The sequence below is a fragment of the Juglans microcarpa x Juglans regia genome, chromosome 4D (assembly GCF_004785595.1).
Source record: "Juglans microcarpa x Juglans regia isolate MS1-56 chromosome 4D, Jm3101_v1.0, whole genome shotgun sequence".
NCBI classification, from domain to species: domain Eukaryota; kingdom Viridiplantae; phylum Streptophyta; class Magnoliopsida; order Fagales; family Juglandaceae; genus Juglans; species Juglans microcarpa x Juglans regia.
Genome location: NC_054600.1, coordinates 616,191 through 685,182, shown reverse-complemented (window position 1 = coordinate 685,182; position 68,992 = coordinate 616,191). Strand labels below are relative to the sequence as shown.

At 35.7% G+C, this 68,992-nt stretch overlaps 7 protein-coding genes and 1 pseudogene across 11 annotated transcripts; 4 read left to right on the top strand and 4 right to left on the bottom strand.

The window, feature by feature from the left end:
- Nucleotides 1–9,305: 9,305 nt before the first annotated feature.
- Nucleotides 9,306–11,904, bottom strand: LOC121261430 (annotated as a pseudogene).
- A 9,626-nt stretch (nt 11,905–21,530) lies between these two features.
- LOC121261433 (serine acetyltransferase 2-like) lies at nt 21,531–26,461 on the top strand. Of its 2 annotated transcripts, XM_041163787.1 has the most exons (10): nt 21,535–22,140; nt 22,723–22,920; nt 23,010–23,069; nt 23,604–23,699; nt 23,825–23,849; nt 24,178–24,272; nt 24,491–24,657; nt 24,771–24,844; nt 26,063–26,122; nt 26,283–26,461. In XM_041163787.1, the coding sequence occupies exons 1-10, from the start codon at nt 21,877–21,879 to the stop codon at nt 26,318–26,320; spliced, it is 1,077 nt and encodes a 358-aa protein (XP_041019721.1). In that variant the 5' UTR covers nt 21,535–21,876; the 3' UTR covers nt 26,321–26,461. The 2 variants fall into 2 exon arrangements, with proteins under 2 accessions (XP_041019722.1, XP_041019721.1); XM_041163788.1 differs by lacking the exon at nt 22,723–22,920 and having other exon boundaries at nt 21,531–22,140.
- Nucleotides 26,462–27,561: 1,100 nt separating this feature from the next.
- On the top strand, nt 27,562–38,651 carry LOC121259169 (protein GRIP). Of its 4 annotated transcripts, none has more exons than XM_041160669.1 (22): nt 27,563–27,871; nt 28,596–29,089; nt 29,466–29,581; nt 31,209–31,378; nt 32,005–32,098; nt 32,561–32,647; nt 32,774–32,854; nt 33,429–33,554; nt 33,693–33,801; nt 33,881–33,960; nt 34,685–34,813; nt 34,911–35,011; nt 35,466–35,599; nt 35,726–35,823; nt 35,916–36,035; nt 36,157–36,184; nt 36,326–36,384; nt 36,946–37,017; nt 37,094–37,141; nt 37,403–37,508; nt 37,647–37,705; nt 38,201–38,651. In XM_041160669.1, exons 2-22 carry the CDS (start codon nt 28,609–28,611, stop codon nt 38,309–38,311), a joined length of 2,409 nt encoding a protein of 802 aa, XP_041016603.1. In that variant the 5' UTR covers nt 27,563–27,871; nt 28,596–28,608; the 3' UTR covers nt 38,312–38,651. The 4 variants fall into 4 exon arrangements, with proteins under 4 accessions (XP_041016605.1, XP_041016603.1, XP_041016604.1 ...); XM_041160670.1 differs by having other exon boundaries at nt 28,572–29,089; XM_041160672.1 differs by lacking the exon at nt 27,563–27,871 and having other exon boundaries at nt 28,905–29,089; nt 29,474–29,581.
- Nucleotides 38,652–39,762: 1,111 nt separating this feature from the next.
- Nucleotides 39,763–41,464, bottom strand: LOC121259168 (phosphoserine aminotransferase 1, chloroplastic). The gene is given in 3 exon segments (XM_041160668.1): nt 39,763–40,191; nt 40,194–40,874; nt 40,877–41,464. Coding segments are annotated over 3 exon segments (1,266 nt in total). The 5' UTR covers nt 41,367–41,464; the 3' UTR covers nt 39,763–40,096.
- A 1,736-nt stretch (nt 41,465–43,200) lies between these two features.
- On the bottom strand, nt 43,201–46,707 carry LOC121261659 (G2/mitotic-specific cyclin-1-like). Its single transcript, XM_041164125.1, has 11 exons — nt 46,513–46,707; nt 46,284–46,422; nt 46,118–46,174; nt 45,781–45,826; nt 45,479–45,625; nt 45,273–45,398; nt 44,558–44,647; nt 44,203–44,424; nt 44,012–44,110; nt 43,708–43,886; nt 43,201–43,619 (listed from the first exon to the last, which is right to left on the bottom strand). The coding sequence occupies exons 1-11, from the start codon at nt 46,550–46,552 to the stop codon at nt 43,475–43,477; spliced, it is 1,290 nt and encodes a 429-aa protein (XP_041020059.1). The 5' UTR covers nt 46,553–46,707; the 3' UTR covers nt 43,201–43,474.
- Nucleotides 46,708–48,463: 1,756 nt separating this feature from the next.
- On the bottom strand, nt 48,464–56,883 carry LOC121259882. The gene is given in 15 exon segments (XM_041161683.1): nt 48,464–49,175; nt 49,178–49,301; nt 51,032–51,344; nt 53,261–53,322; nt 53,905–53,958; nt 54,071–54,178; nt 54,426–54,535; nt 54,654–54,699; nt 54,815–54,887; nt 55,061–55,197; nt 55,417–55,500; nt 55,604–55,701; nt 56,204–56,314; nt 56,477–56,558; nt 56,668–56,883. Coding segments are annotated over 15 exon segments (2,097 nt in total). The 5' UTR covers nt 56,740–56,883; the 3' UTR covers nt 48,464–48,552.
- A 7,373-nt stretch (nt 56,884–64,256) lies between these two features.
- On the top strand, nt 64,257–65,066 carry LOC121259546. Its single transcript, XM_041161173.1, has one exon. The coding sequence runs from the start codon at nt 64,257–64,259 to the stop codon at nt 65,064–65,066; it is 810 nt and encodes a 269-aa protein (XP_041017107.1).
- A 1,482-nt stretch (nt 65,067–66,548) lies between these two features.
- On the top strand, nt 66,549–68,549 carry LOC121259545 (uncharacterized mitochondrial protein AtMg00810-like). Its single transcript, XM_041161172.1, has 2 exons — nt 66,549–66,807; nt 67,177–68,549. The coding sequence occupies exon 2, from the start codon at nt 67,278–67,280 to the stop codon at nt 68,547–68,549; it is 1,272 nt and encodes a 423-aa protein (XP_041017106.1). The 5' UTR covers nt 66,549–66,807; nt 67,177–67,277.
- The last annotated feature ends 443 nt before the right edge of the window (nt 68,550–68,992 follow it).

Genomic DNA, 68,992 nt, shown 5'->3' with positions numbered 1-68,992 from the left:
CCTTGCTTTAATTTTTAGGAAAATGGATGCTATTCATGCCTTTGCCAGATCAGAAGGAGAAGCAGATAATTTGATTAAGTGCATTGAAGGCAGCATTATTGTTCTTATTATATTTTTCGCCCTTTTCTTGATGCATTTTGGATCATTTGTAGATGCCATTTTATTACCTATCAAAAAGAAATTAGAATGATATTGATCTTGCGTTTATCAAGCTGATTTTATATAATCGAAATGCTTATACAATGACTGATATCAATTTTAGCATATTTGGGAGATTTTTTCTGTTAGGTTTTCATGAACATAGAGGAGTTAACAAATATGAGCTCTTAGGGAAGACAAGATTGTTGGTTTTGATCCAGCTGTCTTTAAGGTATTCAGTGAAACTATAGAGTATTTTCTTTCTTATAATTATGCTCCTCTTTTTTGTCGTGATTTCCTCTTAAACTTTTCATATTTTTGTGTATTTATAGTTCTAGTACAGTTCATATTAATTTTCGAAACTATATCTCTTTCCTCCAGAATTTTGATGGGGGAATTTTTTTTTTTTTTTGTCTGTAGATTTTTATGCAACTCTTTATTGATCACATTTTGTTGTTTCAAGTCTCTAATTCTCTGAGTCGACTTTGTTTTGGGCTTCTAGAAGCCAACCATTTGTTCCTTTTGTTTGAGCTGTTATTACTTGATATATGATATAGTGTTTCATATTTGGTCCTTCCAAGTGGTCTGAGATTTGTGCCTTTGTTCCATTTCTCAAAAAATGTGTTAAAAAATATTTTCTTGTATACTAATTTGGTTCACTTTCAGCCCATAAATCCCCTCATGATAGGTCATTTTCCCTTGTTCTTTGTTAGTGTACTCAAATTACCAATTACTACTACATTGCACTTGTAGATATCTATCTTTTGGGAATTGTGATGCTAGTTTTTGGAATGGGTCTTTATGAGCTCTTTGTCAGCAATCTTTACACTGCCAAATCACCATTAAAGGAAAAACATCCATATAGATCTAATCTCTTTGGCTTATTCACTCTAAAGGTCAGTTCAAAAATTTTCAATAATTGAGCAACTACAATGCCTTTTAGCCCAAGTGAGTGGGCCTTAAGCCAACCTTGACTGATTGATGCTTTAGAATAATTATTTGTTCATTCTAGAAAACTTGACTGCTTTAGGTAGTAAAAGCATTGGGAAAACAATGGTTTCTGTATTTGGTCAATAAAATTGATTTTGTCATTTCTTTTAGTTTAATCGAGTCTAGTAACATGTGAAATACATTTAATTCATAAAAAAACATGTATTATCCTGTCTTTTCAGCTTGTCCATGCCAAACTTATTAGTGTTAGTCTTTTCTGCTTTAGGAATGTTACTTCCTAAATAATATGCAAGAGAAAAATAGTTATCTATTTAGTAGTCAATGTCCTAAAACTAGTTTTTACCCTACAACTAGTTTTGGCCGGTTGACCCATCCCCATCCCCATCCCCATCCCCATCCATACATGGGATGTCTAAAACACCCTATGGGCTGGTCATTATTTAATTATTGCATCTATTTCCTAATCCTATACATGGTTTTTCACTTCTTTTGTTTCACTTTCAACAGAGGGAAGTCTGAAACATCAGTAATATTTGAGGTGTCTGATATATCTACAAATAGTCAACTTGTATTAGGGAGCTTTTTGAACTTCTGTTGGTTGCCAACCAGTCCCTTTCTTGCATACACTAGAACTGTACTTGACTCTCTTTTGTTGATCTCTCCTTAGGTAGAGCTTTATAGTAATTTATATGCTTGTATTGTTGAACATGTTAGCTGAATTAGTTGCATGTTTATTTGCCAAATACAAGTATATACAACTCATTGCATGTTTAGCACTAGTGCATGTTTATAGGTAGCTACATTCCAGATTCACAAGTACAAGTACATACAATTGATTTTGTGGTTTGGGGGTTGTTTTTGGATTAATGAAAGAGCTGTACATATGTTGTCGTGGGGTACAATTTTTTTTTTTTAAATTTTTGAGAGACTTTCCGGCAACCTGCTTCCGCTGCAAATATCTTTCCCATAATAAAAAGGGCTGCTAATAATCTTTTCCCGCACAAATCAATCCCGATAATACTATTTTCCATGACAAATCAATCCCGATGATACAACCGATCGATCGGTGAATATCATGTGCTATATATATGTATAGGACTCTCATATATGAACACATTCAATTGTATTTAATTTATAATAAAACTTTAATGAATAGTAGTAGTAAAATTATTTGAGTTAATTAAGATGTTTTTATTAGGTTTTTGGAAATGAGAAAGAAAAAATTGAATAAAAATAGAGAAAATCTTCACACAAGAAGCTCCCTTTTTTCCAAATAATAGCCTCCAATGATGAGGTGCCACGTAGACTTCACACATAAACTGTTGTGTCCCGCGGTTCAGAGGAAAAAAAAAATTGTTGTCTCCCACTCCCACTGCATCCCCCATTAATTCCCTGCTTCCCCTCTCTCTAGCTAGATTTGTCGAGAAGGTTCTCTCTCTCCTTATCCATTTGTCTAAAACCACACATTCAAACCTCTGTTCACTTCCGAAATCTTCTTTATAGATAGTTCAGTCTGCAATCTTTTTAGCTTTTTGTTTCTGCAATTAGTTTCAATTTATTCCAAGTTTAAATATTCCTTCTGTCACTTATATCTCTTTAGCTTAAGAAGCGGAAGAATGAGATCAAGCAAGGGACAATACCAAAACGAGTTCGAGTGGTTGCTAACAAGTTGGGGCAAAGGTGGATTTGCTGTATCCAAGAAGCAAAAGCAATGTGGTCACAAATACAAGTTGTATTCTGATCCTCCCTTTTGCAGACAGTATCTTGTGCGAGGGATTGCATGTTGAGGATTGTAGTAATTTGCAAAACAAAATATGTTTGCAGAACAAATTTACAGAAAAAAGTAATTACACAGCAGATTAGAGAGAGGGAAAACCCAAAGAAAATCAAATTTTATGTTTTTTAAGTACATTGGTATCTTGTGTAGATCCTAGTTCAGTTTGAATATCATATGAGATCAAAATGATGCATACCATGTAATTTGTAGAACAAGATATGACGATGAATAAGGAAGAATAGGTACCAACCCGCACAGGTATGGAGCTTCTCCAATAGTGTGTATGGCATGTGACAGTATGGTGGGTGCAAAATTTGGTCGGCGTCGGAGGCAAAGTCGTGTTGGTCTGGAGGCGACTCTCTCTTCCCAGAGCTGAATAGATATTCACGGGAGGGGGAATTTTGTGTTTATGATCCTGTGTGATGAGGTGCAGTAACTTGTTATGAGATTTTTTGATGTGTCACTTTTCTATTGGGTGCCAATAAACTCAATATATAGGACTTGTTGGTACAAAGAGAAACTGATAAAAATATTATAAAATTTAAAAACTGTTTGAATATAATTTTTTTTTAAAAATGTTGTGTGCAAACGGCTTGGGGAATAGCCCGTGTAGTCGGTGCCAACGTGGCATAAATGAAACGGTTTGTTTCGTTCAAAATTGTGTACGCACCGTTTTATTACTTTGATTTTTCTCTTCTTCCTTCACCCGTCTTCAGTTCCCATCCCCATTCTCCCCGTCTATGATTTCCCCGTCCCCTTCTCCCCAACAGATTACAGAGACTTCGATTCCCCCATCTCCCACCCTTTCCTTTTTTTTTTTCTTTTTTCTTTTTTTTGCAACTATAATGATAATTTGACAGTTCATTATATATTTCATTCAACCAAGTTTCACAACAATTATTCTAGATTGGAACCTCTTTCATCAGAAAGTTCTCAAGGAAGCACAACAATCTTTTGTTATTTTTTTTGATCGAATGACATCGTCTTCACTTGAACAATTATCTTGGCCAGGCTTTGAGGTTTTGAGTTTCACCGGAGATTTCACCATTGTCATCATCACTATCATCATCATTGCTATCCTCTGAATCTGTTCCACTACTGCTACAAGCTAATGGAATCACAGGTTGAAAACCAACAACTGCAAATTCAATAGTAGCAGCAGCCTCTGAGGTATGAAGATCAGCAACACCAAGCATCAAATCCATTTCAATAACTGTAGATTTATTTTCAGTGAGCACTTCAATATCAAAGTTCTCAGAATTGTCCTTTGCACCAAGCTGAAACCTTTCATTTACTTCTGATATCGCTCCTAGGAAGTCTTTAATTTTTCCCAACACTTGGCTTTTGGGAGGAGGGGTAGTGATGGGCTTTCCATTAGGGAGGAGTTCCTGGGTTTCAGCGAGCGAGTTGTTTTTACAAACAAGAAGTGTCGACTCCAATGGTGCAGTGGAGGGGGTTCATGCGCTCCAAGTGCAGAAGGTCTTTGCTTGTCCGCCCCTCTCCCTTTCTCTTCGATTTCCTTTTATTCCCCAATCTCTTTCTCCTTTTCCCTTATATTTCTGAGTAATCTTTCTCCCATTCGATTCCCTCACATGTTTCTCCCAATCGATTTCGTCATCTCCTTCTCCCTTTCTCTTTCGATTAGCTCTAGTCACACTAGAATTAAATCCAGATGGTTTACTTGGGATTTCAGCACCACCACCATTGCCACCGCCACCATCTTTCTGTCACTTTTAAAACCATCAACAGACTCCTCTTAGATCCTCGAAGCATGGCCTCTTCTCCTCAACTGGTGCGCTTCATATCTACAAATTCTATTTTCAAGAAACCGGTTTTGCTTCAAATCACAATTTGCTCAAAGATTTGGCTTCATATCTGACCTGACCAAGCAGCAGATCTAAGACACGAAACCGATCTCAAGCCTGAAGTGATTTTTGGGTCCTTTGAAAGTGAATGAATAGATCATCAAATAACAAAAATGTGACATCTTAAGGAAGAAAAATAGCTAAAATATGTTTCTAGTTTTTCCTTAGCAGAAGATTTGAAGACTGTCTAGATTCACACTATCTCTTCCTCTATAAATTTATCAACGTCGCTTGCCTAGATTTGGACAGATTTCTTCAAAAAAATTTCTCTATATTCTGGTTTCAGCCTAGATCTTCTTCTTGGGGATATCAACCACCTGAAGTTGATATTGCTGCTACCGACGAGGAAACGAAAACACCCACCAACGAAGAAGACGACCTCTGCTCTGCATTCCTCTTCTATTTCTATTTTGGTCGTCCTTTTTTTTTCTTTTCTTTTTTTATAATAACTTGGCTAATGTGGCATAATATATTAGACAACTCCCCCTCAGTTGCATCTCCTGACTGTCCTTAGAAGAGTTGAATTTTTTAATATTATTTTTGTTTTAAAATTTTTAAAAAATTATATTATTTTTCATGTTTTGTTTGAAAGTTTAAGAAAATTGTATTAAATTTTGTATTTGAATAATAATTAAGTAATGATTAGATGAAAAAGTAAGCGATTTAAAATTAAAAATTATTTTATATTTAAGTGATGTTTGAAAATTAAATTATAGAATATTTTTAAAAATATTTTAGAATATCTCACTATCCATTTCTAAATTTGAGAAGAACCTCTCAACCGAGAGGATACAAAGGAAAAATTATATGACCCTTTTAATTCTATCGAGAAATTCCACCAAGGGTTTTTACGTACCGATAATGCAAAATATATGTTTTTGTAAACAAATTCTAAATTCCTTTAAATATTTTTTTAAAAAATAATATAAATTTATTAAAAATACTTGTTTAATCATTAAATTTTTTTTAAAAAAACAGTGAGTATCAATTGGATTTATAGGTGGGAATATCAATTTCCTGCGAGAAATAATGGCGCCTGGCAAGCACTGCTAATGCTGGTCGCCAAACTTCGTTTGTTTGTTTGTGAGAAATAACCGGACTGATAGTTAATTCCTGCGGACTGGATTGTCCCAAATTCCTATCTTCTTATTTTTATTTCTTTTTGGGGCCGCGTGACATGATACATCTCTGCATATCATATATTTCTAATTATCTAATCAATAATTCAGTTTCATATAAATAAGGGGGAAAAAAAAGGAATCCGAGCCCATGAATATCATGATTATTCATATATTGTTTTGGAAACAGAAATGACGTTTGGATGTACAAATGAGATACATCATTTTTATAATTTTATTTTTAAATATTATTCAAATACAAAATACTTATAAATATTAAACATTCAACTTTTTCTTTTAATAATTACTTAATCATTATCCAAACACAAAAATCAATCTAACTTTTACAAATCTTAAAACAAAATATAAAAATTAATACAACTTTTACAAATTTAAAAATAAAAATATATAATATTAAAAATTTATATTCAAATAATTTTTTATTTTTTAATATTTTTATTTTTCTCTTATTTCTCAAAACTCAATCAAAATATCTTAACTCATACTATTTCACTATTATTCAAATTGTTAGAAACATCACATTATTCACATTGTATGACAAATTGTAGATCTAGTGCGGTTCTTCTACGGATTTTCATCAATCGTTGTTGTTCATTCAAAATCATCATATCGATAGTGGAGTGTGCTATATGGTAGAACTAGAGCAACATATTCAACAACCTAAATGTCGAGACTAGAGAAGCAACATACTGAGAGAGATTATGTTTTGTGGTGCAAGTGCCTACCAAAGAAGGGAGTGGATAGATAAATAACCTCTCGAAATGTAACCTCCAGCTGGCCTTAAAGACCAGCCATCAAGGCTCATAAAGTAACATGAAACCACTTCATAACCTATGCGCATATGAAGAGGAAAGGGTGCCTACTAAAGGTGCCCATTTATTATCTCTCATTCGCATATAGTAGGCAAGACTCCATGTATCTATTTCTTAATACGTTTTCAATATTATTCATTTTCTTCTTACACCGTTGAAATTATAAATAACATCACTCAAAAAGGGGTAGTGATGAGTTTTAAGTTAGAAAAATCAATGAAGTGACCGTAAGCTTTGCTCTCTCTGCTGTGATGAAATCCACATTTTATTGTAACGCAAATAAAAGTTGTGGCAAGCATGGATGAGAACCTCTCTTTTTTTCCCCAATCGACAAATGCTTCAAATTAAAAAAAACAAAAACAAAATGTTGTAACGTCTCAAATATTTTTTTTCGAGCTTAATTTTCTGTTCTAGAAAAAACTAGAAGGATCAAAATCGATCTTATGCCTTTTATGTTCGAGCTCTAGAATTCAGAGTTAAATAGCATTAGATCCATCAACTTTGTTTTCTCCTTTTTGAAAATTAACCGAGTTACTTGCCATGATATGAGTCCATTAACTTGGTGTAGCTATGCCTTCAAGTTTCTACACCTCAAATAAGAGAGAAAGTTATATAACTCATAATATTTATTAAATATTTAATGTCTTTTGAAAAATCTAAAGTGCGGAACTGCAGTAATAAATATTGTAGAACTCATTTCATGTGTCTATTTTTCTCTCATCCGAAATCCTCAAATAGTAGAGGTATTTTTCCTGAGAATACGATATTGTATAAATCAATTAGTATAGTTGATTTATTATATTTCTATTTTTTCATTGACCTCATTAGACATTCACTGATAAATAGAGATATGTGTCTTATATTCAATAACAATGGTGTCGTTTGGATAGGGAGTTGAGATGAAATGAGATGAATGTTGAAAATTGAATAAAATATTGTTAGAATATTATTTTTTAATATATTATTATTTTGAGATTTGAAAAAATTAAATTATTTATTATATTTTGTGTGAAAATTTAGAAAAGTTGTAATGATGAGATGAGATAAGTTAAGATCACTTTTCAATCCAAACGAGGATTTTCTCTCACCCTCAAAGATGTAACCCTCAAATTCTTTCGCCCTCCTTCTCTTTTCTCCATCTTATTTTCTATTATATTTTATTTTTATTTGGTATTAAAGCATACCCGATCTTGGTATCTCTCATAGAATCGTTTGTATTCGTACTTGATCTTCTTGTTAGCAGGTACGTTCTTTCACTTTGCTATTTACATAGCACACTACGTGAGTTTAACAATCTTTTAGCACTTGACAAGCATGGTTCTTTACACACCGGTTATGTTCATTTTTTAATCTGGTTTTTCTCATATCAAATCACCAATCGAATGTGCAAGTTGTCGTCAGCATTTGGCACCAAAGCCACCAACTTCCATGTCTAGTCTCTTTTAGCATTTTTTTCTCATTCGTAATAAGTTTCATATTCAATGTATTATTTTGTGTTCTTTTTCTTTCACCACACGTTCTCTAGAGACTTCCTAGACAGCTAACAAATTGTTTATCTCTTTTTCATCATCAATCCCATATATCGGTTTGCCTCCACACCCTTGTCTCTCGCAACATTTTTTTTCTTGTTCTCAATAAGTCTCAAATCCAACATGTCATTTGATATTCTTTTATGTTTACCACACGTCCTCCAAAGACTTTCTACACGTTAAAAGGATTGTTGCCCTCATTTTCATCATCATTAATCTCGAATATCGGTTTTCTTCCATGCCCTCCACCTACTGCCTAAAGTTTTAAGCCCACTATCCATTTATGCCACACGCCACAAAGACATTCTATTGGGTCGTTAGTCGAATCCCCATCCATCTAGCCGCGGTTAACATGATCTTATTTTCAAATTCAAAGATAACGTCTTCATTATCATCCTAAGTTTGAGAAGATGTTAGAATATTACCATACTTATGATACAATATATTTATAATATTTTAACATATCTATGGTAATATGAGTACTCATTCTCTATCATATTTAGTTTATGGACAATGTTAGAAATATGCACACCAATACAAGTGGTTTTTTTTAAGTATTTTTTAAACATCTTTAATCGTTAAGAAAAAAAAAATACAAATTCACTAATAGTTACTTTCTTAACCATTAAAAAAAAATAATTCCCTTGCTGCCCACCCCTACCAAACAAAGATGAAATTTGCATTAATAGAATATGTAAGTTGCGCATTTTAAAAAAAATATATAAATATGTAATTTATATAAAAGAAAATTAATCTTTTAATAAAGAATTCTACTTTTTTTAAATCACAATATTTATATAACCTATAATTATTATATCAAGCATTACTTTTGTACAAAATCTTCAACTGATGAAAAAATAAATATGATGCCAAAATAAATTAGGTTCATAGATTCATTAATTAGATATCCCAAATGCAAGCTTCCACCTGAGCACCAGGTACACACACAGCACAGATGATCTAGAGCTAGAACGAGATCCTGTTTATCAAGAGAATAGATGATCTAGCCAATTATTGCAACGGTAATTCTTCTTTTGGGGGGGGGGGGGGGGGGGGGGGGGGGGGGGGGGGGGGGGGGGGGGGGGGGGGGGGGGGGGGGTGGGGGGGTGGGGAGATGTCGCTATGTGGCAGGATATTGTCTCAAATTGAGGCGGATAATGTTGGGGGCAACAAGGGATCCACAGTACAAATGATGTCCGATCTTGATCGCACTTGAAACCATTGACAGTCCAGGATCATAGTAGTGAGCAGTTGGTTTTCCTTCCAAATCAACGGCAAGAGCCCCTCCATTCTTCTCCATATTTGGTCGTCCTATGTACTTCTCCATGATTGCTATACACTTCCGGACGAAAGGGTATCTGCATGCTAAATGCCATGAAAGTGTGGGCCCCTGCATGTTATATTACCCCAAAATAGACTGATCATGATGAGAACCATGTACTACCTAGCTGATTACTAAAATTCATGCTGGATCGATCATACGTACCCAAAAAACAAAATTTATCGAGAAAAACCACAATAAAACCAAAAGATTATCCTCTTTATAGCATTCTTAATAATTTATTCATCTTATTCGTTAAAATACATCGTTAAAATTTATTTTTTTATTTTATATATTAATTTTTATAATATATCATACATCAACTAGTTATGATCTTTTTTTTTTATATTATTTAAATATTATACTTTTTAATATATTTTATTCATTTCAAATAAAGTAAAAATTAAAAAGTAGAGAGAAAAATGAATAAAGAGTAAAGAAAAAAAGTAGAAAGTAAAAAGATAAATGAATGAAATATTTATACAAGTGTATACATTGTTCTATAGATGTAGAGGTTGTAGTGTAACAAACTAGATATTAGTGATAAATTACATATATAATCCGTTGGATGGGCTATTTTGAACTCTTTCCTTCAAATTTTACAAAAACATGCCTTATACATAACTCATTGAGAATGCTCTAACACATGCTCTTTCTCATGATCGATAATCCTCCTAGCTAACACATGATTCCATCTAAATTAAGCAGGGATCCTAAGTTTTTGGATTCTATAAACATACTACTATATATATATATATAGATCATCAATATTGTTTCTCAAGAAACAAACACTACTTCATGAAAAAACAGGGCTATTAATTATTAAATGGAAACTAATTAGATCAACCGATATAATATATATAGTACCGTTGCCAATGCAATCCAGTAGTGGCCTTCTCCATCATATCGGATATTATCTGGCATGCCTGGTAGATGATCAATAAACTCACTGACTTTTCCTTTTTCCTTGCCTTGTATATGATATTTCCTACACCTTCTCCTGCGCGCATTAGTGACCCATATATATATATATATATATATATATATAGTTGGAATCATTATAAACAAAAAGTACTTAAGGACTAACATGAAATTAAAGCATGCCTGCAAGATTACTGGAAATTATTAGCAATTAAGTACATACGCTAAGGTTTCGCAAAAGATGACGTAATTTTGATCAGGCGAGACTGCCACTCCATTAGCAAAGTAGAGATTGCGAACCAGCACCTTTGTTCTCTTGGTCGCTGGATCATAACTCAGAAGTCTACCGTGGGGCTTACCCTCTAATATATCCCAAATAAACTCATGCAATCTATATTTATACGAGGCGTCTGTAAAATAAACCATTCCATTATCTGCTACATCTACTGCGTCTGTCGTTCCGAATTTTTGTCCCTCAGCCTCATCTGTCAACAGCTCCACTGTCCCGTCTGCAGCCTTCACGTTCAGGAGGCCCTACAAATTACATATTCATGACCAGATTTCATTAATATAAAAAATAAAGTGAAACAACTAATAACAGTACTCTTCGTTTTAATTATTATTTCTTGACATATTGTAGGTGTTGATCAGTTGATGATGTGATATGATTTAGATATTTTTATATGCCAATTATTTTTAAATATTGCATATTTTTAAAAAAAATTTAAAAATATTGCATATTTTTTTTGTAAGAAATTATATTTCATTAAAAAAAATAAATTTTTTACACTTTTCATTATAATAGAATACACAAAACAAAAAATACAGCTTATTATTAGTAATGGAAATTAACCCAATTTCTTTTCGAGGCATGGAATCTATGTAGATTTTGTAAGTCAAAGACTGGAGTGACGTGGCTGCAGGTGTCCACCGGCGAGCAGCCATAACCTGATCTGCAGTTCGCAACGGTAAACGACTGGTCAGTGTTTAGTTGTTTACCTTTTCGGGATCAGCAACCCAAACTTCGTCGTCACGTACAACTGCGATTCCCAACGGTCTGCCTCCGGTGTTTATCCATTTCTGCACCGTTGAGTCGTTCACCGTGACCCGGCTGATCCACCCATCTGCGCAGCCCGTGTAGATGACTCCGGAGATGGGATCGTAAGCGACATCTTCCGGTCCTAACAAATGGCCCGCACCCAAGGGCTCCGATCCTCGGAGCATACGATTGTTACTTGCCGGCACGGCAATAACGTACCGAGTCAACAGGTCCGGGGGTAGAGGAGCCGGGTCGAACGAGTCCAGTTGATAAAGAACTATGGCAGCAAAAATGGGAGCAATACCGCCATAAAAACCGTGAAAGACCATGAGTTTTCTTTTTCGCTGCTAGAAGCCTTGGTTCGTGAAGCTGAGTGGGGGTTCTTCGAATTAGCCATGATTGGGACTGGTGAGTCAGTTCGGCGACTCGGTTACAGAGAGAGAGAGGGAGGAGATATGGCGGGTTTTATTACCAGTTCGAGTGAGCCATTTGAGGTGAGAAATAGTCATTGACATTGGTTACCGACTTTTATTTTAATGTGATGTGTATAAATATTTAAAAAATATTATTTTATTAAAAATTGTAAATTATAAGCTGTAATTGGGTTGTAAGTCTATCACTATTCTATTTTAAAATCAAACGATCATATTTCCTATTTGATATAAACATGATCTTTTTATTTATAGTAATTTGTTTTAACGATTAATTATTTTAAATAATGATAGTTTTTATTTGCAAATTAACATTATAATTGTGAGATATTACTATGCGCTAGCTATATCTAACCGAAGTGAGTACGTAAAATAAAAATGATTTTTATACGCTGCAAATACCGAAGAATATATATGTCCTAAAACTGATTTTGGGAGGCTAGGGGCCGGCCATATATATGGCCCCAGTGGTCTCAACGTAGAATTTATTTTTGGCTCGTACCTCTTGTATCGACATGACCATGGTTATATAATTAATAAGCTGTCTCGTTCAACGCCACTCCACTAGTACTACTGCACAACGCTGCAGACAGCATCACCATGAACTCTTGGATCCTAGCTAGAACTAGATCATCCACAAAACTTCAAGACCCGATAGTTTCACTATATAATTTTTTAAAATTTATTTGGTTGGATGTCCTGATCTCGATTCATGCACTATCGTCACTTCGCTCGTCGAAATTTGGTTGGTTGATAGTCTCCACATTCACTATCATCTGTCTACTTCTTTTGTCTCTTTACTTGTTTAGTGTCTTTGATCATCATGAGTTTCATCTCTTGCCTTCACGACTTCAAATGATCGTTAGATCATAACATCAATCGGTACACCAGAACTACAAGAAATAAGGCTTTAATTTTTCGGCCGAAGTTATTTTCGCCGGCTAGTATTTTTGTCATAATAAGTCAATAATTATTGTTGCAATGCTTTCTAACCAGTGGTTGAATCGCCACAAAAAAATCCATTTTTTCAAAGATGATTAATCGTTGCAAATAAAATCGTCGAAAAAAGATATTTTTGCGACCAATTTTACTTACAGCAATTCTAATTATTTTGCTGCAAACACTGATCAAGTTTTAACATTTTCGTTCGTTTATTTCCGACGAACAATAAGTTGAGGCTAAAAATCACTTTTTGCAGCGAGTTTTCATCACCGCAACAAAAATCAACGGTAAAAACTTGAAATCAGGATGCCTTTTGCGACAATACATTTTCTGTAGATTTTTATGAAACTCTTTATTGATCCTATTTTGTTATTTCAAGTCTCTGATTCTTTGAGTCGACTCGGTTTTGAGCTTCTAGAAGCCAACCTGTTGTTCCTTTTGTTTGAGCTATTATTACCTTTTTTTTGGGATAAAGAAATCTGATCTCATTAGAATAAGATAGAGCTTACAACAAGGTAAATAAACCAAAAGACATAATGCTTGAGGCTTATAACATCTCTTTAGTAACAATAGGCACAATACAACTTGACATTGTTCAATATCATAGAGATCTTCCATGCCTTCCAGCTCAGGTTTTGCCAATTGATGAGCTGCCATGTTGACTTCCCGATTTACATGTGTGACTATCCAAGTGGTGCATGAGTCCAGCACTTTGCGAGAGTCTCCTATGAGGCAACCTCCTATAGTCCAGTTTGGGGTGCTAGTTTGTAGAAGATCAACCACTTGCTTAGAGTCCTCTTCTAGACAGACCCAGGATAGGCCTAACTCCTTACAGAATACAGCTGCTAGCAGTAAACCATAAGCCTCTGCATCGAAAGGAGTACCTATGAGGGGTCAGTTAGCATGAAGGGTGCCTGTGACTTGACCTTGGTGATCTCTTATGAGCTATTATTACTTGATATATGAAATAGTATTTCGTATTTGGTCCTTCTAAGTGGTCTGAGATTTGTGCCTTTGTTCCATCTCTCAAAAAATGTGTTAGAAGATTTTCTTGTATTCTGATTTGATTTACTTTTAGCCCATAAATCCCCTCATGATAGGTCATTAATTTGCCCTTGTTCTCTGTTAGTGTACTCAAATCACTAATTACTACTACATTGCACTTGTAAATGTCTATCTTTTAGGAACTGTGATGCTGGTTTTTGGAATGGGTCTCTATGAGCTCTTTGTTAGCAACCTTTACACTGCCAAATCACCATTAAAGGAAAAACTTCCATACAAATCTAATCTCTTTAGCTTATTCACTCTAAAGGTCAGTTCAAAATTTTTTAGCAATTGAGCAACTGCAATACCTGTTAGCCCAAGTGAGTGGGCCTTAAGCCAACTTTGACTGATTGATGCTTTAAAACAATTATTTGTTCATTTTAGAAAACTTGATTGCTTTAGGTAGTAAAAGCATTGGGAAAATTGATATCAATAATTCTAGTATTTGGTCATTAAAATTGATTTTGTCATTTCTTTTAGTTGAATTGAGTTTAGTAACATGTGAAATGCATTTAATTCATGAAAAAACCTGTATTATCCTGTCTTTTAAGTTTTTTCATGCCAAACTTACTAGTGTTATTCTTTTTTACTTTAGGAGTGTTACTTCCTAAATAATATGCAAAAGAAAAATAGTTACCGATTTAGTAGTCAAGGTCTCTAAAACTAGTTTTTACTCTCTAACTAGTTCTAGCCTGCTGACCCATCTCCATCCCCATCCCCATCAATACATGGGATGTCTAAAACACCATATGGGCTAGTCATTATTTAACTATTACGTCTATTTTCTAATCCTATACATGTTTTTTCATTTCTTTGGTTTCACTTTCAACAGAGGGTAAGTTTGAAACATCAAAAACATTATATTTGAGGCATCTGATATATCTGCGAATAATCAACCTGTATTGTGGAGCATTTTGAACTTCTGTTGGCTGCCAATCAATCCCTTTCTTTCATACGCTACTATAATGGTTTTAGTTAATTAAGATGTTTTATTGGGTTTTGGGAAATGAAAAAGAAAAAGTTGAATAAAAATGTTATAAAATTAAAAAACTGTTTGAATATAAATTTTAATACTATTTTTATTTTAGAATTTTTAAAAAAATATTATTTTTTATGTTTTGTTTGAAAATTTGGGAAAGTAATATTGGATTTTGTATTTAGATAATAATTAAGTAATGATTAGATAAAAGAATTGATGATTTAAAATTAAAAAGTATTTTATATTTAAATGGTGTTTGAAAATTAAATTATAGAATATTTTTAAAACTTTTTTAGAATATCTCACTACCCACTGCTGAATTTGAAAAGAACCTCTCAACTGGGAGGATACAAAGGAAAAATTATATGAGAAAGGACCCTTCTACGTCCATCGAGAAATTCCATCGAGATGGTTTTTACTGACAATGTAAAATATATATTTTTTTCTAAATAATTTTTAAATTCTCTTTAATATATATTTTTTTAAAGAATACAAAGGAAAATATATATGAGAAACGACCCTTCTACATCCATCGAGAAATTCTATTGAGAGGGTTTTTACCGACAATGCAAAATATCTATTTTTTTCTAAATATTTTTTAAATTCTCTTAAATATATTTTAAAAATATAAATTTATTAGAAAAATAATTCTTTAATCATTAAATATAAGGAAAAAAAACAATGAATACAAATTTTCAATAGGATTTATAGGTGGGAATATCAATTCCCTACGAGAAATAATGGAGCCCAGCAAGCACTGCTAATTTTGGATGCCAAACTTTGTTTGTTTGTTTGTGAGAAGAGAAAAGCTTGGAGTCAGATAGGTGTGAAAAATATTTTCCCACAGGCCAATAACAAACAGACACATAAGCGATCTATTCATTATTGAAATGCACCTGCATGTATGAGAAAAGATGCCCATAAGCACAATTTGACACTCTCCCAAGGATAATCACAACAATCTAACCATTACTCTTAATGACTTGTCCAAATCGCATCACAAATTCACTTAATCAAATAAACCATATATACACTCTAACAAAATCTCAACCTCTAATTCTCATTAATTGTCAATAGATTTTGAATAAGAATTTCTAGAAACTGTTTTTCTTGTAAACGGTCTCAGAAGATATGAAGTCTGAGCTAATTTTTACAAATCCATATCCACTACCTCATAGTATGGAAAACTATTCATTAGATAACAATTAATAAGGTAAGATAACTAGATCGTCATCTCTCTTAGGAGGATACTTTTCTAAGATTGTCAACAATGTTCAAACAACACATTTTATTTAATAGGTCGTTAATAATAACCACTAGGTACTTTGGGTATATTTGAACAAATGGTTTGTTTGGGCTGCATGAGAACGATACCGGCATCATTCATTTGTTTTTTTGTACAAAAATAGTACAAGCAGCAATTATGCACTCAAAGTACTTCCTACCTAAACATCACAAAAGTTAGCTATCTAATTATTCTACAAGAATCAACTATTTATATCATTTAAGAAAAGTTTCAATAAATGTGCAATCAATGATTATCTAAAGACAACTCAATTAATGCCAAGAGATGGATTTATTCTTCCATCAAATCCACTTTTTTTTTTTTTTTTTTTTTTTTTTTTTTTTTTTTTTTTATATCAATCAGATCAACAACTCTAGGTTGGATCATATAAGTGAAGTGAGTCTAAGATTCTATATTAGGATTCCTATTACATGAATTCAATGCTTTTAGTGTAGACATATTATAAATATTCTATTCTAGTCTCTAAGTGACGAGAGAATATTGCTATATTACTAGCACGCTAATTTTGAGGATATTATATTCTAGTGAATTCTAGGACTCGTTATCACTAATAGTACACTTTTCAAAGGTATATTCATACTAGTTGTTAAATTAGTCCCACTATTTTTGGTGACCTTTTATAAAAGTTTTTAAAATATTAATATAGAGGTAAGGTGATGCGAAATAAAACATTCTTTCCACAAAATAAGTGTTGATAAAATCCCCAATACCCCACCCTCGCCGAAAATATAAGTAATTTTCTTGATTCAACCAAGAAAATATTCAAACTTAAATCCTCTATAATCTTAATAGAATTCATGTTTATACAAAATAATCACCCAGCCTTACTTAAAGACAAAGAACTTGGTGTAAGGACGACATGTTAGAATTAATGCCGCAATTGCGATTCTGAAAAATATAATTTACTTCTTATTAAGAAATATGGAATCACATTTATATGGTGAGATACTCTTTCTATTTCATGTATTTAGTGTTCATGTATAAGAACTTTAACATAGAAAATGTTCATATTGTTTTTTCTCATTAACTCTGCTAAACAAAGGAGATAGATCTCATTAGTGAGAAAACTTTCAATTTCTCAAGTTTTACAGCCATCATCCTATGCATTCACGACATATTTTAGTATATCATCTTCACCCGAGAAAAAATATCACCAAGTCAATAAGTGATTATCCAACTCCCAAACCTTTAGATATTCTCAATAACACCTATATATATTGAGTTTTAAATCAAATTAGGTATAGACTTCGCCAATATCGCGTTAAAAGTGCCAAAAATATCTTCTTGTGCAATAAATACAATTCATGACGTTTTAGCAGCTAACTAGTGAATCTCTATTTCTTCCTTACTCAATATTTTTCGTATTCACTAATTCAGTATAGGAGAGAAAAGAAAACTTTACGAGAAATAATCCTAAACTAAAACCTATTTTGCATCAGTGCAACCACGAGCAATATCTTTAGGCTTAATTAAGTCGTATCTAATTATTCAGACTTTTACTACAATTACCATGCAAACTTCCAATGTGCTTGGTATTACATTATCTCTCAAGGGGTGCTCAAAAGTTTGTATATCTACAAGAACCTATTGTTCTGGCTAGAAAGAAAGAATACTTGATCAAGATTACCAATGCTAATATCACAGAGAGTTGCACTGATACAAACTTTTAAAATAAACATGTCAATAAAAAATGTCCCCAACACTTGCACATTTAAATATTAATGCCCACACTAACTAAACATACAAGTAAGTTTTAGAGATTGTGCTTATTTGTGAGTTAATCTAAATTACTTCAGGATTATAATACCCAACCTCAAATATAGGAGCAATTAATATTTGCGTTACAAAAATAACACGCAACTTCCGTTATTACCCACAAGATTTTCAAAGCAAAATAGTGATTAAGTTCTATCTAATAGTTGATCCTTTCAACTTTTATGAAAATTATAGTTCATGTGTCCTACGCGCATTTTCAATTTTACTCTAGACCTTTTAGAAATTTTTATAATAATGATGATCTAAAACAGATGGACACTCATAATAATCTAATTTGTTTTCAACTATTACTCAGGGAGGAGATTAACGCGCTAGTTTAGTCACATGCCAAATCTCTAAGCTTACTTCTATGTTGTCTCAAAGTTAATATTATATGTGCATTTAATTGCATACATGTCTAAGAAATTTACCGCGTTAATATATATAATAACAAAAATAATTAACATAGGTCACAAGATAAAAAATTCGCTAATCTTCCTAATCACCTCTTGCACCACAATACTTAATTATTAATTTAATTTTCATGCAAATTTATATTATAGAAGAGATTAATTCCAAATTAATTTCAACTATACTCCCACTAGGATAAGTAATTTGTCGAGTTAGTCACATACAAAAATAATTTCTTCTTAGATCGAAAAAATTCATTTGGGTTAAACATAAGTAAGGACAATACAAACTCAAACTACTTAATCCTACATTTTATCGCATTCTAAAAATTTGAATACTTAACTCCTAAAATTAGCCTAAAAGATACTAGTAATTAAATAAGCCCATACAATTATTATAATCACAATACATCTAAAAAAAAAATCATATTTCATCCAAATAATTATTATTGACCAAATCTAGGTAATTTATAACATAGAATAAAATGACTAACAAATGTGACAAACATGATCTCATAATATCATGGTATGCATGTATTCAACGACCATAATCATGCAAAAAAAAAAAAAAAACTTTTCAGAAAAAATTATGTCGCATAACTATTTGCTGAATATGTTAAAAAAAGTATAAAATAAATTAAGCAAAACTCACTAACAATAAGCCATAGTCCAATAGTTGACCTCAAATACCATGGCCTTTGAGCTCCTGGTTCAAACTTATTTGCAGCCCAAAACTAAACTGACCCGCAACCGTTCTTCTTCCACCTTGGTACGGTTACAACTTATCCAGAAAAAAAAAAGAAGGTTGCATTAAGCTGCCGCCACCACCTCTCTTATCCAGGCCCACCCTTCTCAGCCAGCGCACCCTTCTGGCAGCACTGAATGAAGTTCACGGTGTACACTACTTCATGGCAGTTCTACTACTGCACAGGCGTGGTGCGCCGCTCTGCAATCAACAAAGCTTGCTTCACCTGCCTGGTGCCCTGCCTTAGTCACAATAGAGCTTGAGTCTCGACCTTGGTGCGCAGCGTGTGAAGTGGAGTAGTGGATCACACAACGGAGTACATCGCGAGCCACCTCAGGTGCTCTACACCATCTCGCGCTCATGGGTGCGATGCGTATAGTCGCATTGCTTTGTTTTCCCCCCCTCTTGTTCTGTGAGATCGGCACCTGGTGTCGCAACACCTCTAGTGTACGTGCGCTGCTTCTTTCAGCCAATCCTGCCCCTTGTGGAAGTGTGTAGCTTCTAGCCCTTCCACGGTAGAAATGCACCGTGTCATGGTGATTGGCAACGTTCAAAGCCACCGTACGGATGGCACTGCGCGTGGTGCCCTTGTAGTGCTCGCCTCACCCTCTAGGGTGCGTGTTGCATTGCGCGCACCTTCACTGCACTGCGCCGCACCGTGGAGACGCAGCACTCAGCATCGTCGCTTCACCTTTGCCAAAGCCACGGTGTTTCCCGATCCTACATGAGTAACGCAACACTAGTGTTGCATTTCACCGGTCGCTGCAGCACCAAAGTATGGTGCCGAAGCGGCTTGGCCAATGCCCTTCAACGGAGCAACACCATAGGCATACGATAATGGTCGAATGGTGCTCATGGTGCCAATGTGTGCCACACCTCCAAGTGTATGAGTCCCTGCCTCGCTCGGTATGTGGTCACAGTCCCTGCCTGTGCAACGGTTCTTTGGTTGCATTTACTATGCTCGACACCAATAAGTTGGCGAACGCCACACAATCGGCGGGGAACTTGTATTTATTTTAATTCAATGTGTTATGGATTCTAATAAATTAACTTGGTATCCAACCAAAGTCTCACCCACTTTAGGCTAGCTTCAATAGATAGCTAAAGTCTAACATATTATACCATTGTTTGAAATGGACCTAACGGCCTATTAAATTAACGTTAATAAAATTATAAACTTTACTTATTTTTTGGTTAATCTTACATAATGAATAAAATTAATGATTCCAAGATAAAAATTACCATATTGGATTGATTGAACTCGAATGATGAATTCTAATTACTACTTGTTCCATCTACTGTTCTTGTCCAATACTCATTGGCCACTTCACGTTACACTTGATATATATCCTACATCTCAATCTAGTACCTTATACATAACCCACTCAAAAAATACATTCACTACAATTAAAAAAGGTTTATTAATAGTCAGTTATTTGCTACAAAAAATAAAACGAGTACTTAATTCTCCTCGCATATAACTCGTCACAAATAACTTTTTTTTTTTTTTTTATGTTTTTAAAGTACTAATATGATGCTTCACAAGTTGTCTAATGTGTAAAATCTCTTTAACTCGTTCCTATGTCCTTGTAGCAGAAACGATCCTCCCACTACAACTCAACATATATATCTAACTAAGATTTATCTTAAACTTTCTTATTTTGATCTATATTGTACTAGTAATATTTTAATTAAACTTAGAAATTAGAGAGACAATGTAGTTAGCTCCCATTCCAAATGTGGAGTTAATAAAGAAATAAAATCTTGGGAATTTAGATAAAATAAGTAATCTATTAAGGGATACATTTTAAATAGTTTAGGCAACATACGAAAAAGTGACATCTTTAATTAAAATTAAAGTTAAGAGTTTTAATGAAGCTAATTATAAATGCCAATATTTTAATTTAATTTAATTTATAATTTACTAGAGCACAACGTCCTTGGAGCACAATGCATCTAAATTTATGGCTTTTTATCTCTTAATTTCGCTACATTGGAGCAGTCATAACTCGCTAGCTTGACATTTGAGCTACTGTATATATAAACTCATCTTCATGTTTGGCATAATACTATTCATAATCAAAAGAATATTTTATTTCAATAATTTAAGTTGAGGAAAAATAATAGTTGAGAAATAATTGAAGGAAAAATAGTAGTTAGGAAATAATAATTTAAGTAAAAATTAAATTATTAATTAACATATAGTTAGAGTAGTTACAAAATATAAAAAAAATAGAAATATTATTATTAAAAAAATAATATTATATTATTATTTTGAATAATCATTATATATTAAATAGTTTTGATTTTATGTAAAATATAAACTCTTAGTTAATTTTAAAGATTACTTTGACCAGACCAGTGCTATTAGTTAAACTTATAATCATTGAGCACTAGTGCAATAAACAAATAAAAAGAAAGAAAAAGGGAAGCTCCACCACCTCCCTATGGCCGAAAAGGATGAAAAAGAAAAGAGCAGTGGGAAGTAAACTACACGTGAGCGGGTGAGCCTTTCATAATGCTTATCATCATCATCACAATCGCATTCGGAATCGTATCTCATATTCGTTCTAGTGTCTTTTCGTTCTCGAAAGTTGAGACCATAAGAAACGCAGCCGTTCGACAGCAGCCACCATTTTGAGGACCTCTCTCTCTCTCTATCTCTCTCCCCCATTATTTTATCGGCTTTCGCTTATTGTTTCATTGCCACTGCTTTCTTTCCAATTCTTTGTATGCTTGTGAGGCCTTAGAAGACGTGTAGCTCTGCTTTCCATGGCTTGCCTGAGCGATGAGAGCTGGGTTTCTCTTCCCAAAATGCTCTCAGAGCGGCTCTCTCTTAGAGGGGATCAGGATGAGCAGGAAAGGAAGAGATTTATTGATTCCAAGATTGCCCAGCGCCGGTTAGAGAAGTTTTTTCCGCTTTATGCATTGGGGATTTCAAGGCCCGACTCGGACTCTGTTGTGTCGGTTTTCAATTCGGATGACCCGCTTGCTGACCCTATTTGGGACGCTGTGAAAGAAGAGGCCAAGTTGGAGGTACAGAGTACCTTTCCAATACTCTTTTTTAGTTTCATTTTTTCCTGGGTCGTGAGTGATGGGTTTTCAATGTTAAAAGAGAGATATATATATATATATATATATATATATATATATATATTTAAATATATATTTATAAGCGTGTTGAAAGAAGTTTTTGGGAGCTGTTATATTTTGTTTGGAGTTCAAATTTATTTTATTTTCTTGCTATGTGGGATTGATGTAAATTGACTTTAAAGGGTACAAGGAAATGACTTTTAAGGTTGTCAGTTGCTTATACATATGTTCGACTTTTTCTATGGGGCCTCTTTAGGTTGAATTTCGTGGTTTTGTTTAACCAAACCATAAGTAGTGAATTTTTCTTGTGTTGGGGTAAGAGTATTGGCTTTCAGTAGAAAAGAATCTAATTCAATACGGGTGAAGTCTGAAATCTCACGCACAGGGCTCAATTAAACGTTAGCCTATTATAAAATTTGATTCCTGATTAGATTATGGACGCATTCAAAAACACAGATAATTAGAACATGGAACGGTGTTTTATTTGATCCATGCTCGTATATTTGTTGCCACACATCATTGCAGGCAGAAAAGGAACCAATTTTGAGTAGCTTCTTGTATGCCAGTATACTGTCCCATGATTGCTTAGAGCAAGCCTTGGGGTTTGTTCTTGCGAATAGGTTGCAGAATCCTACACTTTTGGCGACTCAGCTAATGGATATATTTTGTGATGTGATAATGCATGACACTGGTATTCAACGTTCAATTCGCCTAGATATGCAGGTAACTTAATTGGGAGCCCACAGAATATGTGTGAGCTATGTTATTGAATATCCGAACATGTTTTAATGGCTGGAATATTCTTTATACAGGCATTTAAAGACCGAGATCCTGCGTGCTTGTCATATTGCTCAGTTCTGTTGTATCTTAAGGTACTTTTCACAATCCATTATTTTATTTTGCGGTATGTTGATATTGGTTGTATTGTTATGATAAGGACGGAAGGTAGTTAATTAGTTATACCTTATACAAGGAAATGAAACATTACAAGATCGGACTTGAAGTATGGTATGCCCCCTTCCCCTTCACCCCCCATAGGGATAGAAAAAGTAGAAATAGAAACATTGATGTAATGTTAATGTTTATTTTATTGGGCCAAATGTGGTTATAAACCACCTGGATTGTTACAAATGGGGATGCCAGTTTGATAACTACTATTCCTGCATCATAAGTGTGATGATTGCCTGTTCAAGTTCCTATAATTGGTTAATGGGGTTTATTAGCAAAAAAAAAAAAAAAAAAGAAGAGAAAATTAGCTTCCATATGTTGTCCATATTGTTATGAGCTTCTGTTTATGTTTTAGATTTAGATGGATCCATGAGTCTGTTTAGGCATCACTAAAAAATGAAAAGAAACCCCACCAAGTCAAGTACATCCTTGATGTTGTGAGCTATGCTTTGCTGTAGGGATATCATTCTCTGCAAGTGTATCGAGTAGCACATGCCTTGTGGAGCCAAGGGCGCAAAGTGTTGGCCTTGGCATTACAAAGCCGAATCAGTGAGGTTGCTTTTTACTTTCTTGATTTATTTACCCACAGAAATCTACAAGAAAGGATGATCCTTGATAAGCATATCCCCAATCCTCTTCATCAACCCTTATTTAATTTGGCGGCTGTTTTTTTCCTCAGGTTTTTGGAGTTGACATACATCCAGGTATGTTAATTTTTTTTTAAATAATTTTAATGGATGTTATTTTTTTAAAAGCAATGGAATGTGGCTTATATGTGTTTTTTTAAAACATATTCTTGTTATTGTTTTCACCAGAACTTTTGATGAAAGGATTAAGAAAGTTAAAGATATTTTTGTATTGACTTTTTGAAGCTTTATGTACAAAACTTGATTTTCTGCAGAGAAATGGTTGTTACCTACAGAATTTACATTAATCTGAGACAACGGTCATTTCTAGGATGAAGGTTATTTCTGTATTATTTAAGGCTACCTTTTACTGTTCTCTTTTTTCATTTTTGACGATCCTGTACAGCTGCGAAAATTGGAGAGGGAATATTACTGGATCATGCGACAGGTGTGGTTATTGGTGAAACTGCTGTTGTAGGAAACAGAGTTTCATTGATGCATGTGAGTCAATTTCATTTTTCCTTTGTGTTCCCATTATTTGATGGATGGATAGTGTAATTATTTTTGTTTCAAGACATCAAGTAGTTCGTGTTTTTTTTGTTTAATTTCTAAACAATGATTTCATCTGAATTTCTTAGCAAGAATTTTGCAAATATTTATGCTTTGGAAACTGCATTTTGAGCCTGCATTATGCTTATCACAGAGAAATGTTTTGACAGGGTGTAACTTTAGGAGGAACAGGAAAAGAAGTTGGTGATCGTCATCCAAAAGTAGGTGAAGGTGCACTAATTGGAGCTAGTGCAAATATACTTGGGAATATAAAAATAGGTAAAGGTGCAATGGTAGCTGCAGGATCCCTTGTGTTAAAAGACATCCCTCCCCACAGGTAGCAAGAAATGTCTGATTTTCACTTTTCAGCATTATGGTTTTTCCCATCAGTATTAGTTTTGAAATGATATAAAAAAGACATGTTCCACTTTCTTTTTTTGTGTTGCCAAGCATGGTGGCAGGAATACCAGCTAAAGTGATTGGATATGTAGATGAGCAAGATCCATCATTGACAATGAAGCATGGTATGCCACATATATGAACAAAACCTGCAAATTAGAATTTTTTTCCATGCAGGTTGAAACTGGCTTTTGTTATTTGCATTTAACTTGAAAACTAGGTTAATGTCCTTTAGAAAGGCAGCAAATAGCTTAGAGGATGAAACCCACACCAATTAAATCCAAATTGGACTGTATAATACAACCATGCTGCTTTAAGAGTGGTTTGGATTCAGATATTAGTTGAGATGAGTTGAGATGGTTTGTGAATAGTTGAATAAAAGTTGAATTATTTATTATATTTTGTGTAGGAATTTGAGAAAATTGTAATGATTAGATGAGATGAGTTGAGGTGGATTTTGAATACAAATGAGGCCTTAATCATTTGCAATGGTACTGTCTCCTAGAATCTGGAACATTTTTTGTTAAAGATTATATGCTTGCATTTAACAAACTTATACGTAATGTCCTAATGGAAGACCCAAATCACATGGTCCATACTCCAAAAGGACTAGTCAGTGATACAATTGGAGTCCTATTGGATTAGAACATAATAAAGAGCAAGAACTTCTCATTCCCAAACAATGTGGGATCCTATACACTACCTACTTTTATCATTATCATATGGGGTATCATAATCTCAGCTCCTTAAATTCCTGACGTCCTCGTCGGGCTAGTCCATCGTAGGTGGCACAGCTCAAGTCTCACAATTTTTGTTGAGATAATTTCTAATACCATCTATAATGCCTCAACGGAAGGCCCAAACTACATGACTTATATTCCAAAAGGACTAGTGAATAATACAATTGGAGACCCATTGGAATATTATGAAGAGCAAAAATTTCTCATTCCCAAGCAACGTGGGATCCCATACACCACCTACCTTTATCCATATGAGATATCACATTATAGGAATTTATATCATGGCATTATATTGATCTTGACAAGGAAATCACCTGAGCTAAAAGATGGACTTTATAAGTGTTCCTAGTTCCTCCATAGCCACCTTATTTAGATCCCATATTTGCTGCTGGAAGTTCTAGAAACGATTGAGGATAATGAAGTGACCATGGAATCTATTTTTGAACCATGATAAGCTTCAGTTGGAAATACATGTTGAATGTCCTGCTTTTATGACCTTATCTTCATAAAATTAATCTTCTCGTTGTCAACTTTAACATTTCATATGTGAAAACAGATAATTGCGTCAAGTATCTTCATTATCATGCTCGTTACTATTTGCAGATGCTAGCAAAGAGTTTTTTGAACATGCAGCAGTTATTTTTAAAGATGGAAGATCAACCGGTTAGTATTATTGGGGTTTCTTGTTTTGGAATTATCTGAACTATGTTGGTTTGATGGTAGTAAAACCAATGGTGCTTGTATCTCTCTCGGCATCTCCATTAGTGTTAATATACTTTTTCTTCACAATATAGTATCAAGAAATCTATGTATGATCTTTCAGGAGCTCAAGACCGTGAAAGAAGTAATGAAGGCACTTAAGAGATGTGGGAAAATGGCAATTTGGCAATGCCTCTCAGCATGTTAAATGCAAAAAACATGAAATGTTTTTCCACTAGCTTTGAAATGTCGTTACTCATTTGCATGATTCAAGAGATGATAAAGCCAAGCGATTATTCTTTCTTTGTAGTTTTAATTGGAATCCCACCCCTTTATATTGCTCAAATAAAATGAGGGATAAGAGGATGGCTTGGGACGCCTCAAACCTGACAGGCCAATGTGTATATCTTTAATTATCTGAAGTTTCTAAAGCAAATAAATAAAAAATCTTGGAAAGCTAAATTCATTCCTTTTATTTTTTCAAAATTCTATTTTAGAAAAAGATCAAAAAACAAAAACAATATGTTCCGTGTTTTGGTCTGTCTTTGATAATCACGTCCATGAAAAATTAAAATGTTGTGTACCTTAAAGAAAAATGACCATTTGGTATTTTTTTTCCTTTATTTTTTTATTATTATTTTTTATTGTGAGGACACCATAACATAAAGGTAGCCTAGCACACTGACCAAGTGGATCCCACCTGAATTGTTATTATCTGGCCAGCCACAAAACTCCAACGTCCAAATCCTCCACATCCCAAAGGTATTTAATAATAATATTATTATTATTATTTAGTAATGGTTAGTCCTATAGCTATGACAGCTCAAGAGTCCTACAAATAATAGAAAATAAATCAATTAATTTGATAAGTTATCGAAATAAATTATTTATTCTCTACCGATTGGTTAGAGAAATCATATTTTTCATTTTATCATATTCATTCATTCAAATTTCTATGGGATATGAATAAAGAATTATTATTTTATTAGTTATCATATTGGATACATTTCTAGGCCTTGTTTATTTTTGCAGATGAAATGAGTTGAGATTAAAATTAAAAATTAAATAAAATATTGTTAGAATACATATTTTTAATATTATTTTTGTTTTAAAATTTGAAAAATTTATTTTATTTTATATGAAAATTTTAAAAAATTAAATAAAATGAGTTGAAATGAATTGTGAAAATAAATGAGACGTTAAAATCTAAAGATGCTGTAGAGACTGCTTGGGTTGTACCGTCAATGGCAATGACCAGTGGGCCTAGACCTCGTGCGGCCCAAATTAAGTATATCAACGAAGTGTTCAAGTAAGATGGGCTTTTACGATCCGAGGAAGAAGAAAAAAAAAAAAAAAAAAAAAGAGAGAGATGGAGCTTTTGAAATTACTAGATCACCCTTGCAAAGATGAAGTATTCCATTCTGAATCCTGATTATTAATTTATTCCTGACTCCATATGACGGAGTCGGAGCTATCTTTCTCAGCGACGTCCCCCTGTTAGAAACACAGCTGGAATAGGGCCCGTAAAACGACGGCGCTTAATCGTTTCCTTTCATTGCTTGTCTGCCTGTGTAGCCGTGAGAACTGACATCCGTTCAAACTCCGGCGATCTCAGTCCCCACCATTATTCAAAACGGTTCGCTTTTGGATCTCGAGTCTAAATTGAATCTCTAGTGCTTGGTGGATAGATCCCAATACTTTTTCTTATAGAAGGTGCAGCCATTGCCAAACCCTTCAAGTCTTCCTCTTTTCTGGCATTTGACTATGCAATTTCGGGAAAATCGTAGTGGCATGAGCATTAGTATCAGCATTTTTAGATGAATATTTGTTTCAAGTTATCCGCGTTTTAAAATGTTAGGGATCTTAAGCTATTGATGGTGAATGCATTTAATTACTGCGTCTAAGTATTTCAAACGATTTCTCGACGTTGAAATATAATTACATTGATAAGTTATACCCTCACGGTAAATGTTTACTTGATTGTTGCCACTTGCTAGGCCCTGTTCCGGTATTAATATTAGAAATCTTGTAATGCGAAGTGGAAAACTCGAGAGGGGGGGGGGGGGGGGGGGGGAGGGGGGGGGTGTGTGTTGAATGGTATTGGATAAATCATAGAAAATGGAAAATATATAACCATAATTCTATGCCAGCCTTTTGACATCATGCTTTTGCTATAAGCTGGAGAGGTGAAAATAAAACATTATACATATGCTGGTTGCTTGTAAACTCACTTCCAACTTCTGATAAACACTAACATGAGATTTTGCACTCTCTATTAAAGCCAAAACAGATCTCGTGCTTGCTTCACTTGTTTGGGTTGCTTAGCTTCAATAGCATCTAGCTAGTAATAAGTAATAATTTCAGATAAATCTTGCGTTAGCTTGTCTAACGTAAGCTGTGTTATGTATGTAAGTTATGTAGTAGCCAATGTGGACAGAAGTGCAAGACTGATGAGCGAGACAATGGCAGCTGAGGGAGGTGATTTGGCTGGAGCATTGGAAACTCATGCAGAAGATGCTCTAAAATCTGAGAAACACTCATCTGACATGAGCTACACGAGCAATGGGAATCTTGCCATGGAAAATGGGTTGCCTGATGTCAACCCGTGTTCAAATGATACTTATGATCAGATGGTTCAAATGGTTACTGACCTTAGATTTCAGAATGAATTTTTGAAGTCCCAGTTTGAAGGTTTGAGGGATTTTCAATCGGATTCAAATGTGTCTAACCAACAAACAAAGGCAAGTGAGATTGGCGATGGGGAATCTGAAGATGTGAAAGAACTTCGTGAAAAGATAGAATCTTTGAAGGGAGAACTTTTGGAGGAAAAACAGACAAGGGGGGCAGCAGAGGCGGCTTTGAAGCATCTTACAGCGGCATACTCGGAGGCAGATGCAAAAGCCCAAGATCTCTCTTCAAAGCTCACTGAAGGTCAGATATTATCTGTTCCAATTATTCAGTTCTTCATCGTTATAATAAGACTTGTTAAATATATCTTGTTGTCAAGTAATGGCATATATCTACAATTTTTTTCGGTCCTGAACTAATTCACTATGAAAGAAAACTTGATATATAATGAAATGTTTGCATTTCATTTTTAAAAACCAGTTCTGTTTCTAAAAATTATCACTAATTGCTGGGGCTGGAGCTTGGGCTGAGGAATGGTCTTCCTTGCTGGTATTTTGAAAGGAAAAGAAAAAAAGAAATCTGGAATTGCATATTCCCCAAAGCCTTAGAATCTTGAAATCGAGAAATCTTTGTGGGAATTTTTCTTAGTCTAAATGCATAGCATGTTTACTTTTCGTAGCTCAACAGAAGTTGGATCAAGAAATAAAAGAGCGTGAAGAGAAGTACTCTGAACTTGACTTGAAATTTAGCAGGCTTCACAAACGAGCTAAACAACGCATACAAGATATTCAAAAGGTAAATCATCTTTACCTTATTTCTGCCTTAGTTTGTGACCTTGCGAGACTTTTCGCCTTGCTATATTTTGAGATCAATTTGTTATGATCGTCAAATATTAAACTTCTAACTCAGTTATTTGGTTTTTCCTTATTTACACATATTTTGGATGCTTGCATGCTTGTGAATAGTTGACTGGTTCCCATGTTCAGACATATCATCTTTATGAGACTTTCAATTAAGTTCATCCAACCCCTAGGGGTTGGCTCAAGTGCTAAAGGCCTTGGTCTTGGTGGTGTGCTCCCTCCAGGTCTTAAGTTTCAAATCCTCTTCAGTGCAAAAAATTTCTAGGGGCCAGTGGACTGGGGGAACTTTCCCTTGAATTACTTGAGGTGCACTTGTGGGAAACTCCTCGTCGAGGGCCTGTGCACTCCCGAGATTAGTTGAGACTTTGTTCTCAAACCCCCGGGATTAGTTGGCACTTTCAGTTAAGTGCATCCTTAGAAAACCATACTCACTAGGATGACCTTGCTCTTGAAACGACATCTTCTTGGGGACTATTCTGTGATATTACGTAAAACATTTAATCGAGGCGCTATAATTTTTTTCTTATTGAAAGAGCTAGAGTGTCTCAATTAAACAGTTTGTATAAGTTTCCTAAATTTCTATAAAATTTGGCAACATTGCTAGTGCACGTGAGCCTCTCCCTTTTGATTGGTGACACTTCCCAATTTCTATTGGCAAAGGTATTGTTGTAGATTTATAAAATGATAGAAGAAATCTAGAAAAAAGAACTCCTTATGATTTTATGGGAGATAAATCGATTAGAATTTTTTCCTGAATTTATGAGGTTTAGCCTGTGGAGGAATAGCTTTGTGAAATTATCTCCCTTCTTTGGAAATTTATCTTTTCCTTGGAATATTTTCCCGTGGTAATAACCCCTAGGGGTTGGCTCAAGTGGTAAAGACCTTGGGCTTGGGGGTATGCTCCCCCCTGGTCCAAGGTTAAAATCCCCTTGGGTGCAAACAATCTTTAGGGGTCACATCTCCTGGTGAAAAACCAGCGATTTAACCAGTTTCATGTAGGAAAACTTTCGAGGGTGCGGTGCACGGGACCGGGGTTTACTCTGCAGGGGTGGGTCCGAAAGGCCCTGCCTTGGAGAGGTTCCCGACATAAATAAATAAAAAAAAAAAAAATTCCCGTGTTAATCAGTTCAATAAAACAGATAGATCTTTAGTAAACTGATATGGATATTTGACACAGTAGGAAATTTTCATAAAAAAAAAAAAAAAAAATTCCCGTGGTAATCAGTTCATTAAAACAGATAGATCTTTAGTAAACTGATATGGATATTTGACACAGTAGGAAATTTTCGGTGGAGTGATGCACATGACTAACTAACTATATATATATATATAGTGGCTGCTATAAACATTTGAACTGAAGCAGATGTTTGTCACCAATTACCTTTGCTCAGAAAAAATGAACTAGATAACTTGGACTGGAGCTATAATATGATGCTAGATATTCCACTTTAAAGTTTATATTCCTTGTGTTGTTAGCTTTTGATTTAATAATCGCAGAAGAAAAAGGGTCTCATTCGCCCTGAAATTAAGTTCGGATGTTATTTGGAGATTGTCATTTTCAGGAAAAGGATGATCTTGAGGCTCGTTTTCGTGAAGTGAGTGATGCGGCTGAGCGAGCATCATCCCAACAGTCATCATTGCAGCAAGAGATTGAGCGTACACGGCAGCAAGCAAATGATGCATTAAAAGCAATGGATGCAGAGAGGCAACAATTAAGGAGTACAAACAATAAGTAAATCTCAAACTAACTCTGTATTATTTTCAGAAATTTGCTTATGTTTTTGTGGGTGAATGAGGCATGTGTCCACTGTCCATGGTGTTCTATTTGATGGCAGAAGCATTTTGTATCTTTTGCATGAAAGATATGTTTTTCCTAATTTTATGCAAGTTTATCTCCCCTTCAAAAATCTTTCACAATGTAGTCAAAGTAATTTCTTTTTGAGATGTAATCTTTTCAATAAGTAAAATAAATTTATTAGAGCAAGTAAATAGATGTAACCCAAGTACACAGGAGGCATACGAAAGATAAGTATAGCTCTTTTGTATACTTCATTAATCAACAATCAATAAAGTTCACATTTGCTTAACGGGAAAAAAAATCATTAATCAACAAGAAACTGCTATGAAATTCTCTCAGTAATTTCCGTATGAATAAAAAATCATGATGATGTAGTAGTAATTCCCCACCCCCCCAACCCATCCCCCACCTTAGCTTCTTGGAAATGAAAACCAATTAGACTTGAGGATCAAGACCTTGTCTTTCCACCATCCCACAAGATGCTTTCAAATTTAAAGAATATAAGAATTTTTATCTAGAGTCCTGTTTCATTCTTTCATGATTGTAATGATGAAATCTAGACTGCGAGACACCATTGAGGAACTGCGGCGTTCATTGCAACCAAAAGAGAGTGCTCTCGAGGCTTTGCAACAGTCGCTATTGGAGAAGGAACAGGTATGCATATCATGGAAATGGCTGAAAAGTTTGTCTTTCCTAGATGTATAATCCTCTGCATGTTCATGTGTGTTTATGCATGTGGATATATTTGCTATGTAATGTTTCTGTTTATGGTTGGTTGGATATGTACCTTGGCTACTATTCTTTTTTGGACCAAATAATAGATCCTCGGGTATATCTTCAATTTATGTGCTAGTGCTTTATACTACCTCATGATTAAGATTAATTTTATTGTATCAACAGTTCCAATTCTCTGGTGACTTTATAGGTAAACTCCTGGTTATGGTAAATGGATTGCCATAATATGTAATTTATTTTTGACCGGCTTTTATATCTCTTTAGCTTGATCTGATATATTATTATTTAGCTCATTGAGATTTTCTAACATCATTATGCCTTTACTATCTTTTTGTTTCATTTATTGAAGACAAATGATGTCTTAACTTGCTTATGTCCTAGATGTTGGAAGACATGCGAGGACTATTACAAGCTGCGGATGAAAAGAGGCAAGCTTCGATAGCCGAGCTCTCTGCTAAACATCAGAAGGTAAACTTGCACCATGATGGCTTGAATGTTATGTTTATTTTAACTTTAAGGACTGTACTTTCTTTCACCACTACATGTGTACAACATTTTGTGCTTTAGCTTCAGAACTGTCTCTGTTTTCCTCAGAATCTGGAGAGTTTGGAAGCCCAACTTGCTGATGCATTCTCGGATAGAAGCAAAGCAACTGAAACTATTTCTGCATTACAGGTAGAACTTATGTATGCATAAATGTTTTTGCAAGCCTTTTTTTTATACACCAAACACACTGCTAATATGGAAGTCTGTCACGACAGCTTTCCTAAAAAGTATTGGTATTTTTATGAATACAATAGGTTCCACAATAAATGGTGTGTTACACACCAGGCTTTAATAACATAGGTCCTTTTTTATATGAGGTCATTCTGTTGTTGACTGGTTTTAGGAGTAAAAGAGAAGCAAGTGTGGTGCATTATTTTCTTATGCCAATGAGCTCTAGCATAAATGATCCCTCCTTTCCATTTTAGATTAGCTTGGAGGGTGAGGATGTGGTTGTTTTCTTGTTTGGATAGTTTCTTGCTAAACCTTTAGAGATGCAACACTCATCTAATTAAGACGGCACTTTGTGTGACTCTCTCTGTGTGTGTAAGGGCACAAATCATTGCTTTAGGAATAATGAAGTGATCTAGTCCATTGCTGTTTTTTGAGTATTTTAAAAAAAGAAAGGAAAAAAGAAAACTCGGTTTTATATTTTTATATCTTAATTCTGCTGGACGAATACTAAGCATTGGAGGTGTATTACCAGGTGCTAGTTGCGGAAAAAGAGTCTAAGATTGCAGAGATGGATGCAGCCTCTACTGGTGAAGCAGCTCGGCTTAGAGCTTCTGTGGAAACTGTAAAGGGAGAGCTTGCTCACCTAAAACATGAGCACGTATGATTTTTTCTATAATGTGTTTTGGCTTTTTCTTTGATTATGAGAAGCGGGCTTCCTTAAAATGAAAAGACTCTATAGCTAGTTGCATGCATATGTGTATCATTTCTATACTCATAAAGTGTGTAAGGCATTCAGGAGAAAGAAAAGGAGAGCTGGGAAGCTGCCTTGCAGATGCTTAGAACCAAACTGGAAATTGCTGAGAGTAATTGTATACGTGCTGAAATTGAAGCAGCTAAAATGAGAAGTATATTTCATCCCTTTCAAACTTTTGTCAGATCTCTTATAGATGTGAAATGAATATTAATAACTTTATCTTTGGTTAGGTCATCTGGAATCTGAGGTGTCTGCTCAAGCCCGTATGCTAAGTACTAGAGATGCAGAATTAGTGGTCACGAAGGAGGAGGTTATCTAATTATTTTTACTTCCATCCACAACTTCTGAACTTATTCTTCATACATATATGCATGCAGACATGCAGACATGCATACACATATTTCATGGGGATAAAGTATAGGTCTGATACTGTGGGTAAGATGCAAAAAATAAAGAAAATGAAGAATTATTTGTTTGTACATTTTCTTTATTGCCCAAAATGTATGTCATCTTAGAGCTGGAATCCCTTGGATATCCAACAAAGTGCCCTTCTGGCTAAAAGCATTTGTTGCTCCCATTGGCCTCAAATTTGTATAGAAACCGGTCTCTTTTACTGGGGACATCAAATAGTGATATACAACCCCTTTTCACAAGTGAACTGGTGATGACCGATGGTCATTTGACTTAAATTGTCTTTAGAAGGAGCTGATGGACAATGGTACTGACACAGACTTTTATTCTAGCAATGGGTTGCTGGATATCTGCTTGGGACATCATGCATCTGTCTTCTCCTGTTGCCTATATAATCTGATGGAGTATTTTTGGTGGTTTAGGGGTTCATGGGTTCAACAAAGTAGGAACCTTTTCCCACCAAGGACTAGTGGGAACAATAAATTACACATACTTGTGCCGAAACCATGTTTTGCTTAGCTACACTATGATGTTACTGCTCTTTCATTTGAAGCTGCATGTATCTAAATATTTCCTGATCTCGTGTCTGAACTTGTACTTTTCTCTCATTACTAATCTTGTAGATCAGCCGCCTTGAAAATGAATTTTCTTCCTACAAGGTTCGTGCTCATGCACTTCTCCAAAAGAAGGATGCAGAGCTAGCTGCATCTAAAGAATCTGAACAACTTAAAGTTCTTGAGGAAGCGCTAAATGTATGTCCTTGTGGTTTCCTCTTATCTTATAAGATGATGGAAATACATGGTTAATCATAGGTATATCTGAAAGTCATTGCCATTCCTTGTCCTGTAGGAGGCTGAAAAAGAAGTATCAACTGTCTCTACAGAAAGGGATAGAGCCCTACAAGATCTACAGAATGCTTTGGCTAATTATGATAAAGAACTCAAAGAAAGGTGTTAATAATGTTGACAATGTCATGTTTCCCTTTTGTTCAAATCCTTTTTCTTTCTTCATTGCTTTGTTTTATATGGGATTTGGAATGAGGCTTAGTTGAGTTGAGTTCGGTTGCTTTCTTTCATATTAAAATTTTTTTTCGTTGCTTCTTCTGCTGATAATTCTGGTATAAGATTATTTTATAATGCATCTGGTAAATGATGAATACCTTATGCATATGAAAAATACATGCTGGTTTATGCTAATCAGGTAGTTATTATAATTTGTCATCAGAGAACTCTGCTCATTTCTACTTATCAAAAAAAAAAACTCTGCTAATTTCTATATTATTTTTATTTACAAATACCTCATTTGAGAATTTAATTTACCAGTCTTTGTTGCATGAAATGTATCGAACTTCCATGAAGTGCAAAGAAGTCTTCGCTTGACTCTTCAATTCCACATTTATTCCAGAGATATGATCCTTGACAATGCCAAGCAGCAGATTAAGAACTTGGAAATAAAGCTTATTTCTGCCAATGCTAGCCACCAATCAGATAAGGAAGCATGGGAAATGAACCTTCAAAATTTAGAAGAAACATGGCGATGTACGACATCCACATTCCATGCGTTGTCAAATAATAAAGATTCTTACCATCTTTTTTTTTTCCTTTTTCTCCAATTCATGGATGCATATCAATTGAACTTTTCTATAATGTTAATAAAATTTACAGTGAGATGTGAGGCTATGAAGGCTCAAAACGAAGCATCTTCTGGGGAGGACCTGCAAAGAGAATTAGAGGAGCTCAAACTACGTTATAAAATATTAAAGGTATCTTGTATCTTGTTGTTCTGGGGCTTGGGTTAGTTGTCGGTGTACTTATGTTTTTTGTTCTTGTTTTAATTGGATGCATAACCCTGTAGGAAGAGCATGACTCATTTCGCGATCTTGCTGATAAAATGATCGAGGAGAAGGACAAAGAGATGGCTAAACTTTTAGATGATAATAAGAATCTTCATCAATCTCTGGAATCTAGACCACCTGTATGTTTCCTTATTTGACTTCTTAAATGTTTGTAAAATCTCTCCTCATCCTTATACTTTCCCATGAGATGGTTTTCCATGTTTTTAGACCTTGGCCTGACAATGTGATAAATAATCTCAGGTTGATCACTATGATAACTACAGGACAGGTATGAATTTACTCTTGGTACCACTTGTTAGCGTCTGTATTATTTAGATAAAAGTTGAAAGCTTTTTCTTGATTTAGACAAAACTATACTGTTGGGGTGGCTGGTGAGGTCTTGACTTATCCTTTTATATCAAACTGGCAGCCATGCAAAAGCAAGATGCACAGAATGCAAGCACTTCTGCAGCAGAACAGCAGATTCTGGTATAAACATCTCCACTCAAAACATTCGTTTTCATGTGAAATTTACTTGCTTGAGTCTCCAAAGGCATTTATTACAACAATTTTAGCGGGAAGACACTTACATCAGATCTGCAAGATTCTGCCAGCTCTGAAGGACAAATTTTAGTGCCTTAAATGAGTGAGCTGATTTAGACAAAGACCCAAGCAAACTGGAAATTGTTTTTTGTTTTTTTGGGGCACCAGTTCTACGTCCGCCCTTTACATTTCTCCTCAAACTTTCTTGGTTCTACCTAGGCTTGCTTCATATCTTTATGGGCTTTTATGTGATAGTTAACTGATTTTTTTTTGGATGACGTTCTGGTAGTCATTACTTAGAATAATGATTAGCTATCACAGGAGCCTTTATTATTCATATGTAACTGCTAGACGTATCACTTATCCAAATTTTTCTTTAATATAAAGCATGCTTGATAGTTGGTATATCTTTGAAAAAATTTGCTTCATGCATTGCATGGAAGTAGAATTCCAATTGAGGAACCATCCAAACGTCTTGAGAATAATGATTTTTCACTTGAAACTCAGCTTTTGGCTAGGCAGCAAGCTCAGAGAGAGGAAGAGCTAGCGCAGTCACAACGGCACATTTTAGCACTTCAAGTAAGTCAGATAAAATATAAAATATTGAATTCTCTTTTCCCCACAATTCAGTTTCTCATTTTTTGCTTCAATTCAGGAGGAAATTGAGGAGCTTGAACGTGAAAATCGTCTTCATAGCCAACAGGTATACATTTGTCTGAATTGTTGCAGATTACGATTTTTTGTGGATTTACCGTGAAATGCAAAAGAAATGCTGGCCATCAAGAGCATTTTTATGAAATTAGTTCGGCTGAAATGATAATGTTCTGTCGATTAATGGAGTACCAGACTGTTGAATGTTTATGAATTATGTGTAGACTCAACTAACATTGTTTGGCCAGGTGCCGCAAAACCAAGGCGTATTGTTTATTAGTTTATAACAAAATTCTGATTGTAATGAGTGCAGGAAGCCATACTGAAGGCTGAGCTTCGTAACGTGGAAAGAACGCAGAAGAGGGAAGGAGTAGATATGACGTATTTGAAAAATGTAATCTTAAAGCTTCTTGAAACCGGTATCCGCATGAACCATTAGCTGTTACAATCTCAAAACTAATTGCTGAATTCTACTCCCTGTCATCTTTGAAGAACCTAGATGTTAGTGATGTCGGAAAACTTAGTGGTTTTGATTATTAGGATTTCTTTTCAAACAGGTGAAGTGGAGGCTCTACTACCAGTGATTGGGATGCTTCTTCAATTTAGTCCTGAAGAGGTGAGATGCTCAGCATATACTAGATGCTCTATTTTTGTTGGGTATTCTTAAATAAGTCGTGGTAAGTAAGTATAAGGATGCTGGCTAGCATAAGATGGTAACCCAGAGCCATAATAGATCATTACAAAGATTAAGGAATCAATCTGTCCATCTGTGGCTTATCATCTACTTTTTTTGTTTCAACTTTGGAGAAAGCTTGTCTAATACTTATAAAAAAAAGAAGCTTGTCTAAAACTTCAGAAGTGCATTTACCTATATAAAAAAAAAAACCTTCAGAAGTGCATTTAAACCTTAGGGGCAAGAACCAAATGGCCTAAATGTTGACCTTTTGAAGTCATATGCCATGTCTGAACTAGTTTCAAGCAATGATGCTGCATTGCAGCTCTTTACAATATGCTAGAATGTGAATCAAGGATATATTAGAAACAGTTCTCTCGAGATTGTTGATGAGGTTCAATACAGCATCTTGAACTGCCTGTTGACTTGCAAATGCAGATTCAGAAGTGTCAACAAGCATACCGCAACTCTACAGATGTTCCACCAAACCCAGCCACTGATGCTTCTGGATCTGCCCGCTCTCTGTTCTCAAGATTCTCATTTTCTTAACGGCGGGAGAAAACCAGAGGATTCTTTCCTTGCACAGGATTATCTGCATATGCAACTCAGTTGCAATCATGTTGGTTGTCATGCGCAGATTCTAAAGAGCAGGTGTGGTCTCGATAATCTTGTATTTATCTTGTAACAATATACTGTTGCATGAGAAAGGTTGAGATATTGTAAAGAACAATTAAAGGTGAGAATGATATACATCAAATTTCAAGAGAGGGAGTAGAACATTGTGGCAGTGTTTGGGTCACGCTCTCTTTCTTCCCTTTCTTTTCACAAATCAATGTAGAGTATACGTTAGAATAATATCATTGAGAAACAAGAGGGCATTTTCCAGTGAGGAGTCTTTCGTATCTGTGGAATTAGGACTCTCTCTCTCTCTCTCTCTCTCTCTCTCTCTCTCTACACACACACACGAGTTGAAATGCTTTTGTGTGAAATGCATTTGTGCGACGTAAGTTTTGATGTGGCCTCATGTTCCGATGGCACGAGTTAAGCCCAACAGTAGTGTGCACTCGGCCTCGGTGTATAAATAGATCTTACACTATGCGATGAATAATTTCTTGTGTTCCTTCCGTGTACTCAAGTTCCACAATTATGAGCCTTCCCCAAAAGACAAAAAAAAAAAAAAAAAAAAAAAAAAAAAAAACGAAAAAAGAAAAAGAAGCCACAATTAATAAATTTTTACGTAGAAAAATGACAAATAAATTAGCATTGCCGGTCTTATCGAACCACGTGAATTAATGGGGTTGTTGGATCGTGTAAATGGACGTGTGGGTTGGTGTGTGAAAGATGAGTTCCGGACCTAAAGCTATGAATGACATATTGAAAACGGAAACCATCTTCATGCTTAAAAAAAAAGAAAAATACTTTACTCAAAGTAAATTTATAAATTAATATAATTTAATGTAATTTGTTAAATTATAAAATTATTTTTATTATAAAATAAATTTAATAGATCAGATAAAATCACATTATTTTATAAAATTATTTTATGTGGATGTAGCACTAATTAAAAAAAACCTTATACAACGATAGGTTTCACGCGTTTGAAATTGCTACGATATTTTTTGCCGGTAGGTGCTGTGTACCCATCAATAAAAATTTCATGAAGAGAGTGAGAACCACCCCGTGTACGCAGTATGTATTATTAACGATGGCATTGAAGGACAAGCAGGCATAAATATCAATAAGCCGAGCCATGCTTGATGTCAACCAAGTCCTTTAGGATTAGAATTTAGGACCCTCGTGCTCATGATTGCTAGAGAGATTTGTCTCCTTTTGTCACTTCCTTTTTCTTTCTATGAATTTTCCTATGTCAACAAACAGTAAGTTATTATTTCTTTCTTTTTCTTTTTTCTTTTTAATAGAACAAACAGTAAGATATTTCACAATCTTTATACGCTGACAATAAATAAAAACAAGGATGGGGCTAGAAAAAGAAAAAGAAAGAATATTACTTTATTGAATCAGCAAAACTTCGTACAAATGTCTCGCAATTCTCTAATTCTTATGACAAGAAATTAACCTCATCAACTTTATGAATTTTGCAAGACAGTAATGTAATACCCTAAAGCCTAAACCATTACAATTTATATTGCTGGACATGTAAATGAACATCAATCAGACCATTATCCTGAAATGCAAGCAAAACATGACCAGCCCAACCACCCTCATCAACAACAACAACAACAAACAAACAAACAAGCAACAAGGAAAAAAGCCAAAAAATTTGCTACGATGCCTAATAATTTCAGGCTCACCAAATAAGCCATTATAAAGCAATCAAGCATGCCTTGCCTGGAAATCTTTCATGAAAGCAACCAACTTTTCAACCCCAGCCAAAGGCATAGCATTGTATATGGAAGCACGCATACCCCAACCGACCTATGTCCCTTGAGCTGAACCATCTTCTCCTTAGCCGCCTCCTTCACAAACTCCGCCTCCAGCTCCGGCTTCTCCAACGTGAAAGGTACGTTCATCAAAGACCTCACCGACCTCTCAACTGGGCACCTGTAGAATCCATTGCTCCCATCGATCGCGCTATACAGAAGCTCGGCCTTCTTCTTATTCTTCTTTTCCACCTCCTCCAATCCGCCTTGCGCCAACAAGTCCTCGAACACCAATCCACACATGTAAATTCCGTAGCAAGGAGGGGTGTTATAAAGCGAGTTGTTGTCGGCGTGGATCTTGTACTCTAGCATAATGGGTGTGATCTCCTGGGCATTCCCAATCAGATCCTTCCTGATGATGACAATAGTGACCCCAGATGGACCCACGTTCTTCTGGGCCCCAGCGTATATGATTCCGAATTTCGACACATCCACGGGCTTCGAACAGAAATTCGAAGACATATCGGCTAACAGAAGGCCATTCTTCGGAGTCGGGTAGTCCTTGAACTCGACACCGTGAATGGTTTCATTGGCACATATGTGCAAATACTTGGCGTCCGGGCTCTGCTCCAACCCCTCGAATGACGGGATTCTCGTGTACTTATCCGATTTGCCGGACCAGATCACCTTGGCTTTACTGAACTTCTGTGCTTCCTTGAAGGCCTTGTCCCCCAAGACCCGGTGACCAGGTAATCCACCGGATCGTCGGGTTTAACCAGATTTAAAGGGATCGCAGCAAACTGGGTGGTGGCGCCGCCCTGGAGGAAGAGGACCGCGTATTCGGAGGGGATTTTCAGAAGGGTACGGAGATCCGATTCGGCCTTTTGGATGATGGAGAGGAACTCCTTACCTCGGTGGCTCATTTCCATGACGCTCATGCCGGATCCGTGCCAGTTGTAGAGCTCCGACTCGGCCTTGAGGAGGACGTTCTCCGGGAGGGTAGCGGGCCCGGCGGCAAAGTTGAAGACTCGATCTTGGGATTGGGTCTGGGTCAATGGGCGATGATCTTGGGTTTGGGTTGTGGCGGCGCATCTGATTGAGATGAGCTTGGTGGGGATCTTGAGGGTGTTGAGATGGGTGGTGGGGAGGATGGAACGCGACGGGGTTTTGAGGAGAGCACGATTAGGGTTCTGGAGGAGCAGAGAGTGGGATGAGGTTGCCATGGCGATGGCGGGGATGGTGGCGGTGCCTTAGATCGGGGATCACAGAGAGAGGGAGAGAGTATATTTGCAGAGCTTATAACCTGTTTCAGTTTGGAATCTTGGAGCGGATATATATATGTATAGGGGGGATTTGTATTTAGGATCACGCCAGCGGCCCGCTGGTTATAAAATTTTTGTTCATTTATTTTTTAAGTATTTTTTAACATTTTTAATTATTAAAAAAATAAATATATATATAATTTTGTTAATAATCATTTTCTTAATCATTAAATAAAAATAAATAAATAAATTAAAATATATGAACAATAAGATTGAACCATAAATTTAAAAGACTCCACTAACATTTTTCTTGTATTTATAATCTATGAAAATAGTCTACCAAATGTACGAATAAATGCCTAATAAAAGGATATGAGATTCGAGGCAGCCAAGTTCCACTTGCTTCCATTCATGTGATGTGGGGGTTGGTGGATTGGAAATTTGGAAGGTTACCAACTCTACATCGTTTTCAAGATATACCTATAATTTTTTTTATAGTTTTTTATATAATTATATTTTAAATCGATAGTATTTTTATAAAATAATATTATTTTTAAAAATTATTTTATAAAAACACACTTTATTTAAAATAAAATTGTAAAAAAAGTTATGTATGTATCATTTTCATATTAGGTTTATGCTTAATGCAACTCAATATTCTTAATTTGAGTAGCACTTAAAACAATTAATGGTTAAGCTTAAACGATGAATTTATAATATTGTTAAATAGGTACAAAATTCTCACTCCTAAAGTTATATATATTATTTTACATTTTAATATAAATGTCACATGACATTTTTTTGTAATATGGATCCATCCATGATCCAACATGTTGCATCATGCCCTGACATATAAATTAAAATTGCATTTTCAAATTGGCGAAATTCAACTGTTGAGAATTAATAATAAATTAAAATTGTTATTTCCCTTAAAAAAAACATTCGTTGGATCTTCATATATATGATCTAGTAACAAATCAATAGCGAGTGATATGAATTTAGAATTTTTTAAGGTTGTTGTCCAAAGCGAAAGAGAGAACAAGAGCAGATATTTTAAATATTGGCTGCGCAAGACTCAAGTAAAGGTGAGAATGACGTTGTTGGCCTTTTGCCCCTTGGGAGTAGGAAAAAATTAACTTGATTCGATTCTTTCGCTGGTTTTTTCTTATCTTGTGTCTCTCCTGGGCTAGTGAACTTTAGAAAGGTGGTTCTGTTTTTCCTATCTTCTGTCTCTAATAACTATCTCCTTTCAATGAACTCAAGCAACTTGCGCTTAGGGACAGAGGTGATGTTGTTGTTGGGATGAAATTGGGGGCAACAATCTGGTTCAAATGTTCTCCTGCAATCGACTCTACCCTTACCTTATATATAGATGAACTAGTGTAGCCACCATTCATTTATACTGTCGTATCAACCTGAACCTCATATTATAATAGCACAACTAACCTGAAAAGCAAACTTTTTGAAAACAGCATTAAAATCCAGATTTAAGTACCATTTTATTTTTATTTTCCTTATTTGATACAAGGGGGTGAGGGGTTTTGAATCCAGATTTTTCATTTGGAGAGTCGGGTTCATACACCATCAGGTTATCAGCTCTCGACTATTTTCTTGACATAATATATATATATATATACTTGTTAAAAATTTCTCCTTTTGGACCAGTAAAGCGAATGATAAGAATGCCAATCGCCCTATTTGGGATGCTCGGAGATCGAGCCCCTTCTCAAACAAAAATCATAAGAGAGAAAGGGAAATCAAATCAAATTACTTCGAAATAATACTTTTCTCCAGATTAGTGGAAACGGAAATATGACACTGTCATCACATTATTGTTCAGGGAACAACAGTAGAAGTACAATTTGAAGGGGAAAAGAATGATTATTTCCAACTAGAACTTAAGGAAAACAACCATGGCTGTGTGCAATTAACAACCGAGGCTGCAGGCTTAGTAATCTAGAAGATCAATGACCAGTGCACCCCAAGTTGCTCTATTATGATGAGTATTTCCCCATCCCCAAGCAACCCAATTACAAAGTCATGTAATGTTAGTAACTGTGCATGGCCTGCTATAGTTGGGTATCCAAAAGAAAATGAGCCGGTTCAGATTTTGCAGTATAGCCAAACTTAGATGTACAGTATTTTCTATGTACCCCAGTGAGTTTCCCTGTTGCTGCATTTTGGTGGTAACCGACCATTAGTCTTGAGCATTCTCTGTGAGCAAGCAAAGCAAGAAGCATCTGATCAATGAATTTTCATGTACTCGATTTGTATGTGCAAGTTAAAATGGTAAGAAACTCACAATAGCTGATTTTCTGAGTAGCTGGCATGCCATTCACAGGTCTTACTCCACTGCTTGTACGCATAAAGAGTACATTGCGCAGTATAGACTGCAGCAGCTGCTAATAAAGATGGTGGAAACTTGAGCATCTCGTACTCCACCAGCGAAAGCTCGATCAAGAAGAAGGACAGTTGCTCAAGCTGTTTCATATAGATTTGATTAATTATGAGGGTAGCAATATACCTAGACAGTGTTTTTGGAAGTCATTATGCACCAATAAGAAAACCACACTCTTTAAATTTTTTCTTTTCTTTTGACCACTGACCTTGTTATCCGACTGAGCAGCCTTGAGGAACCTTTGCATGAAAACATACGGGGTTGGAACTGACATGTTGAACTGCAATGTGTTGAGCATCAAGCTCTCCTGCAGGTTTATGAAGAGCAGAAGGTTTATTTGTTGCAAGGTGATTTGTTATAATTTGGGTATAATCACAAATCACAACCAAAGAATAGTACCATGTCCAGAACCTCCTTCCTTGTGTAAGCTTTATCTGATATAAGAATCAAGTCTCCGACTATAGGAACAGAAACTTCCTCGTATTTGCACGCTAAGAGCATAGCAACCAAACCCACCAACTGAAGTTTCTTTCTTACTACTGTTTGCTTAGATAAAAATCTGTCTATTATATTAACCGTTAGGAACAATGTCTCTTTCGTCAGTTCAAACTTATCGTGGACCTGTTAATTCGAACAAGCAGAACCATGACTCAAACTTAAAATTGATTTGGAAAAAAAAAAAACAAGCTTAAGTTCGAACTAGAAACCCAATTACCAGTTTAGGCATTGGTTCAGTAGGAGACATTATGTATACCTCAATAAGCCAGTCAATCAGTATGGATCTCATCCTCTCATTGATGTCAAATTGTTGAGCCATATAGTTCGTAGAGACACAGCTAAAACTCTGCATAGAATCATTGGCACTTGGTAACCAAACTTGGTAGAAATTGATGCTTTCATTAGTTACCTCATTTGATATCAAAATCTGAGAGTTTTCAATAGTTATTTGGAACTATATGGCGGTATCACAATCTTGTGTAGAAATAGAAAATGGAAAACTTTTCAATATATCCGAGTTTTTACCACCACATCAACATGACTACTTCAACTCGAGAGGTGCTTAACACCTAGTGCTTCGCTTGCGGACAATGTAACTAATATATATGTTATCCAAATATCTTGTACGGTAATATAATTGAAGGGAGTTTTAATGGCGTGAATTTGGAGGGTGCATTAGATATATATATATATATATATATATATATATATATATATATGTTTTCAGATAAAGTTTTTCCAATAACTAGCTAGAAATTGAGGTGAACAGCGTGTATTTGGCAGCAAAAGTACGCTCCTATTTGGTTGTCTTAAATACTAACAGGACTGCATTTACTAAAAAGGTTTGGATTCCTAAACACTGCCCGACCTATCCATTGAAGAAGGTAGTCTAGGTAGACACCATACGCACGATTAAACATGAAAATTTATTAACTGAAATAGAAAAGAAACTATAAGACATTTAAATTCACCTCCATTTTTCTGTAGTAGGCATAGAGATCTTCAATGTAGTCCACAACTGCAAGTGGATTCTTCGCATCACAGCTGTCAATATCCATGACAGGCTCTTCAACTATATCCTCCATTTCAATCTCCTCCTAGCAATTGAGAAAGTTTATAAAAAAAATTAGAATATTGATCAACACAATTTTCAATGGCTGTTGGGAAAGAAAGATACCATTTCTTCAGTTCCACTAGGCATTGCTTCCGTTTGTTCTAAAAACATGGGCACTGGTTGGTCTTCTTTAGTTGACTTGTGTTCCTCGTCTATAAATATGCAAGCTTGAAATCCCTCTGAAGCTGATGGATTTGCTTTCTTGGTTTCCTGTTTATAGTTAGAACTGAGAAATCAATGCTAGCACCACCCAGAAAATTAGAGCGCTTATACAAGTTTAAATCCATATTTTCTTGTAGTATGAGAGAGAGAGAGAGAGAGAGAGAGAGAGAGAGGGGGGCAGACTGAGAGAACAGTAGTGATACCTGGAAAGAAGCTTGCTGCGTGTTTGCAATTTGTGCAGCGAACTTCCTAAATAACACAGAAGATCAAAATCAATTATAAGAAGTTTAGAAAAAAGCTTCGATGAAAATCTAAAAAACAAAAAGAATTTTAAACTTGCATTTAGTCAAAAGTTTTTGTTTTGTTTTTGTTTTTTTTCCTTCTCTGAAATTAACTACGATCTTATATCTTCTTATCCAAGAAAAGATCTAATATCCAGATTTTGAATTTCATTTATTTCTACGTCCTTCAGTCAGCAGCCAAAAAAAATGAAGGAAAAAAAAAAAAAAAAACTTCAAGGTGGCATTCTAAGTTCCAAACCTCGTGATTGGTCGATGCACTGGATCAGCCTGCTTCTTTTCACAGATATCATAGTTTCTAAAACAGACAAACGAAAACAGAAAAATTAATTCCAAAGACTAAAAAGCAAGAAGCGCGAATGCATTAAAACTTCAGATTAGATCTTTAGTAGTGTCAATAACATTACTCTGACAGGGTTCTCTTATTGACAACACAAGGGTATGCTTGAGCTCCCACTAAATTCTGATTAATGACGCTTAAAGCCCTTCTGTTCTGCCTAATCTCCTGCCTGCTGGACTTTCTAGTACCCATCTCTAACCCTCCGACTATTCAAAAAAATGACAAAAGACCCGTGTTAGATCTTGAGGTTTTACAGCGAGATTCAGTCTCAAAACATCAAAAATATCTCAAATTACCTCGAAAATTTGTGGGCTTGTTCTCGTCAGTAATAACCATTTTCTTTGATTATTAGAAAGAACAATGACAAACAAAGAACAAAGAACAAAGAACAAAGCTCCTCGATCCCAAGACCCACTAGCCTAAAGGGTAGAGCATCTAAGACCTGAGCCCCTCCTCCAAGAAAATACGAACAAAGGTAGAGAGAAATATAGAGATAGGAAAAAAAAAAAAGAAAACAAACGGTGCGTTATTATTAGTCTGTAAAGTGGTCGCGGCCTCTCATTTTTTTCAAATGCAACGGCTAGTGAATTGTGACCGTTGGATCAAAGTGTCTTTGACAAATGAAGCTCTCAATTTTTTTTTGTCCGAACAACGGTCACTTTGGTTGGCATGTCATGTCTCATGTGCATCATCTGATTTCAAATTAAACTTCTTGTTTGTTTTTTTTTTTTTTTGTTGGGGTCTGTCTTCTAATCATTGGTTATCTTCCCTTCGGTTTGCCTTTCACGGAAAATACAATCCACTTCTTTCTGTGGGCACCTAAACCACAAAGCATTATTTCTCTTATTTGGAATGACAAATTCGAATGGTAATGTACGATAAGGAAAATTCATTAAACTCCGCATTTCAAAATCTTGGTATCAAACCTCAGACAAGATTATTAGGTAGTAGATTAGAGATTTTCTCAGTTAATATTATCTGTCATGAGTCGATAGTTACATCTTTTTTCATTTTAAGGAAGTTCCATCCATAAAAAATTGTGGGGGCTGAGCTGTGTTTATTTATTATATGAAAAGAAGGGATTTTATAGACTAATCAATGATTACATTGATATTGATAGATAAATGAGTCCACAGATAGATTATTTTGTCATGTTTTTCGGAATTGGAGAGAATAAATACCATTAATGAATCTTTTAACATTACCTAAACTAGTATTGTATTTTCTCTTTTTAATCTTTTATGGGGCCCCTTGGAAATTATGCGATACCGCTTGAGGGCCAATAAAATCAGTGGGGAGGAGCCAACCCATCGAAGGCGCATGTGATAGAGGTGGCTGCAAAACGTTACTTCCTATATTATTATTAAACTAATCATGGAGATAAGTTTATATTTCAAAAATATCGGGAATGTCAGTAGTGATGGTTTCAGAGTTTGTTTTTATTTAGCCTGACGAAGTGTGACAAGCTTCAAGGACGGTGCCCCCATCAATCATCAATTCACGTCCGATCTACCCTTTTTTTTTTTTTCTGCTTCTTTAGCCGTCGGATAAAGCCTCGCATTTTCAATATATAGGCATTGCCGATATACAATGCATTTAGATATTTAATAAGGATTATTGTAAAGGAGAGTATTAAACAATATCTCAAAACTCGACCCTAAAATTCCCCCCTTTTTTTCTTTATAAAAAATTACCTATCCTAGTCTGATTCGGTAACATATTATTATTATTAGGTGATATGGTGATTGACCTAAAATAGAACTTAATGAGAAAAACCACCTCTACTGGAAAAGTTAAGTAAATTCCCACTCCAAAATGGAAGTTTTCAGTACAGTACTGATTTGATAAACATTCACAGAGCAGATGATGCTCCATACCTATGCCTAAGGTTGCCCACTTAATGGGCTTGAGCTAAACAACCGGAAACTATAAAGCAATACTAAGCGTTACGGGCCAAGGCCCAATAGTCTTTACAACCTCACTCTTACTGAATTGAACTACTACATAACGAAAAGGACAAAAAGAAAAAGTAAGCCCATGGCCCACTCCGTCCGACACTTGGGTTTCTTTACTCAGTTCCAAGTACACTTCAGTTCTCCAGAGACTTCGCTTCTTGCGATGCCCGTCCATGCCTGTTAATTACATGTTTCAACGATTATTTCCATCAGCTCTTGCGAGTACATTGTACACCTACAGACACAGGTGAGTTTAGTCATCCAGATAACACGAGAGAGGTAGATAAATGAATGAGGGGAGAAGGGATACCCGCCAATTCCATTTGCTGGTGATGGCGTTCTTATTGCATGGCACATGTTTTACAACATACATTGACAAATTTACTTGAACAAGCTTGATAGTAAAGGCAATCCTTCCTTCTCTAACTTCTTTGTTTTTGCCTCCCGACTTAAATTACGACTGCCAAGTACTTTATCCTTCTTAGTTACCTTATCCAGAGATAGCATCTTCTCCACCACCTTCGAATGTCTCTTATCCTTCTCAATATTCTCCACATCCTCTTGCATTTCCTTTGTAACCTCCTGCTCTGGCAATTGACAATTTTCCCTCTCTACCATGATTCCCTGTGTCATATTTGCTTCTACCTGAGGCAATTGACCCGTCTTGATTACTGTCTGATGCTTCTCACCCACCTCCAGGCACTTCACCATATCATCTACCTCCTGTTTGGAGAGACTACTGCTTTTCTTCTTTACCAACTTTTGTTTCTTCACCTTCCCGTGCTGTGGTTCAAGACTAGATTCTGACAGGCCACGTTTATGATTTCTATCCTTCACAACTCGTGGCTTCACGAAATCAAAAAGTGCAAGACCATAATTCTCCTGGGTGAAGTCTGGCTGCAGATGAGTTTCCTCCACCTTGACAACTTCCATTCCTCCTTTAACAACTTCACTCATGGTTTCCAATATAATCTTGCCAAGAACAAATCTTGTCTCATTCAGAAACCCCTCCCAAGCAAATGATAGTCAATCTCAAAACTCTTTCTTCCAGAATTGTATGATTTAATATCATTTAAGAGTACATTGAAAATTTCAGCGACATCTTTCCCCATCTTCTTTGAAATAAATACCTAAAGAACCCCATTTTAATCAGATAAGGTGCATAATGGAAAGTATACAAGAATTGCACAACCGTTTGCTCCAAGAAACCAAGGGCATAAGTCAATAGCTTTTCACTAGGAAACTAAATAGTAAGACGTGTCTCCCGGGATTAGTTGGGACACCGTTCCAGGACACCCAGTGCCAATAAAAAAAGAAAAAAAAATAGTGAGACATGTCTGGGTAACATTCCTGACCAACCACAATGGAGATACCTGGTTCATAAATCATCAAAGATAGGGCTAAAATTGGGGCCAGAGTTTTTCTAGGCCCTGATTAGGTTGACAGAGGATCTCAGCTGTGAGCTTGCCCATTCTATAACAATGTCTTCGCCCCATATTTCTCTTAACATGATATATTGACATGTGGCACATTATCACAGGAAACAGTCAAGGTCAATTAACCGTCAAAATTTGATTTCTTTTTAACCTAATATATTAACCAACCTCAAGATGAGGTTAAATATGTGACATTTCAGACAACCACCTACGATTCCTTATCCAGTAAGTGACATTATCAAACCTTTTATGCAAGCACATGCACACACATATTCGACATGTATTTCTGTGATAAAAAATCATTATTGTAACTAGCCAGAATGAAATAGCAGCTTCTCTCAACTAGATATGTGCAATCACATGACACAGTAACACTGGCTGACCATTCATGGGATAAGATGAGAGGAAATCAGCCAACTTCTATACAAGCATTAGCCTTATCATCCATTGATGAAAAGCAAGACAGGCATGTGACAGTAGATTTCCAACTTTTATTTTAGTTACGACTTCGGCAACCTAGGGGTTAGGATTTTTCATGTTTTTCATTAATTAACAATTATACATAAAGGGTTATTTAACCTTCTTTTATCTATATATTTAATATCTATGCTTTTCTTCTCTCTTTTTTTTTTTATAACTGTGGATGTCCAGGACAGCTTGTGCGTCTCGACTAATCCCATGGGGCCCTGAAGTTAGCGACAAGGTAAACCTCCAGTGGCCCTAAGGGGACTCGAATTGGTGACTATTGGGGAGCAAACCCAAGGCCGGACCAGCTGAGCTACCCCTCAGGGTTTCTATGCTTTTCTTCTCTCATTATACAGGTAGTCAACTACATTTATTTTTACATTTGAAGTGTATCAAACTTAATCTTATATCTTAAAGTCCATTTGAAATTCATCATAATTTTAGTTTTTCTAATGGAAAGCAATCAATAAATATGCCTTATCATAAGTTATTTTCTAACTAAGAGCTAAATATCATGCTTACAACTTAGCCTAAAACCACTGTAATTTAAAAATCAACTTGACCCAACTAGGGATTATATGTTGGCCTGAGCCCAAAAATTTATGCACAGACTAGGCTTCAGCTGAATTGTAAAGGTTGAATATTGGCTTGGACTGGACTAAGCTCCAATCCAGACCATGCCCAATTGTAGCTCTATTTGTTTTTTTTTTTTTTTTTTTTTTTTTTTTTTTTTTTTTTTTTTTTTTTTTTGCTCATTTTGTTTCCCATGAATGAAGACCAATATTATTGGGCTCACGGTCAAAACATTAGCCTAGATCTGACACAAGAGCACTACAACATCAGATTCAAATTACCTCAGATGAGCAGCATCAAACCCAAACTTGGCATATTCATCCTTTAGTTAATTATGCAGCTTTGAGGGTATTAACAATATGCTTAAGGAGAATAGATGTACTTACAAAACCAGAGCACTTAGAAACTGGGAATCTGGACATTGATTTGAAAAGACTTTCTGTCTCAGTCAAAGCAACTATGGAATCCTGCACTAAAGATGCTAACTGAGCAACGGCTTCAGCAAGTTCTTCATCTGCTTTAATATCAGAAGAACCCAAGATCTCAGGTGCAAAATTAACTTGCATTCGGGCATTTGTTTTGGCAAATTTAACACCTTCCTTCCAGCTTCCATGGTACAAAACAGAAGCAAATGTTAAAATCACAAGAGCCTCTTGAGGGTTATTTACTAATGCCTGGTTGAAAGCCAACAGTCCCATCCTGTCCCATACAAAAGAGATAAGACCACATCAAAACAGAAATCATACTGCAAAGATACAAAAGCATATAAATTGACCAGTTACACTAAAACTAGGGGAAAAAAACATTTCTTGTTAGAGAAATTAACAAGTCCCTACTTATCAGAAAGAAATTAACATGTACCAATGAATTATCTAACTATTTTCCCTCCAAGAGAAACAACCAACCATTGACACTCACAACGAAGATTCTTCTCACATCTATAGTTAGGTGACACTCACAACGAAGATTCTTCTAACCATGCATCTATGACTGAAACAGAAAACAAAATTGACAGGAAACCAGAATCACTCTTACTTAACAAGAAAGAAAAAAAAAAAAAAAGGAAACCAGAAACTTCCTTAGATTAAAAGATCTGCTAGGCAGAACCTATTGATTAAAGAGTTATCCACAGGGTTAGGATGTGTACCATATTAAATGAAGAGGAAAAAATATTTATTGTTAAGATAATCACATGGGATGCACGATTCCAAAAATGTTTACTGGTTGGAAATGTTTTCAGGGGAAACCGACTGTTTCCTATTTCTTGGCAGAAACTCCAAAAGTGTAGACATTTTTCAGAAACGCAATTGTATTCTATTGTTTGGTGAAGACTCCAAAAAAGAGTGAAAATTGTTTTCCGCATCACCCTCCACCCACCTAAAAGCAACATCAGCTTAGTAATAGTCCAAAAGTGTAGACATTTTTCAGAAACACAATTGTCTTCTATTGTTTGGTGAAAAGTGTGAAAATTGTTTTCAGCATCACCCTCCACCCACCTAAAAGCAACATCAGCTTAATAATAGTTGGACGCCGCCGCTAGATGGAAACAAGAAAAGGAAAAAAGAATCGCATCACACTGCACATCACCAGCAACTTATCCAAAACACAACCAACAAAAAGCCAAATTGAAGATGACTCTGAATAGAAAGAGGAGCAGTATAGACATGAAGCTGAGTGAACCAAGTTGCACACCACCAAGCACAGGAAGGAGGCCGAGAAGTGTGCCAAGGCTGCAGCTTGCAAAGCCGAGGCTGTTTTTAGAGGGTCACGGTGGAGGCAATCTGAAGGCAGGGGTGTATGGTTGGGGTTCCAGGAAAGGGGGAAGATGGGATGGCACTCCCAGAAGGCAAGTGTTGGCACCCAACAGAGGAGGGAGTGGTTGGGTGCTCCAGGTATGACTGAGATTTTAGGGAGTTTGGAGAAGGGGCTAGGGAGAAGAAACAGTATAGAAAATGTCTTATAATTCTCAAGAGGGATAAGCCATTTTCTGCTCCGGAGGGAATAATTTCCTTGTTGACCAAAATTACTTTCTATAAAAAAAAAAAAAAAAAAAAAAAGAATTTTATATTCAAAAGGACAAAGGGCATGGCCCAAGTACACAGGACATAAAAAAGAGCAACACCTAATTAGAAGTAGGAAAAGATACAAGAAAGTCAATAAAGCTTAGCCAGTTAAAATCTATAACGGCTGCCCGAGGAAACAATGTGAGCTGAAAATTATACCACAGGGTGGTGCTGAAGCCTTTGACAAAGCTTAAACAACCCCTTCACCTTATTACTTACGGTCAAGACCCACACACTGACAATAATTCCCTCCATTGGGGAGTTTGGAATCAATGCTCCCACATAAAGGGTTTTGTAGAATCAATAAAATCTTACAGTATTATTATCTGTTGTACCTTCAACAGTAGCTTATACAATCTGAAATGGAAACAAATTTGAACAAAAAAATAACCAGATTTCCTAAAATTTAAGAAAACTTAAGTAGTCAAGCAACTATCTCCCACTAATCAAGTTTAAAATTATCACACATTGATGACATTATGTTTCTTTTATAAGTAACATTGATGACATCATGTTGATAATTATAACAGAGAGACTAAATCATTGGCTTACCATAGACTGCAATCAGAAGGTCGATCACAAGTAACCACTTTATCCAAATAGAAGAATAATTTCTGCCCACAAAAGAAAAAAAAAAGTGAACAAATTAGTAAAGTGACAGATTTTTAGGAGGAAATTCCTCCAACCTAGTATATTAAATTATCATGCGTTTTTTTTTTTTTTTTTTTTGAATACGGCATATGTTATTATACTAAGACTTATTGTGTTAGTTTATCATGAACTCCTCCTAAACATCTAAAAACAATTCTCTCCATTAATCTAATGCTGTTGCTTATTAAAGAGCATGTGCTTTTCACATGCTCAAAAGAACACAAGGTAATTTACTCGACCAGGATGGAGGACACACTCAAGCCAGGTTAACCTCATAACAAAGTAGAGTTGACATGCACTATTCAGTGAAATTATCTAGTATAACAGAGATCCTTTCATTTTCTTAACAAAAATTGCTTTCCTCCAACTCAAGAATGTGTCTTAGGTGATCTCACAATCTAAACATTATTGCCCTTTTAACTCCATCAATAAAAAATTTTCCAAGATTGACTCAATTTCACACCATAGGTACATATTTATCCCCAACCAAATTAATAACATAATAGAGAGCTTCCTTCACTATTGCCTTGTTAAATTAAGCTTACCATCAACATAGTGGAACTCTTGGCATTGTGCTTGGCCTCTTGAAGATATGCTGCCTGCAATCCAAAATTCGTGTTATACACTTTTTTTTCATAAGTAACTTCATGTTATACACTTTGACCAAACTCATTAACATCGCTGTGAAACAGATAGTGAAAAAATACATACATGAAATGGAAGTAGCATTTCAAGTAGGTTATATCTCTGAAGCAAGCAGAGAGAAGGTGCGGCAGCTCCATAAGACAGCATATAGTTCAACTCCATCCCTATCCTGCCCTGAGCACATAGAGAATGTTATTTTAGTATGGAGTAGAAGGAAGAAGTTGAAAACATGAAATTACATTTCCATGCACATCTAGACTCTCTGATGTAGTAGCTTTCATGAGAAACAGCCAATCTTAAAAAACTAGAATATGAAAAGTGGTTAACATCTCTGCCATAAGAAGATATGCCAAAAACACCCAATAACTTTTTATGACAATTCACTCAAGATACTGATCGCATTTAAATCCTTGGCAACTACCTTGTCTAAACTCTGAACAGATGATGAGAGGTTACGAATTGCAGTGTCTGTCTCCTTTGATAATGATAAGCCCAAACGAGCTGCAATTCTTAAGCCCCGCAAAATTCTTGCTGCAAGAATGATTGCTTATAATCGTTCAGATTCATATAGTTTGATACCAGATTCAGCCAGTGGCTCCAAATATCAAGATGCTAAAAGATTATAGATGATTAACAAATAAATATATACCACAATCCTCTTTGAATGACAATTGAGCAGGGATCAATGTTCGCAGCTGAGACCACATAACCCAACAATATCAAATCTAAGTAAACTTCAAATGATGACTTTGATATAGATCAATTGATGCTGAAACTTGACCAGTACTGGCACAACAAATAAAGAGTCACCTTTAGGGATCTTAAGTCCACCATTCCATTAGCGTAATCATATATTGTGTTGGCAAAAGGGTCAAAGAACAAGCTGCTTACAAAACCAAATTAACATTTGGAGTTAAATAGCATCAGTCTAACGTCACATAGTAAACAAGAAAAGACCATGAAAAACCTTCAGAACCCAAGACTCGCACATAAAAACATTTTCAAGTGAAATAAGGTTAAAAAAATGGAAGAAACAAATTAAGAAAGAAACATTACGCATTGATAGTGAAGTCTCTACATATGGAGTTTCTCCAGCGTATGAAGTCTTTCTCCTCACAGCCTTTTGGAACTTTCAAGGAAAAAACATTTTCCTTTTCTCCAGCACGTTCTGCCACTGTATCAAAACTGGAAACCTGTTTCAAATGAATCAAAGAAACTAAACAAAGAAATTGAGATAGGATATTAAATGAAGGACCGTGAAATATATTCACTGCTAGACATTTATCAAAGAGAGTTATATACTTATATGGAAGAGTTTCACATTTCAGCAGCATGCGTGTGCACACACACAGACACCCATGCACGTGTATACACAGAAGAATCTTATATGGTTATTAAATGCACGAACCAACCTCAATTACAGACCCTTTGATATGCACCTTGCATATAGGAAATCGCCGTCCAATGATCTCAGCACGGTGAAACTGTTTCTTGATCTGTAATTAGATTTAGAAAACCCACAGAAAACATTAAATGTCATCATTTAAGCACTTCATCATTACTATAAGAACCAGACAAAAAGCAATAGTGTCACAAAACCTGCTTAAGTTTAGCTGTGGTAATCACATCAAAATCTTTTGGCGTCTTATTTAGGAGCAAATCTCTAACACAGCCTCCCACTAGATAGGCTTGAAACCCTGCACGTCATACATAAAAGGAAGCTATCTATCAAAAAATACCTTCCAGCTCCAAAAAAGGGGCCCCCTCAAGATAATTTTCATTTTTGTCCCCTGAATACGGCAGAATCAGAAAACTATATAACATGGGAGCAAAATAGACATAAAAAGGCCAACAAAATGACTCAGCCACCAACTATATTATTCTTTTCAATTTCACGGTATAAATGTTCCTATAAAACAAGCTTAGTCCGGAAAACCACTTCCATAGACAATAACCCTTTTGACAACTGTCATTTCCGTATATTGGAAGCATGTCAACCATCAACCCGAATGAGCCTTAGCCACTTGTACAAGTAAAATGCTCAAGTCAAGGCTCATCCTACTCGTTGCCCAGAGCCTTTAGCTAGCAATAATATCCAGTTATGATTAACTCTCCAACAAAGACATAAATGTTAAAATCTAATGTGTAAAGAGAATATTTTTGGAACTAAGAAAGGGACAAGCATGAAACAAAACTTACCTTGACTCCTAAGAATTTTCAACACAACCCATGAGGCTTGCGGGATTATTGAACGGCTTATCCCAAATATTCTGGAATCGAACTTTGTCCATTTCGACTTATCAATATGGCCTAAGTCACCATTGAAACCAAGCCTTAGTAATACACAAAGCAGTGTAACCGAAGAATAACAAAGTAGTCAATCAAACTAATGTGCACAAAGTGCATGTAAATGTAAACGACGAAGCAGAAGAATATAACATTCATTGAAATAACATATAACGGATGAGAAACCTCCATTGGCTATAGATGAAGAACCCATATCCACGTATAATTGGGCTTGCGAACCTTCTTCGGCTGACGTATGTTTAAATCTCTGCCCATGAAACATCAATCCAGAAGAAGAAAAGCCTGTTACAGAACTGTTCGAAGAACTGAGGAAACTAAATCGTGAAAGAAATAGGGAGAAACAGAGGGACAAGAACCTGCAAGTTAACCAGGGCTTTGAGACGAGCTAACAAGCCACCGTTGCCGTTTCTTCTTAGGAATACCCCCATTACAACATGAAATTCATCTCGCGCGCTGTGCCATAGCCACTGTTGTTTTAATTGATGTACCCGGGGCCGAGTCTTGTAACATTTTAATGCACTGCGTTTCTACAGACGGAGAGTGAGGGAGAGAGAGAGAGAAGAGCTGGGAGATACGGACACACAGAGAAAAGCGAACAGGAACTTACCGGCGTGACGGGAGAAGAGAGACAGCGAATTAAGAGAGTTGGAGATGGAGATGGAGATGGAGAGAGAAGAGAGAGCAGCAGAGAGGAGACGTCGGGGTGGCGGTGTCTGCGCCGGAAGAGAGAATAGAGAAAGACACATCGGGGCTGGGAAGGAAAAAATAGGGTCATTTCAATTTTTTTTTTTTTTTTTCCGGGGGCTGGGTTGGGCTTATGAAACAGGCTGGATCTAATCACGGGCCGGGTCATTACATCAGATTTGCATAAATACGCAAGTACTTTTGTATACAATATGCCTTAAGATTCATTGGAACGTTTATTAAACTAATAATATTATATGTACTTATGAGTTATGATATTATATTATATGTACTTATGAGTTAATATTAAGCGAGTAATATTATATGCGATTCATCGGGGCTGAGTTATGAAATCGTCGTGTACTTTTTTTTTTAAAAAGTAGAGTTTATCAATTAAAAATTAGTTTTTTAATGTAGATCTTATATTTATTAACTATTTTAAAAATGAGTGTGCGACGCTTACACACTTTATAACTGTAAATATCATTTCTCTTTAATAAAGATTTATAATTTTGCCAGGTACAGTCACACATGCACTAAATCTGATGTGGCTCGGTTCCACATCAGGTAGAAGAAAAAAAAGAGAAAAAAGTCACAGACTCGCTGCTTTCTAGTTTCTACCTATCATTGTGCTCACTCTCTCATTGTAGAAACCCTTTTTGGGTCACAATCTCCTGCCCTCTACCTTGGTTTTTAAGAAGGAATCAGTTAAATGTCGTCTTCGTTATTGTCATTTCCAAGCACCAAAGCAGTACAAAATACTGTTAGGTGCTTTTTCAAGTATGGGTTTAAAGATTTTGAGTTGACCGTTTGGTTGGCGAGAAAAATCTAGGAAAATTTATGTGTTTTGAAAGGAGGGTTCCGGATTCAAAAGCTCACAATCTCAACCTCCTCTGATTTTCTGTTCCTCCATCTCTCACAATCACAAGCCGTCCACGCCATGAACATATTCATATTCTAAATTGCCATTAAAGCTTCGACATGCTTACTACCAACATGTTCAAACACTACCTCAGACATATGTTCAAACGCACACCAGTCATTCGAACCCTAACTCGAAGGTGTGTTCAAATATGCATCAACCATTTGAACATTAACACCTAAAGTTTCTAGGACATAATATACCGACATATTGTTGGTTCAAACCCTCACCATCCATTCAAATAGTAAGTCGTGCATGAAATTCCTCTATGGCACGCATGGCTTGCACTCTCTAACAAGTCAGTAAATTATCTCTCTCTCTCTCTCACTCCTTACTCTTTCTAGCAGGTCACTGAACTCTCTCTCGCACTGCATATCCATCTCATTCTCAAATAAATCTCACTCTCACTCTTAAAAAATCAAATAAAGTAAACCAAACAAGTTGTTACAAGCATATATCACCTAGATTTACATATTAAATCAACAATAAAGACAAGAAGTGAGAGATAAAAGCTTTTACCTCTCTCTAGATCTGTCGCACGACAGTTACTTAGAGAATGCCCAACAAATACTACCTCTCTTAAATCTCTCTCTATCTCGCACGGTCTCTCTCTCTCTCTAAGAGATATAATAGCTCTCTCTCCCTCTCTCTCTCTTATTGTTTCTCTCTCTCGCACAGTCTTTCCCTCTATTTGCAAGGAAGGGAAACGCCGGATGCTCTCTCTCTCAAGGAAATTAAGGACTGAAAATGGAGGACACAACGAGGACGGGAGATCTAGATATATGATTTAAGTGTTCGAACTCTAACTTGTCCATTTGAAGCTGAAAATGTGCTTTAGCATGCCAGTTTGCCCGTGCTTTATGTCAGGGCAATTGTCGTTCGAACCTTATGTTATAGGTTCAACATAAGGTTCAAACGAATGGTCAAACAAGTTGTTACATTCGAACATGTATATGAGATTCCTATATCTATTCGTAAACATAAATTTTACGTAGTCAGAACATCTGTTAAATTGTTCAAACACCAAAATTTTCCTATATCCCTCCTTTCTGCGTGCACTTTAGCTCAAGGTACATTTATTCAAATGAATGTGACTAACGTTAGAATAAAATAGCATCGGTTCCTTTTGCCACTCAAACAAGATAAAATGTATATTTTTTAAAAATTCATTCGAAAGAACAAAAGTGTCGTTCAAACTACTTTATCTCTGTTTGAACATACCACCGTATGATTAATATAAATGTGATTTGTTATAAAAAATACATTACAATATATGTAATCATATAATTAATATAGATTGTATATTATACAACATAATTAATGTAGATTGTATAATATATTATACATTATACTATATTTAAATACTATATTAAATCTCAAACAATTGATTGAATGTGCTTTCAAAGAACAATAAAATAATTGATTGAAGTTAATTGTGTTTGAATATATGAATATCCGTTCAAACGGCTATTTGGACGACCGTTTGATATTCGTTCAAAGTTGGACCCGTTCAAACATAAATTCAAACACTATATGGAATGTTTGAACTCTAAAATATAACATTTGAACGACCTTCAATGAGACGTACTGCTACTTCCAGCCTCAGGGGAACGTACTACCGCCACCGTAGCAGCTGGATGTACTATAAATACAAGATTTTGGGTAGGACTAGGTAACTAGATGGATAAAGTAAGTTGGATGAATGTAAAACACTTTGATTTTATCTATAAACATTTAAAGTGTATATAGAAGTTATTAGATAATATTTTAGATAAGTTAAGAGTATGGGTATCCGAATTCTAAGGAGTCTAGAATTATCCTGTGAAGAATTTGAATGGAAACTAAATTTGTTGAGAAGACTTAGCGCCAGGCGTCAACAGATGCGTTAGCAGAGTTTTTCACAACAAAGTCCTTCCATTAGCAAAGTCCAACTGCAGATCAAATTCTTACCAGACTCATTCCATTAACAGAGTCCTACTGCAGATCAAATATTGATTAGAATATTTATGATTGGGACTTCGGCTAGAAGGTCACCTTTTGATGATTATTCTCAGAACTTAGAGAGATTGAAGAGTGATCCAAGTGCATGAGTGTGAGAAAATTCTCTTAATAATTTTCTAGTTCCTTGTTCCTCATTCTCTCATTGAGTGCATGCTTACTCCATGTTAGAGATTAACTGATCGAGTTCAGCCACTGGAGTTTCAGTAGAGAAATCAATATTTGAAGATCGTCAGAAGTTTTGCCTGCTATTGCAGTAGAGGCAAACGGGTCGTTTATCAAGTCAAGTAAGAGAGTCAATTAGCAAATATTTTGTAATTGAAAATTACTTGTAACTAATATTCAAATAATAAAATTAACTTTTCTGAGTTTGGCTGGCCCGTATGGTTTTACCTTTAAAAAGTTCTTTAAAAGGTTTCCATTAGTAACTAAATTTGGTGTAACACACTTTATTTACTTTATGTATTTAATTGTTTAACAAATTATTTCATTATTAGTCACTAACCAATTTGTTGATTGAATTGGTAGAGCGCGATAATACAATACAGGAGTATTTATGTAATTTTACGTACAAATGAGATCATTGATATTGTGCACACAAAGATCTGTGCGGCATTTACTGATATTGTGTGCACAAAGACACATGTTGTCATTGTTGAAATTATGTTCACAAAGATCCATGCGGTAATTCCTGAGCTGCAGACGAGCCTTGTCGCTGATATTGAGAGGAGCATGAAGCCTCTCATTGATCGACGTATACAGAGGAAAGATGCTCCTTTGAAGAAGATAAATCTTATTGTTAGGACTCTAGGCATGGAGTAAATTAATTACAAGACATTGACTTTTGTGTTATGACATGTTACATATTTTAATATAGTTTTTTATTTAGTTAATGATTTTACACAATGGACATCATGTAAAAATGATTACACATGATCTGTTTTTGTATTTAATGAAACTAAGAGTTCAAACGAAATCTGTGATTTTGACAACATTTTTTACATTCAAATGACAATATTTTGGTTCCAAAAAAATTCAATACTTTGTGCTTAAAATATATGCAATTCTCCTACCAAAATGTTCATTTGAACTACTATTATACGTTTGAATATAAATTTATGTTAGGTCGAATGGTCAACCATTAGTTCAATCAATAAACATCTTTGGGAATAATAGTTTTCCTTCTCAAGTCCTTCTGTTCGAGAATCATGTCTCTTGTTCAAACGATAATCGGTCAACTGAGACTTCCTGGGACGAACAAAGAATTTCATCCTAAAAGTGACATTTTGGGACGAATTTAATTCGTCCCAATTTTTGTAGTCTCAAAATGTCAGATTTATTGTAGTGTCATTTTGAAACAGTAAGACAGTTTTTAAAAATAAAACCGATTACGGATACCCGGGTCAATAACCGGTATCTATAACTGGGTCCATGCGGAAAACCGCCCTGATTCACCCGTATTTTCAGATTCTAAATTTGCAGACTTAGGTCCCGTTTGGTTTAACAAATAGTCTCAACCTATCTCATCTCAACTTTCAAATACCATTTAAATACAAATATTTTTCAATTTCAGATTTTTAACTTTTTTATCTAATCATTATAATTTTTTCAAACTTTCAAATAAAACACAAAAAATAATTCAACATTTTCAAATCTCAAAACAAAAATAATATTAAAAAATAATATTATAATAATATTTAATTTTATAATATTTTTATTTAACTTTTTATCTCTTATTCCAAAATCCCATAAAATATTTTAACTCAAACTATTTCATTACTATTCATATAACGCTCCGGTCCCAGATGGATTGGAGAGTTATTTATTGTCACTTAAAATCATATCTCACAATACATATATAAACTCCAATTTCTCAATAACACATAGATCTTATTATTCTAAACCAACTATTTCCAAAATAATTAACTAAAAACATCACAAAGTCTCAAAATAAATGTTAACCTTCCAAACTAACAAGTCAACAGAGCAAAACAAAAGTAATTAATAAAGCTCTCCAATCACTGAAGTACTCTCTTTATATTTAATCCATTATACTCACATAGTCTTACCCATACTCCATATTCTTGAACTTCAGTTGAAACATCCAAAACATCTGAAAAATATTATGGAGATAATGGGTGAATTATAAACAACTTAGTAAGTATAAAACATATACTAGTATGTAAACATGAGTATTTACAGAGTTCAAAATCCGGAACTAAACATTTACTTTCAGAATGCAAAATCAAAACATGTAACAAAATATCAAAACGAAATTTTCAAAAAACATTCTTATTCCCAAAAATCTTTGGCATATCAAAATATGAGACATTATCTTCATATCATATCTGAGTGATGTGACAGATACCATGTTAACCCCTATGGTAAGGTTATAAACCATTATTATACTCATAGTTGGGCCATATACCATGTTTAACCCCCTGTGATAGAGTTATAAATCACTATTATATCCGTGGTAGGGTTGTATGCCACTATTATACTCGTGGCTGAGCTGTATGCCATGTTTAACCCCCGTGGTAGGATTATAAACCACCATTATACTCGTGGCGGGGTCGTATACCACTATTATACCCGTGACAGAGTTGTATACCATTATTATACCCATAGCAGGGTCGTATACCACTATTATACCCGTGACAGTGATGTAACAAAAACAGAACAAAAACAACGTCGGGATCAGATTATAATCAGATACAGAATCATAAATCCATGTCAAGGCTTTCAGATGACACGTCGTATCAAAATAGAGTACTGAATAGTTTTAGATCATTTCACATATTCAAAATAAAATAATCAAGGCATCTTCATTTAATCAAAGCAAAGCTTTTTAGATATCATATTCGCTTTTTTTTTCGCAGTTTAGAAACAGAATGCTAAAATAAGCTCATGTCTACACCAGTCATGACAAAACTTACTTTCTCTTTATACATATTTCATAAATATGCAGAACACATATTTGGTGATGTTTTCATATTTCTTTTCAAAGCAAGCATACATATATCTCATTTCATTTTCTTTTTATACAAAATCTAACATAGGAACCTCGCTTACCTCGACTTTTTAACTTTTTTGAATTTTTTCCACAACTGTGCTGAATGAAATTCAATCGTCTCCTATAAAATAATCATGTAATTTGCTTAAATTTCTAATAGTACTTAACTATTTAATTAAGCACATGTTTTCTAATTAAAACCAAAATACTTAATAACCTAAAACTTTATTAGCCTATAATCATAACCCAAAAAAACACATGATGGCCCTCCAAATACTTTGATTTCACGTACTTTCTCCAATTAATCATTTAAACTCTAAAATATTATCCACCCGAACCATCTAATCTCTTGATTTGTAAAAAGAAATAATAAACCATAAATACTAAATTATTCTATGATCAACACCAACTTGGAAAAAGGGTATTTTTGTAACGTCACTTATATGAATTTCAACTAACATTTTCAATTGTATAAAGGAGGGTGGCCTTATTGTGAGGCATGCAGTGGCCGTGGCTTTGACAGTGACTTCTGGTGTGGGTCTGGCGTGGGTGAGCGGCAGATGCTGTCCAGGACGGCAGGCCATGAGAGAGAGAGAGAGAGAGAGAGAGACAACGCACCATGTGAGGGGAAGAGAGGTTACCAAGAGAAACACAGCAGGCTTGGGGTGGCGTAAAGTGCCCAGCGGCACTTTCTGTGCAGGTTAAGGCGACGTATATTGAATCAAGCAAAAGCAATGAAGTCATCCCAACAGCACATCATGCAAGCCACCTCATCACAACAAACTGCCACGAGTCATCAAAATCAGCAAATCATGTAACCAACAGATGATTCTAGAAAGCATTCTGTTAGCAATTTCAGTACAGTTTGTTAGAAAGTTTTTTTTTATTCCCTTTTCTGCAATATTCTCTGTTTTTGCCCTACTATACTTACTATATATAGAGCTAGTTATCATATTGTAAAGAAAGTCTTCTTTTCAATAGAAAGAGTATGTTTCTTTCCTTCTCTGCTTTTCGTCTCCACTAAGAAAACAAAACTAACATGGTACCAGAGCCATAATGGCTTCAAGCGACAACAATCCCCTCCTCCTCCTCCCCCAACCAACACAAACCCTAAAGACCCCTCCAGCCCATACTTTCTTAATCCAAACGATGGACCTGCTACTCTACTCACCACTCATCTGCTTACAGCAGACAATTACCATTCATGGGCAAGGACAGTTTGTCGGTCACTAAGAATCAAAAAAAAGTTGGGCTTTATTGATGGTACTTTACAGGAACCTACCATTTCTAATCATCCCTTGTTAGAACCATGGCTTGAATGTAATGACATGGTGATAACTTGGCTTCAAAATGCAATGTCATTAGAGATCAAAAATAGTGTCGTGTATGTTGATACCGCTCATGACCTATGGCTTGAGTTGGAACAACGATTTGCACAAAATAATGGTCCTCGAATTTATGAGCTCAAACAGTCCATTAATTCCCTTGTTCAAGGTGACGATTCTGTAAGCTTGTATTTCTCCAAACTAAAAGGGCTTCTTGATGAACTTCTCAATTTTGAAGTCATTCCATCATGCACATGTGGTGCCATGAAAAATGTCCTTGAGAACCAGCAACGTGACTGGACTATGAAGTTTCTCATGGGGCTTCATGATTCTTTCACCAATATCAAAGCTCAAATCATTTTGATTAAACCCATTCCGAGCCTCAGTGAAGTCTATGCCCTGGTTCAACAAGAAGAAAAACGAAAGCAACTTTCCAACCCTCCCACCTTACATGATACCCTTGCCTTAGCTACAAAATCCACTTTCTTCTCTAATCGGGACAACCCCAAACCATATGGACCTCCAAGGCGAGAAAAATCCTTTTGCAGCCATTGTAAAATTCCTGGCCATTCTCTTGAAAGATGTTTTAAAGCTAATCCAGCTCTTGAAAAACCAGTTTGTACTCACTGCAATTTAGTTGGTCACACTTCTGCCCGATGTTTTAAACTGCATGGCTATCCACCTAGCCATAAACTATCCACTCGAGGAAAACCAACAGAATCATTTGCTAACCAAGTCAGCTCTTCCAACCAAGAACAGATCAATGAAGGATCCCAAGAAGCTCTCACCAAAGCTCAATATCAACATCTTTAAACTTTGCTGCATTCACAAGTCTCACAGCATTCTATTAATCAGGTTCAAATTGATTCCACACCCTCGGCTTCCACCATGACTAGTATGAATTCTTGTTTCACAGCTCTTCAATCCTCTTCTCCACTAACCACTGTCACAAGTTGGATAATCGACACAGGTGCAACAGATCACATGATCTGTTGCCCTTCTCTTTACACCAGTTCACCCACTCACGTGTCTCTCAATGTCAAATTTCCAAATGGTCATCTTGCACAAGTAACTCACAAAGGGACTGTCCATCTCAGTGACAAACTCATTCTTCATGATGTTCTATGCATTCCTACTTTCAATTTTAATTTGATCTCAGCCAGAAAATTAACACAAGATATATCATGCTGCCTCATCTTTTTCACTAATGAGTGTTTTTTACAGGACATTCTCTCTTGGAGCACGATTGGGAAGGGTGAGATCCACAATGGTCTATATCATCTCAAATTGACACCCGTTGCACCTACTGCCCTCTCCACTGTTTTCTCTACTTTACCATGTAATAAATTTCCTTTTTCCAACTCTGTTACTTCCCATCCTAATGACCAACAGCTTTGGCATTATCGAATGGGACATCTATCTAATTCACGGCTTTCCTTATTACAAAAGGACTTACCTAATCTTGCTATTATTAAAGCCAACATACCTTGTGCTATCTGTCATTTTTCTAAGCATCACCGTCTACCATTTCAATCAAGTGAACATCGAACATCCCAGCCTTTTGATCTAATACATTGTGACATATGGGGCCTTGCTCTCAAACAGCATATGATGGTTCTAGATTTTTTAACCATTGTTGATGATCACACTCGATGTACTTGGTTGTATTTAATGAAAAATAAATCCCAAACCAGACCTCTCCTTCAATCCTTTTGCTCTCTTATTGAGACCCAATTTCAATCCAAGATCAAAATCATTCGCTCTGATAATGGAGCTGAATTTGCAATGACAGATTTTTATTCAAAACAAGGAATAATTCATCAAAGAAGTTGTGTTGAGAGTCCCCAACAAAATGGTGTTGTTGAACGCAAACACCAACACATTCTTAATGTTGCCCGAGCATTGCAATTCCAATCTGGTATCTCACTTTCCTTTTGGAATGATCTTGCCTTAACTGCCACATATCTTTTCAACCGTACCCCCTCCCCCAATCTCCAAAACAATACTCCATACCAATTGCTTTTTCAAAAACCACCAACATATACCCACTTGAAAACCTTTGGTTGTCTATGTTATGCATCAACTATTAAACAAAACCGCCACAAATTCGATTCTCGAGCTAAACAATGTATTTTACTTGGATATCCTTTTGGAATCAAGGGTTACAAGCTACTAGATTTAGCCACCAATTCCATCTTCTATTCTCGTGATGTCATCTTCTATGAACATATTTTTCCTTCCAATTTACCATCCATTTCCAATCATCATAGCAGCCACTCACATTCCACATCATATTTTCCTCTTCTTGGTCCAAACATTCCTTTACCTGCACCTATTTCCCCTCCCTCCAACATTTCCACATTTACATTCCAGCCTTCTCTCCCTCCCACTCAATTCACTTCACAATCCCCTACCTCTCAAATTACTCCTCCTAACTCTTCCTCTGCCCCTCGACGATCCACTCGACCCAAGAAACCCCCTTCCTACTTACAAGATTATTCTTGTCAACAGATCCTTGTGACTCCCTCTTCACAATCCAGCTTCAAGATACAAGGTACTGATTCTCTTTATCCTTTGTCATCTTATTTAACCAACAAAAACTTTTCTCCAAAACATGCTGCCTTTGCTGCTGCCATTCTTTAAATTTCTGAACCTTCCACTTATTCTCAAGCTGTGAAATCTTTTGAATGGCGCAAAGCCATGGATGATGAGATTGATGCTTTACAATTGAATAATACTTGGGATATTGTTAATCTGCCTATTGGAAAGAAAGCAATTGGTTCCAAATGGGTTTACCGTCTCAAATACAACTCGGATGGCTCTATAGAAAGACATAAGGCACGATTGGTTGCCAAAGGGTATACCCAAGAGGAAGGACTTGATTACAATGAAACTTTTTCACCCTTTGCCAAACTTGTCACAGTCAAAACTCTTTTGGCTATTGCTGCCATTAAAGGTTGGAGTTTGCATCAATTTGATGTAAACAACGCCTTCTTACATGGTGAATTACACGAAAAAATCTACATGAAGATGCCTCCCGGATACTCAATTCCCAACAAAGAAAAAGTTTGCAAGTTAAAAAAAAGCTTGTATGGACTTAAGCAGGCTTCTCGGCAATGGTATGCCAAATTTTCCTCATCTTTACTTCAATATGGTTTCAATCAATCTAGGGCTGATTATACTCTTTTTACCAAAGGCAGTGGTCCTTCATTCATTGCATTACTTGTCTACGTTGATGATATTATTGTGGCCACTAATGATCTCAAAGCTGTTTCTGACCTAAAAGAATTCTTAGCTACCAAGTTCAAGATCAAGGACCTTGGTTGTCTAAAATATTTTCTAGGTTTAGAGATTGCCCGAAATCCTACTGGAATACAGATTTGTCAACGAAAATATACATTAGATATATTAAATGATGTTGGTTTGCTTGGTTGTAAACCAAGCTTAATTCCCATGGATCCCAATATTAAATTGTGTAAAGATGAAGGTCAATTGCTGGATGATCCTAGTGAATATAGACGAATGGTTGGCAGACTTCTCTATCTCACTATTACACGACCTGATCTCTCCTACTCTATTAATATCTTGAGTCAATACATGTCATCACCACGAGTCCCTCATCTTCATGCTGCCTATAAAGTGTTGCGGTATCTCAAGAAATCACCAGGACAGGGCTTGTTCTTTCCATCTTCATCCTCATATCACTTGACTGTCTACTGCGATTCTGACTGGGCATCATGTCCCGACACTAGGCATTCCACAACAGGCTATTGTGTCTTCCTTGGTCACTCTCTTGTCTCCTGGAAATGCAAGAAACAGACAACTATATCAAGAAGTTCTACTGAAGCAGAATACCGCTCCATGGCCTCAGCCTCATGTGAAATCATATGGATTAAGTACCTTCTTGCAGATCTCCAAGTCCCTCATTCTCAGCCTGCTACTCTCTACTGTGATAGCAAATCAGCTTTACACATCGCCTCCAATCCCGTCTTCCACGAAAGAACCAAACACATTGAATTAGATTGTCATCTAATTCGGGACAAAATTCAAGAAGGAGTTCTCACCACAGCCTACACACCATCGCAGTCTCAGCTTGCAGACCTCTTAACTAAAGCTCTTCATTCCCCTATGTTTTACTCTCTGTTGCTCAAGATGAGAGTCACTGATCTCCACTCTCCATCTTGCGGGGGGATATTGAATCAAGCAAAAGCAATGAAGTCATCCCAGCAGCACATCATGCAAGCCACCTCATCACAACAAACTGTCACGAGTCATCAAAATCAGCAAATCATGTAACCAACAGATGATTCTAGAAAGCATTCTGCTAGCAATTTCAGTACAGTTTGTTAGAAAGTTTTTTTTTATTCCCTTTTCTGCAATATTCTCTGTTTTTGCCCTACTATACTTACTATATATAGAGCTAGTTATCATATTGTAAAGAAAGTCTTCTTTTCAATAGAAAGAGTATGTTTCTTTCCTTCTCTGCTTTTCGTCTCCACTAAGAAAACAAAACTAACAACGTAAAGGGGGCTAGCGACGTGCGGTGGCTTCCTGAGATAGAGTGGTGGCTGGTTTGTGTCTCACGGTGAAAATAAATACCCTGTTTCAGTGTGGTGCAAACAGAGGACGTGGAGGTCGCGTCTACACGGTGGTTCTGGACTGGCTACGGTGGTTTACGGCGGAGTTTCGTGGAGCTTAACTGGATGTTTTATGCTGACTATTGGACACAGTGGTTCCGT

What these genes read in the sequence shown, in the direction of transcription:
- LOC121259546 (XM_041161173.1), top strand. Translation starts at nt 64,257, where the DNA reads ATGGTGATAACTTGGCTTCAAAATGCAATGTCATTAGAGATCAAAAAT.
- LOC121261433 (XM_041163787.1), top strand. Translation starts at nt 21,877, where the DNA reads ATGGCTTGCCTGAGCGATGAGAGCTGGGTTTCTCTTCCCAAAATGCTC. An exon ending in CAATTCGCCTAGATATGCAG is followed by an intron (nt 22,921 to 23,009) that starts GTAACTTAATTG and finishes TTCTTTATACAG; the next exon opens with GCATTTAAAGACCGAGATCC. An exon ending in AAAGACATCCCTCCCCACAG is followed by an intron (nt 24,658 to 24,770) that starts GTAGCAAGAAAT and finishes TGTGTTGCCAAG; the next exon opens with CATGGTGGCAGGAATACCAG.
- LOC121259545 (XM_041161172.1), top strand. Translation starts at nt 67,278, where the DNA reads ATGAAGATGCCTCCCGGATACTCAATTCCCAACAAAGAAAAAGTTTGC.
- LOC121259169 (XM_041160669.1), top strand. Translation starts at nt 28,609, where the DNA reads ATGAGCGAGACAATGGCAGCTGAGGGAGGTGATTTGGCTGGAGCATTG. An exon ending in CTCACCTAAAACATGAGCAC is followed by an intron (nt 33,555 to 33,692) that starts GTATGATTTTTT and finishes TAAGGCATTCAG; the next exon opens with GAGAAAGAAAAGGAGAGCTG. An exon ending in CTTAAAGCTTCTTGAAACCG is followed by an intron (nt 37,509 to 37,646) that starts GTATCCGCATGA and finishes CTTTTCAAACAG; the next exon opens with GTGAAGTGGAGGCTCTACTA.
- LOC121261659 (XM_041164125.1), bottom strand. Translation starts at nt 46,552, where the DNA reads ATGGTTATTACTGACGAGAACAAGCCCACAAATTTTCGAG. An exon ending in AATAAGAGAACCCTGTCAGA is followed by an intron (nt 46,175 to 46,283) that starts GTAATGTTATTG and finishes TGTCTGTTTTAG; the next exon opens with AAACTATGATATCTGTGAAA. An exon ending in CTGCTCAGTCGGATAACAAG is followed by an intron (nt 43,887 to 44,011) that starts GTCAGTGGTCAA and finishes TATATGAAACAG; the next exon opens with CTTGAGCAACTGTCCTTCTT.